We start from the raw sequence: 72089 nt of genomic DNA, 5'->3' as shown, positions 1-72089 counted from the left end.
GCCTCGGTTAGTGTGTCGTAACGGTCCTTAAACGACACATCTATACCAAGACCTGTCCAAGTCGTACACTTACCACAAGTGTAGAATGCTCCCACATAGTGATCAGCCTTCACCTATGTGTTCCACATATATGACTTTAGATATAGCTTTCCAGGCGTATATCAGTCATCGACCATGTTTTAGCACACCGTCCGAACTCAAGTGCCCAGCACGTGACTCAGTTAGATACGGAGGCTATGGAAGATAGTTGTTATTGATTCTAATTGTTTAGAACTCAACCCACTAATCATATAATGCTAATAAAGTAATCTTATTATCGAATTTAGAAATCATTATCTTCAAGTGGGCAATATTCCTAACACAAAGTTCAATCTGACTGCCAACGGGTAATCTCCTTGATCCTTCAGAACCACTTGCCAACGACGGAGCTAGGCCTTCTGGTGGACGAGATTAAATACCTGAAAGATTGCTTCTTAAATACCTGAAAGATTGCTTCGACGAGTCTCACTTCTCTTTCTTGCCTCGAAATAACAATGTTCCAGCTCATAAACTGGCTAGATATTCTCTTAATTTCGATGCAGATGTAATGTGGCGCAATGAAGCTCCACCTTGGTTGTACCCCAATTTAATGGCTGATTTGCCAAATTAATATAAGTCTGATTCTTTGGTAAAAAAAAAAGAATGAATCACTCGTTGAGTCATCTAGAAAAAAATACCAAAATCTCTTAAATAAAATGTTAAATAAAATTTCAAAAGTAGTTTAACTATGAAATAAAAACTTTAAATAGAAACACTAATTGTACTAAAAAAAATATCGACATGGATTTACATCTCCAAACACTTAATCTAATGTAAATTTGAATAAAACAAAATAATATTAAAGCCACAGCTAATACATTGTATTTGCCCAATTATTCTTGGCAAATACATTGCCTAAGTTGTAACTTCAAATACTCAATAAGACCCTCTATGTCTTCCACTCCGAGCAAATCCTCTTTGGTCATAGAACTTGTAGAATTGGACTTGTACACATTGACTTCGGAGTGTTGTTGTGGTCGCGAACAATAACTCATATTGCCACTCACATCAGAATTGAAAGTTAAATCAACTTGACGGAGAGCTCTCACTAGCTATGGGTCCATGTTATTTGTAACGAGGGAAAGAGGATGGATGAATTAATTATATACAGAAAGTAATTAATTTGTGATGTTTCTTTGAGAGGATGAAAAACAAATGGAATGGATTAGGAGGGATTGATTTTCCATGCCCCACTAAAATTTATCACTTTCAATTTGGATGATTGAAAAAGATGTAAACCAAAAATTTGAATAAATTACAAATATAATATTTATTAATATAATTACCATGGAAAAGCTAAAGAAAATAGTAGTATGGAGCTTTAATACATTATACATCAATCATTCATCTTTATTTTTAATGGAAAAATTGTACAAAATAGTCATTTTTAACTTATTGATTAGTAAAATAGTCAAAGTTTCAACTTTACAGTAAATTAGCAAATTTACGTTTTCAATTTTTTTTTTAAGCCAAGATTAAAAATTTTGACGATTATTATAAGCAATTTATCATTTAAAAAAAATTACTCTTGAGGCAAAAAATAAAAAATTTGAAACCAGATTATTATACATTTTGACTATTTCAGTAAATTAAGACAAATCTTAGCTATTTTACAAATTCATAACTTTAAATTAACTACTTTGTTACATCGGAGCTAAATACACCAATCAAAGAGATGGAATTTAATCTCTCCTTACAATACACCAATCAATTTTAAAAAAATATATATCATCCGTTCTTTTCATTTCTCTTCCATCATACTTAATTCATCTACCCATTTTTATTCTTTCCTACTAATCAAAGTGATGCAGAGTAAATATGAGATTTTAATAGAAATTCTTAATCTTTTAATTTTTAAATATATTGTAATCAAAATTAATTTTATTAGTAGTAGTTAGTTATACGTAGTATTAATATATACGCTATATATAATACTCTACTTATATATACAGCAGTAATATATATTCTATTGATAGTAGTTAAGTATTAGTATTTTCTATATAGAAATAGATACTATAGTTATATAGCATATTCACTTCGTGATAATATATATCACTAATGTATCATATTATTAGTTATATTTTATATATAGTATTACGTACGTAAGTTTTAATGTCCTTTCTATATATAATTTAGAAATAATATATAATATTAGGAATAATATATATGTATTCGAATTCTTACATTATATATATATAACTAAATAGGTTTATTTAGTATTATATACGTATTAAAGTATTGAATATTTTATTCTATTTAGTTTTTGAAGTCAAGATCGTAGTAGGGATTAAGGTTTTATTATAAATATAGGCTTTTTAGACCACATTATAATGTGAGTTTAAAATGAATGAAAATCAATCTTTTGATTAGAAGAATTTTTCCGTTTTTCCTATAACCTTGAGTCTACATCACAAAGCCTAAGGCTTTGTTTGGTAGAAAGGAAAGAAATATGGGTGGATAGATTATCTTCAATGGAAGAGAAATGATAAGAAATTAATAGATTATAGATTGTTAAAAAAGTTGATTGGTATAATCAGTGACGGAGCCACTATAGGCCCAGGGGGGGCTTAAGCCCCCCCTCAAATTTTTTTTTTTTGCATTTTTGCCCTTTTTTAAAAAAAAATTACTTAAAAATTTATACTTTTGGCCCAATTTTTATAAAATTTTTACAATCAAGCCCCCCCTGAAACTTTTTTTTCAAATTAGCCCCCCCTGGTTTACTTTTCTGGCTCCGTCACTGGGTATAATGTAATAAAAAATTACACTCCATCCATTTTTTGTTTGTTATAGATAAAAAATAGAGAGGAGTGATAGATGTTTATTGTAGCAAAATTACTATATTACTCTTATATTATACATAATCAAATTATTTTCAAAGTTTATACGTGTAATTGTCTTCATTTTTGTTTTCATTCTGTCAAATCCACCCAAATTGGGAGGGAGGGATTTTGGTGGGACCCATGGAAAGTTAATCCCTCCAAATCCCTTCTACTATTTTTCACCTTCCCTACCAAATAAGCCAAATGGATTTGTTTCTACTTTTCAATCTTTCCTATTTAATCCATCCATCCTCTTTTCTCTCCTATCAAACAAGGCCTAACTCTCCACTCTCAAAATCACGCAAAGAAGATCTACATACTAAATAGTCAATAATAATAAATAAAATAAAAACAAAATTAGCCTCAGTTATACTGATGTACAACTTGAATATTAGAATACTAGTGAACTCCCCTTGTTGGAAATATTGTAATAAATGGTATTTATTTACTATTATGTGGCTGATTTGTGGCTAAGATTTGAGTGAGGCCTACTCATCGGAATTGACTAATTCCTACGTACTCTTATTCCTCGTTGCGATGGGTATAAGATTGAATGTTTATTTGCCAAAATCAATGCTATATTGAATGAGAAACCAATGCTCAAAATGGGTTGGAAAACATCAATGTTGTGAAGGAAATGAAATGTGTTATGGATGTGTATGCATATACAAGAGTTCCACATGGAAGAGATATGTGAACTATGTGTGTGTTTATATACCAATTGTGTGGATAAGGGTTTGAGTTCTATAGGGTAACCCGGTTTTGTAGAGGGGCAAAGGCTTAGTGCACCGCCGTCCGGGCGGGCGGGTTAGATCCTAAATTTTTCCTTCTGATTTCTTTTTATTTTATTAAATAAAAATAAAATCATTTTATTAATTGGTATTAAAGTGGACAGTTTTACATGGGTTTAATGCTTGTAACCGTACCATTTAAATGGACGTTTCTGAGCTTGGCTGGACGAGCTGTCAAGGCTTGTAACCGTGCATTTACCATGCACTTATGGAGACATTTTTGTAACCGAGCATTGATGGACAATGGTTGTAACCATGATTTGCCTCTCGTATACAAGGTGGTCGAAGTCTCTCATTCGAAGATCATCTAGAGCAAGTCTTTCATAGCTTGCCCTCTCTCTCTCTCCCTGAAATTGTTTTCTTTGTTTGTTTTTATTCGTAGTTCGGTGGTAGTTTCTAGTACTAAGGTTCTAGTTTGCCGAAGTCAAGCCGATGGTGCTAAGCTTATCTTATTGTCTTTGTATCCTGGGAGGCTTTCGTTCAACTAATCATGCACCTGTGGAGGACAATAAAAACTTAAACGAAACCGTCCAACGGGCATCGACACTTTCTTCTCCGTTCACTCATTCTTGTGTTCATACCGGTCAAGATTTTTCCGGTTTTGTAATTTATTATATTATTTTCTGAAAAATCAATTTGATTTAATTTCTTGCAAATTGTCTTTATATTCCATCAATATTATTATAATATTGCTAACACCCCTCCCCCAGAATCACGAGTAAGCTTAAAATTAACAGGAAATTAGGAAAATAGCCAACTTAAACGTTTGGCATTGCTAAATAATCAACGATTGATAAATCTTACGTAAATAACTGTAAATAATGACGTGTCCTAATATATGGAGGGGATATTTATCTAAGATTTACGCCTGTAAATACATAAAAATGGCTATTTATCTAAGATTTAACAAACGTTGGTTATTTAGCAATATCAAACGTTTAAGTTAGTTATTTTTCTAATAGACCTTAAAATTAATAACCGGTTTGAGGTCATACACCATGTTATGTAACATCTGTTTAAAATTTGAGTAAACTCTTATAAATGATTCATAAAATTTGTATTTCTCATATTTTTTATTATTATTATTAATGCCATCTTGAAACAAATGTAGACTTTGTCATTGAAAAAGTTTTAGGAATAACGAAGAATGTTTTTGGTTATAAAGATTAAAAACATATTATTTGGGGGGGGGGGGGGGGGGGGGGGGGGGGTGTATTCTTTTAGTTTAACAAATTTATGAGAATGGCTAAACTTTCTCAAATTTACTTCGCATCGCTTGTCCCGCCAATACTTTCAATAGTAAAAAATAAAAAATAAAAATAAATATAAAAAAGAATTAAACTCAATATGTTAAACATCATTTCTAAAATTTTCATAATTGATTTGAGGGTTTGCTAATATTATGATAATCTCCAACATCCAACTCAGACTAGAATAGAAATATAGTGTGCTTATGAAACACATTATGTGTAATGGATTATGATAGGAAGAAGACAACACGCTTAATAAAGTTTCATCAAAACAAGGAACTTGTGGAATATAAGCTTGTTCTGCAGATCATGGTACTCGTCAATTGATATGCTCATTGTATTGCTCAATCTTCATAAACAACAAAATATTTTTTTCCCTCTTCCTGGTGAGAGAATATTACGATTATCAACGAATATTTACCACTAATAATATTTTTTTTACTTTATTAATAAAATCTCGTTACCATTTACTTAAAATTTATCAAAGATTGGTTATATGACAAAATTTGAATTTTCATATGATTATATATAAAAAAATATATAAGCCCATTTTTTAAACTGGACATAAAATGAATCATATGGTTTGCTGTTCCAAGACTTTGAAATTCATTCGATGAGAAATTTTATAAATGTTTCAAACTAACCGAAATTGATTCATGTGTGGCCGGTAACTTGTTCACATAGCCTAGACCCATAACATGAAGACCTAATAATTTGAATCACTTGAAGATCGTACCATTAAACTTGTTTTGCTTGTATGGTACATTGCCTTGATATAAATGTGGGGTGTTGATTGTTTGTATTCTCGACGTTTTAAATGTACTGCAACTTTTTATATGTATTATCGACTTTTGTACTTATTAGCTAGTTAGATAACATACTTTATATTTACGGAAATGATTTTTGGCACAGCTCACGACTTCTGACGATCCACTTAGAAGTTGACACGTGACCACCCAAAAGTATTAAACAGTCACGTGTCAACTTCTGAGTGGATCGTCAGAAGTCGTGAGCCGTGCCGAATAGCATTGCTCTTATGTTTATATGACAATATTTGAATTATTATAACCGTATTTTATTTATAATTTCATTTGTCATAAATTTAAAAACTTTTAAAACTTTATTTTATGAATTAATTTTTTAATTAAATAAAAAAAATGACTTCTATTCGGATTAGAAAAATCCGCTTATGATTTATTGCCCGCCGGAGATACACTAGAAGCGGATAAATCCATTGTTAACGAAATTAGAAATCCGTTGTTAACGAAATTAGAAATCCGCTTCTAATATGATATGTTTGTGATGAAAAAATGATCATTACAAGCGCCAAATTACTCAAATTAAACTTCAAATTACAAAGGCCCAAAGAGATGTCAAGCACACTATTTTGCATAACACACCGCCTCAAGCTTTCATTACTGAATCTGTTGCCGTCAAAATGTTTGAAGCCATTTTTACGCATAAAAGCTCGACTATAAAAAGAAGAGGAGTCCAAAGAAGAAGAACGAGAGATGCTCTCATTCACATTATCAACAACCTGTGTTTATTTTCTAGGATAAAAATAAGTCTATATCTAATAAGTCCAGTTTAGGATCTTTACCATTAAGATCTGTCTTTTGGCTTTAGTTTGGCTAGCTCAATAGATCATTCATCGAACCATTGTTGTAGATATTTTTGAACATAAACTATTTTTTTTCTTTCACCTTTTCAATTTTATTTAGTCTCCATATGAGATGTGTGGAGAGATATGACAAGACTATATTTGTGCTTGATGTCTCTGCTTTCTAAAATCAGAAATGTCAAAAATTAGATGCAGAGCCAACTCCTATTTATTTGAGGAAGATGAGAAAGTGTTCGCTACTTCACTCGAGCATATTCTATTTGGTTGGGCAAAATTTTCATTGAGTGGATGAATTGACATTATTCTCAATCATATTTTGTTCTTTTATGTATACTTTTCTATGTCGTTTCTTCTGGGTTATCTATGGATCTATGAATCAAGTAAGTGATCCTAATCAAGCATAACGTAAAACATTTCTTTGAGAGAACGCCATATCATATGATTAGGGAGTCAAAGTCAGCAAATGAATGAAAGTAAATGAAATATTAAATATAGTTATATATAACATTATATTATGCTTGTAATAATGTTGCCATTTTTCTTTAATTTGGTTGCGCTTGGTCACAGATTAATACGTGTTGCCAAACTCCTTTTCAAACAATTACACAAGAGCAACTCTTAAATAAAGTTATCAAGTTAATTATATCTTCAAAGCATCTCTTTGCTCACTTACAGTTGGGGTCAGTTTCTGCTTTTTGCCAGTTTGTCACCTTAACTTAATTGGAAGAATACAACGGCCAAAATATTTAATGGCAATTAAAAAAAATGTCTAATTTTAAAGCTATCTCTCAATGAGCTGTTCTTTTGTAAGGTTCACATGTGAAGCTCACTTGATTTGTCCATTTAACCATAGGTAATGGCAAATATAATCTTTCCCTTCTTCTACAAGTCATTTCTTTATTATAAACAATATAGAAATGTAACATGCAATTATCTTTATCAATCTTGACATCTGAGAATGAATCCCAAGAGTTGAGGGTAATTACAAACATTGAAGTTCACTGATATAAGAAACCAGAGGTCAATCAATTGGGTCTCGTGGTGGTTGAAATCTAATTTTAATTTTAGAATTGATTAGTAGCGATTCTTAGAAAGGCAATTAAATAGTATATAAGGGACATTTGCGTAACGTGCTTCCCATGCTACAAGCGAAATTAAGATTGAGGTGATTAGAAGGTTGTTTTTATATTTCATAAGCTTTAAAAACAAGTTGTCATTGTAAGAAATCTCACCTTGAGCAATTAAAATAAAAATGTCTGAAAAAGGTGAGTTGCATCAAAGTCCATACAATTACACCTTAAAAAAAATGTGAATGAGATTGTGAGTTGGACAATTAGGTGCAAGATTGTGCCAACTCTTCTGTTGATATTTAGAAAAAGCCATGTGCGTTCCCTAGTTCAAATCTCATTGACATGCAAGTTTCACCAAGAAAAATCATTAAAAGCAAACCTTAATTCCCATTAACACTCAACACACCCACCCTTGAACCAGTGCTCAAAAGAAACATGGCAACAGAAAACTAAAACTCATATATATATATGGGAAAAGATTTTCGGCCCGATTCACGATTCCGAACGATCCACTCACGTGGTGACACGTGGCAACACGCTGCCACGTGTCACCACGTGAGTGGATCGTTCGTGAATCGTGAATCGGGCCGAATAGCTTCGCTCTATATATATATATATATGTTCATGTTAGATTTGTTCAAGGAAAAGTGTACCGTATATTGCCAGATTATACATCAGAGGAAATGACACTGATGAATTATGCATATATATATATATATAATAATATGGATCAGAGACGGAAAACTGAACTGAACAGAAAATTCTATTGCTCATCTCATATTTCTTTTTTACCCTTACTACAACTGATCTGCAAAAAGAATTCTCTTACAAAGGAATGCAAAAAGTAAAAGACGAAATAAAAAATAAAAAAATAGCAGACTCCGACGCCTAAACATAACCTCTAGGACAATAATTTTTTCTTTATGAAGCTAGCGATATAACTAAAACTCTAAAAATTCTACCCTTAGAAAAACTTGCAAATCTCTCTTTTTGTACTTTCTAAAAATATATGGTCATCTACTCTTTTTTTTTTTTTTCCTCTTGCCACCGCAATTCAATCCCTGTACAAAAAACCAACGAACAAAGCAATGAAAAACGACATGACGTAGTAACAACTTCGGATTCGAGCCCGTCACATGTAATCCATCGAGGCCGCGGCTGCGCTGGCATTGGCGGTTGTGTTGGGGATGAGGTCGGGCCCGCCGCGGCCTCTCATCTCGAGAACCTTCTTGTGGGAGTTGGAGTGGACCGTGGGAAGGAACGTGGGGCTTGCGGCGGGGCGGTACTCGGGGTAGAGCCGCCCCGACTTGAAGCGGACCCCACACGCGTTGCACAGAGTCTTCGGCCCCATCGGGCCCGCCCTCCACTGCGGCGTCTTTGTTATCTCGCAGTGCATGCACTTCCTCACCACCGCCGCCGCCGCCCCGGAGTTGCTCTCCCTCGCCGGAAAAGACACCTTGACCTTCTTCTTCTTATTCTTCTTCTTCTCCTCCTCCGGCCGAGACTCGGCGAAGCTGTCGGAGGCCATGAGCTCCATCGCCGGCCGCGGGTTGAACGCCGCCGGGCGGGGCCGCTTGCTTCGGGCCCGCCCGAGCTTCCCTCCGCCGCCGCCGGGGGCGCCGCCGGATTCCAGGCTGCCGGAGCTTTTCTCGCCGCCGGAGCATGAGCTGCTGCTTTCCAGGACGGAGATGGGACTGGCGGTCTGGAACGCCGACGATGAGTGTTGTTGCTCTTTCTTCATCGTCAGACTCTCTCCTCCAGAGAATGAGTCCTCCACGAAGTTCGACAGCCACTCCAATTGAACAATGTCCTCATACTGTTCCAATCACAAACCATCACATTATTGGATTAATGATAATAATGATGATCATGGTAATAATTCTTCATATAGAGACAAAGGTCACATGACATCCTAATAAATATGTGTATGACACTGTATATGTGCGAGCGATTATTTCAAAAACTTGCTTATTCACCGACATTGATAACAAAGCGTAAATTGACAAAAACACCCCCGACGCCGACACTGAAAATGACCGCTGTGACCCTCGAAACCTTGATTGGGGATTTTGAAATTCGAACGTAACCAATGGGTTTTTTTATTTTATATTATTTTTTGGGACACCAACGAAATAGATATGGCACCAAATTAAAGAAGGGGACAAAACAAGGCAATTAATCGAGGAATGGACCAGGGGTTGCACGAAAATTCCATGCCACCTATTTAGTTTTACGCGGGCAAGTCTAGCTGTCAGAAAGACGACGACGTTTACTACTCGCTCGTGACGTCACACACACAATTCAAAGCAAAATGAAGAAGAGGACACGCCAAAAGCGGACTCACCGGAACGGAAAGTTCTGCGGAGAGGTCGGCGGAGGCGGAGTGGCCAGAGAAGACGGAGTCTGCGTTGGGGAGCGACTCGGACTGAGTCGACCATATGCTCGGGAACGAGGTGGCCTCGGGCTTCGAGCAGGCGAGTCCTCCGGCGGCGTCCACGTCGTCGCCGGAGAAATCGACGAGGAGGTCGTCGATGTGGTCGAAGAAGCTACCGCAGTCGAGCTCGTCCATGAAGTCCGGTCCGATCATTCTTCCAATTTTTTTATTATCTGAGGGAGAGAGAGTTACGAGGAAGAGAATGTGAGAGAAAGTAAAAGAGATTAAAAAGCGCATTGGAATGATGAATTAGGAATGAGTAGCGACAAGCTGTGGTCACAAATCGTGCCGTGTGGCGTATTCTAGCAAATTATACGTTAATTACCCAATTCAAATTCAGAGGGAGTGAGAGATTAGTGAAGTGGTCGTTTTAATTTTGATTTCCCTCATTTGACTGGGATTAAAACGGGAAATTCTGTGATTCTTTGGCTTTGTTTTCTTTGGGCGAAATTGGCGGTGAAATTACCGTGTGGCGTACTTTAGCGCCAGCTGGTTCCAATAAGCCGGAATTTCAATCTGCTCTATTTATCTCTTCACTTTCGCTTTTTCTTTTTGAATTTTTAAAAATGGAAAATACGGTTAATATATATATATATATATATATATATAGAGAGAGAGAGAGAGAGAATCAAACCTTGTGACGACGCGAGTTCAAGCTCGGAGGTGTTAATGTTCCCTAGAAAGTGACGTTGTTCTGCAGAATAAACCAGAGTCCGTACAAATTAGCATAACCGTCTCGCTCAAAATCAATAATGTGGTCACAATTTCTTCGTATTTCTAAGATTTTAATGCCAAATTATTGTTTAAAGAAAAAGACAGTCATTCGAAAAATCTCTACACAAATTGTTCACTGTTTCTTCTTCCTTTCTCAAGGTTTCTCAGAAAGCATAACAGTAATCGAAACCAATTCACACCAAACAAACAAAATGCTTAGCCTAACCTGCTATTTTTTCCCGCCGAAAACGAAACTTCAGAAATTAAGCACAAATGTCTGAAGAAGAAGAAGAAGAAGAACTACCGAACTAAATTAAGTCTCAGTGAGAGAGAGAGAGAGAGAGAAATGGTTGGATTGCTTGAAATGAAAGAAGAGAGGTAGAGAGGTAAGAGAGCACTAAAAAGGGAAGAGAGGAGAGAGAGAGAGGAGAGGGGTGGTGTAAAACTGGTAGGTGAGGCTTTCCTTCATTGCTAGCTGGCTTTTACTTCTCTCTCTGTCGTGATGTTGAAGATTTTCCTCTCTCTCAGTCTCTCTCTCCTCTGATTACGCACGGCACGGGTCCCACACTTTCTCACCGCTCTTCTCTCTCTATATAGTATTCACATACCAACGCCAAACGCCCTAATTCTCTTTAACTTTTCCCTCGTTTTTTATTTTAATCTTCACGGATTTTGACCTCTCTCTCTGTTTCAATTTCAATCAAACAATACCAGAAATATATTATATTTAATTATTTTTCTCTTGTTTGAGTGAAGTATGTAACTACACATAGGACACACAGAATTGTTAAACTTTGTACTTTTTCCTTTTTTTTTTTTTAGATATTTGTACTGTGTGCTCTCGAGAGAGGAAAACGGATAATCTTTTTCTTTTTTTTCACTTTTTATTTTTACTTTTATGTTTTCTATTCTCCCCAGCGTTTTTATTAAGCCATTGAGCAGTTTTCTTATTCTCCTTTTCTGATGTTGTTCGTTTGTTTTATTAGCTTTATTCCACGTGATTTTATTCTTCATCTATAACTCTATAAGAGAAATTGCACAAAATAAAATTGAATACGCTCTTTATTTGGCCTTCATGTAGAAAATATATATATATATTTACTACCAAAAATACTTTAAAAAAATCAACGAAATTCCGCATTTTCTCATTCTTTCCGACTTAGAAAAATTAATACTTACTCCCACTTAAAAATTCAGAATAGTTGCCAGGTTTTCCATAATATATATATATATATATATATATATATATATATATATATATATATATTCAGAATAGTTGGCAAAAAATATTATTCCCAAAAAATTCCGCGTCTTTGACAAATTATTTCTAGGTACTCAAAAACCGGCAAACGTGAAACTATACCGTCACATTTACAGCTATTTTTCTAGACGTAACCCACTAATCGTAATATTTGGAACTCTTGATCTTTCTCATTCAATGGTTATATTTGGAAGGTTCGCAGGTCTGTGGCCCGATGGCATTAGAGTAATTTTGTGCACATTTTGTCATTTATTAACAAATAAATTATAATATTATAATGGACAATTACTATGCATCCAATTGCAGGATTCTTAACAAGCTTTAAGGATATCTCTTGGGTTCAGCATTTTGGCATGAAGAATTCTAAATTTCAAATCAAGCTTTTTCCCTATTAAAAAAGAAAACAAAAACGAAAAAGTTCTAATCAAGCTTTAAGTATATCTCATTGGTTCAGCATTTTGCTAAAAGGTTTTTATCTAGGGGAAATGGGTTGCCTACTAATTTTTACCATTTCAAAATATTGTTCTCATTTTACCTCATTATTTCCTTCACAGTACTCAGTAAACAAATTTGTTATAGTCAAGTTTGTTATCAACTATCAAGTTGTAATTTATGGGATTCGTTACCTTATATCGTTGTTGCACATATGAGGAAATGAGTAAAAGTTAATTTGGTGTCAATGTAGTAGGGTTGTGAATCATCCGGTATGGTCACACACGAGTTTTTAAATTTGATCAGAGAATTGTAAGCATATAAAAAATAAAAAAAATATATATAAAATAAAATAAAATAAAATAAAAAAACTGATAGGATCAGACTAAATAAAAAAAATGACTAGGAATTTTATGTGATACTGCTTATTTTAAACTAATTTTGAAAATATAATGTGTCTAAAACTTTTATCGTGAAACAATATTTTTTAAGTTATAAATAAACATAAAATATTTAGAAATAACCATAGATTCCTTAACTTTTTATGCGTCATAACCAAACATCAAGATTTTTCTTAACAATCATCTATTAGAATAATTTGTCTATTTGTTCTTAATACTATGAATATTAATTTCAAACAACTAATAGAATACATGTAATGCAAATCTGAATGACCCTTCACATGTTGTGAGTTGTTTCAGAACAAAGACTAATAAGTCCTAACACATGCTTAAAAATAATGAATGTTTTTTAATTCAGCTGTTGTTAAATTTAGTTTGAAAAGACTTATTACACTTAATTAAAACATCAATTACACATACTCTTGGACGCTAAACCCAACATCTTTAATACGTCAGCGATTAATAATTTCTCGAATTCCTTAGTTGTTTATGAAATAGAAATTCTTATCAAGCTAGGTATCTCCAACATGAAGCTAATATTTAATTTAATTTATCGAATACCAAGTCCGGTTCCTTCATTCATCAAGAACAAAGCATGACGTAAATAAATTTCATTTCAGCATTCTTGTCCACAAATTTCATACATATGAGTTCTCTCATGTCTAACTTAATTGGGTCATAAAACCAATCGTCTAGTTATTATTCTATCATTTAGGATCGTGATCATTGACAAGTCAAATACGTGAAGCGTGAAAATAATTTGTGTCTTACTTGTGAGGTAATTATGAATGTACTCTATACGTTGTGACATTTAGATTTTGAAATTTTAAATGCTTTTTGCTATGAGTCTTGAAATGTCACTACTTTATTTAGTAACTCCAAAGGATTTATAGAATCAAGATTTTCTATGTTCAAATATCAGACATTAGTAAACAATGTAATAATCAGTGTTTATGCCATCATTCTGATAATAAAAAACGAAACGTCAAGTCAATGCACAAAGCCCAAGCTCATGAAGAGAGCGCTTAAAATCAAACCCCGAGTCAAACTCTCGAAAGATGTTATGAGAAATGACTCAAGACCACGTTGACGAATCACATCTCGAGTCTACATCAACGAGATAACTTACAATGGCTCGAGACCACGTCGACGAGTTATGCCTCAAGACCACGTGACGAGTCATATCTCAAGTCTACGAGACAATTCTCGAGTCCACACAATGACTCGAGACCACGTTTAAAAAGACATATCTCAAGACCACGTCAACGAGTCGAATCTCATGTCCATGCGACAATCAGAGACCACATCTAAGAGAAATCTTTTGAGTCATCACAACGACTCAAAATCAAGTCCCCCATATGGACAAATACTTTACTACGTATGCTCATTACATGAGTTGGTATGATTATTATATGTGTGTTACCCCGGGAGTTTATCCGGAAGAGTCGTTTTATTGATTTTCATTTTTTTGTTTGACTATGTTATTTAATGGATTGCATTGAACTTTTTTTCATTTTGGCTTGTACTTTATATTGATCTATTTCATTTGGGTTGTGTTGGGTTTGTGTTGAACTATTTTATATAGTTTATTTTGAACTATTTGAATTATGACTTGTATTGTAATGATGATATTGTATACCATTTTTATTTTTTTTATCGTATACTATATTTAAATTTTTATAAATATTTGTTCATTGGATATCACCCATATAAATTTGGTATTTAACTGTTTAATGCGATATGGTAATAGTAATGGTCTTTTGATCTTTGTATTGAAGACGTAAAATAGATCAAAATCAATTTACATGTACACCTCACTAATTAGAAAACATGGAACTGTATGATTTTACTGGCATATTATTAAGTCGATGATCAATCAGTGGAACATACTGCAAGATAATCATTTGTGTTGACGTTTTTCTTTCCTTTCAGAGGTTGACTGGGCCAATATGGGCCCACAGAATTCAATCTGTATTCTGGGACCCTCCTAGTAATCTTAAGTCGCGTTCGTACACTCTACCACTCAATCCCTTTTAGAGTGGCATTTTCGTATTATTGATTTCTTCAGAAGGTAGAAAAAAATATCTACGGTTTTTTTTTTGAAATAACGTTCCAGACTGTCGGTTGTAAACTCTTTATCAACTAAATCTGACTGCAGATAATAATCTCTTTTACTATTCGTAATTACCATGGTATGAATTTGGGCCTATAATGAATTTGGGCCTCACTTTATAGTTATACTACTTCTACTACGTACTTGATATTTTTTTTTATTTTTTTTTGCAGAATATTTTAACGTATTTCTTAAGTTGTACTCTATGAATCGATCACTTCTAAAATACTCTTTTCTTTTTGTATTTGAAGCTTTTTTTTACTTTATATTCGCAAATAAGTAAAATATATAATAATGCAAGATTGAAAGAGGTATGTGCTTCATGAACTTTCTCTCTAGCTTATTACTTGGTTAGCACTCTTTGTATCTCTGCCTTGTGATAGACTTTTTCCTACTTTCAAAAAATGAGATATAAACTAGCCTAAATTCATATTACAATTATACATGGCACTGAAGCTTGTCTCTTTTGCACTACATGGAGTGTTTTTGGTTTCACTTTTTTTTATTCAGTAACCCCACTAATCAAAGTTCCAAATTGGATTATTATATTATCATACATGCAATATTTCTCATAATATTTACAGCAATTAAGCGAAATGCAGATGAAATTTTGTTAATTTCAATTTACCTTAATAAAAAAAATTGATTGCTTAAAATCAGTAAAAATAAAATAATTTTTAAGGGTTAATTAAGTCCTTTTAAACAAGTCAAAATGATTCAGCCGGCTAATTTTAATCTAAAACTTTGATTAAAAATCCGTTATAAAAAATATTATTGGTTAAAAGGTTCATCTCTCATCTGAATGACATGTCCACGACTATTTGCCTTGTTTTCAATGTGATGAGTAGAATAAGACACCTAAGACATTTCATAATCATCTTCATAGTTAATACAAACCACTTTTATCATTTATAAGCACACCCAATTTTCTTCACGTTAAATACTCAATTAATATATTAAATAGTTTAGGGAGGGCATCATTGAGATATTATTTCTTTGCTTCAAAGATAAGTGATGAAATCGAAAAAATTATTTTTTTTCTTTGTATTATTCTAGAGTTAGTGTTTGGAAAGATAGTCGACGATTATACGAAAACGCACGTACGTCCGAGCGTAGCCTAGTTTATATTTATTTTATAGGGGAAATATAATTGGGCAAATTAAGGAGTGAGCCACACCGACACATTTGGCAAAAAGATATAAATAAATAAGGGCATATGATAACATGTATGCAACACATGACTTGAATAGTTGTCAAATCCATGGTCCTTTATAATTATATGTACGCATTTACTAACGGCACGTTCTTTCCCTTAAATATATTTTGTAAAAAAGGAACATATTTGACATGAACGTTATTCCATGCCATGAACCAATCCAATTGTTTGTCACCGTCGCATTTTGTCCAGTAAAGGAAGAGTCATACACAATCAAATGAATTTTAAGATAAAATATTACTTATCTAAAAAAAAATTAATAACCTTAGCCATTGAAAAAGACCAAATTCATTAACCAAATAAATTTTAGAATGTATTAATAAAACTAAATTTTTATATTATTTTAATATTAAAAAAAAATTACGACATTGTGTGTAAAAAATATCTCTTAACCCTCCTAATAAAATTCTGGTTTTTTTTTACAAGAATACAAGCATATGAGTGTCTAGGGGTTCTTTTTCATTTCCTTAATTTTCTTTTAATTGTGTAATAATAAAAACCTTGACAATAATCCAGTAATAGTGTCACATTTTTCACAAATCTATTGGTGTCTCTTTTTGAGCAATAACGCCCAACCATGTCTTAATATATAGTGTAGTCGTTTTCATACTTCATTAGTTATGCTTAACAGCAACAATAAATAGAATATACGCGTTATATAGATTTGAATTTGATTTAAACTAAATAATGGATGAAGATTCTAATTAATCATACAACATGCTCTGATCTGCAACATGTGTGCGCTGGATCCCAAAACCATTAATAAAATTAAATTTTAAGAAAAAAAGGGTCACATACATGTGATAGTGCCACGTAGGCAATTGCGGGACAGGCAAAACACACATTAAAAAAAAATACAAATGGTGACGTTGAAAATGAAATAGGCTTATTGCTTTTTATTTATTAAATAATTTTTTAATTTTAACCGCCGTTAGTAGCGGTGAGAACATGGGTATGATGGCGATGTTCCATGGGAGCTTTCACATAAATTTTCATATCCATAATATATAGCGGTATTACTTAAAAGCTATAACGACTCTCCCATTTCCTTACAGAATATTTAAATAACTAAGTCAGCAAATACAAAAATACATCCAAATATTGAATTAAAAAACATCCTCGCATGTAGTCACGTGACTACTGCATACACACAACGTGGGAACGACATTTCGAATATAGTTTTTTTCTTCAAAAGAGAAATACTCTCCAAAGACCATTGTACCCTCCTCTAAATTGTACCGAAACCAACGATTGTCACTATATTTCTTGATTTGAAATTCATAATGGTATTCAATTTCAAAGGTTAAAGCCTTTGAATAATTTAGTGGACTACTTTTTTCTCTTTCTTATTTTGATAAACTCTTAGACGAGGCCTTCATTTCTGAAGAGAAACTTAAAACCTTCGATCACACTATGTAACAAATACTAATTAACGCTATATTTACCCATTTAAAAAGCCGAAATTACTCTCATATAGCTTTCAATCACAAAACACTACACTATGTAACCAACTTTCAATTGTTATTTGGTCGAAAATAACAATAAATGGATCGAAATAACTATAAAACTGGTCAAAAATATTATAACTGGTCGAAATCACTATAAATTTATCAAAATAGCTAAAAATTGATCGCAAATCATTTGTTGAACAAAATTATAGCAGAAATTGGACGAAAATCAACCTCAGGTTGATGAAAACTCAAAACATTGATCCTAAAACTTGATAACATGGTTGAAAAACTCTAAAAATTGGGTGAAAATCTAAATAATAATATAAACGACCATGAAACATATATCATGTTGAAGAAGCAATAGATGGAGATGGAGGCGAGAGCATCGATGGAAATGGAGGCGACAACGGGCGATGGCGATGAAGGAAGCGGTCCTCGATCAATGGTGAGCTCATACGCCGCCGAATGAGGAAGATGGAGAAAACCGTACTCGATAATGATTATGGAAAGCGGCGGTCAACGGAGGATTTCTCAACCTTAATCTTCAGTGGACTATAGAGAAAAAGGAGAAAGACGAGGAAAAATGGTTGAAACATGGTCATAATCAAATTGGACAAAAAAAATTATTTAAGGGTAATTTGGAATTTTCAGATGAGTATGAGTAGGGTTATTTAGATATATGTTATATAGTGTAGGGTTATGTGATTGAAGGCTCTAAGGTGTAGTCTTTATCAAGTTTCTCTTTATGAAATGATGCATACCGACTATGGAACAGAGAGACATGATGGCACATAATCTTTAGTTTAACATGCAGAAAATCTCAACATGGATGATGATGGAGGGATGATATCTTCACGGATGCCGGATGGGAGAGTGGAGGTATTTGAGACTCTTTGTTGATATGCGGCTGGGAAGGTCTTGACGACTAAAATAGGGACTTTAACCCTGTTGAATTCTACCCTCGAAGATTATGTAAAAGAAGAATTGCTACATTTTTGTTGTATTCGTATTCTCTATCTCGGAGGCATGTATAAGAATATTTGTCCAAGGACCTTAGCATTTTAATGATAGAGAGCTCCTTAAAACTTGAGCATTTTCCAAATGTAGAAAGGCTGCAGTTTTTCTACTGTGCGGCTATGGCCAAGGTCTTTTGGAATTCCAATTCAATCAAGATTATTATACATAAATTTTTACTTTATGGCTTTAACATATGGAGATATTGTCTCGTTCAAATGGGATAAATCCCTTTATTCGGTGCTAAAAGTCTTCTTCATATCCAAAACTATTGTAGATCTCTCAAACCAATTTGTTAGGGGAGGTTTATTTTGTATTTGAAACAAACCTGAATTGCTTTCAAATATATGAAATGCTCATTTTCATATTCAAAACTATTGTAGATCTCTCAAACCAATTTGTTAGGGGAGGTTTATTTTGTATTTGAAACAAACCTGAATTGCTTTCAAATATATGAAAAGCTCATTTTCCATTTGTTGTTAATTCGAGTGTTGTACATGCTACTCCAACATACGGATGAGCAAGTTTGCCGCCTCTTTTTGCTTCATGTGAACTTCCTCCTCAATACTTATAAATATCTCATCTTCAATAGGATTCTGGACATTCATTACAATGCTTATATATAGTTATACGCCAATTTGTACATATTCTAGTGTTGTGCACAAAGTTTGTAATAAAACGACATTTGAATTGTATTTGTGACTTGGATGTGTTCAATTTTTAATAAGTGCGTCCACTTTATGAAGCTATGTTTATGCATGCAAGAGAAAATTTACTTACCACATGTGTCACTGATTATAATGAAATCTTGGGCGACTCTTTATTCCACTGGTCAAAACTCATATTACGAATTTAAAATATGTTGTAGTCTCGTTGCAAAAGTGAATTTGTAACCAACATGGTAGTATTGTAGAGTATCTCAGTACATATATTTAGAGTATGTTTGTAGACAATAGGCCTGTGCACGGTCCGGTCCGGTCCAAAACCGGCCAAAAAACCGGACCGGACCGTTCAAAACGGTTCAAAAAAACCCAAACCGGACCGGACCAAAAAACTGTAAAAACCGGACCGGACCGGACCGTTTTAAATCATCCAGACCGGACCGGACCGTTTTAAACCGTTTAGACCGTTTTGAACCGTTTAGACCGGACCGGACCGGACCGTTTTGGACCGTTGGACCGTTTTGAACCGTTTAACATAATTTTTATAAAAAAAACCATTAATTTTCCACCAAAACACAAACATATAATCATATTTAGGAGTTAAATACATGCACAAATGCCTAATTTGGTTAATTGGACATCAATTAATTTTTTTTTTAATTTTTTTAATTTTTTTTTATAAATAAACCGGTCCGGTCCGGTTTAACGGTTTTTTTAAAAAAAAAACCGGACCGGACCGTTTACATTGAGTAAACCGGACCGGACCGGACCGGGGAAAAAAAACCGTTTTAAACCGGACCGGCGGTTTAAAAATCTCCGGTCCGGTCCGGTTTACGGTTTTTACGGTTTTTTTGCGCCGCCCTAGTAGACAATAGAACTAGTAATTAAAGAAAATATAAAAATGTATAAAAGACAAAATTTATTTTCATTTCTAATAATTGTATTAAATCGCATCGTTATTCCACTAAAAATTCGAGATTGCACTCTTGAGAGATCATTAGAATTAGATTTACTTGAGGTGAATTATCATCCATTGATGTAATTAGTACGTGACTATCGATTCTCAAGGTTCCTTTCTTGTGATGAAAAATGTGTATATTACTATTATATCATTCAAGTTATATATGAGATCACTACATGTTTTTTTCACTAATTTTATGTGCAATCTATCAATTCCAGTGCTCTACATGCTCCTCCCACGGATGCAAGTCAATTCACCTCTTTTTGCCTCATTCTTAACTTTCTCATTAATAATTTTAAATATCCCATCTTCCTTAAGATTCAGGACACTCATTGTAGTGCTTATACATGTTATACGGCAATTGTTCAAGTGCTATTCACAAAGTTTATAAAAAACAACAACCGAGATGTATTTGTAACTTATATAATTAAGTTCAACTTATGACAAGTATATACAGTTAATGAAGCTATGTATATGCAGGGCCGGCTCAATCATTGTCGATGCCTTAAACGAAATATAAAAATGAGGCTTTACAAAAATAAATAAATATAAAATTCAAAGTAATAGTATAAATTTTTAACCAAATTTCTAACATTGTCTTCTTAAATTGAAAAAAAAATAAGAAAGGATTTATCAAGATCTTTGTGAGCACGCGACTTCAACTTGTCCATTTTCGATCCAAACACCTAAAAAATAGACAAACATACAAACACAATATTTAACAAATAAATACTTATAGAAATTGAACATTTCTAAACTTTTGTAACGCAAACGTATAAATTAGATCTATGAATTCAAACTCGGATAAAAGATTTCTTTTCAGTTGACAACATAGCTAACACGTTCAACCTCTCTTGCAACATAGTTGATCTCAAATAAGATTTTATTAATTTCAACTATGAAAAACTCATTTCGGCGGAAGCCCACGTTTACTGGAATAGTTAGTAATATACTATAAGCAATGCACGCATTTGAAAAGAATTCACATTTCTAATATAATCAAGTGTTTAAATCGGACTGCTATTTTCATTCACTAAAATTTCTCGTATCACTTTTAATTCACAAAGCAAATCTAACCCATCAATGTCGTAAACTCCATTACATTTTAACACATCTTCAAGATTCGATGAAAACTTTTTCAACGTACATTCATCCAATGATTTTAGCTTTTTGAAACTGAAAAGAAATCCAAAATATTTTCATGTGTTTCAAATTGCTCAAATCTATTGATAAGTGAAGATATAACTTGATCAACGATGAAGAGAAAATACTCAATTCAAAATGATTCTTCGGGAGTTAGTTTTTCACCACAACCAACACTTTCCCCAAATTATTTTTTCTCTGAATCACGCATTTTTCTCAAAATTTGTGTACGATTTCCATCTCATTTGCAATCTCTTTTGCCAAAATAATGGCATTTGTAAACCCATTTTCCCTATAATTTTGAGAATATGTGATAAGACCTCTCAGTTTGATCTATAGCTATCTCAATATGCACATTTTAACTTTGTAAGCTTTCACTTGCAACACTGATAGCTAACAATATATCATACCAAGGAGTCATGCCTAGCAAAAATTCAAAATTTTCTAATTCGTACTCCGCTAGACATTTAGTTTCACTCTTTATTTTAGGATCACACAAGTTTTTCTTAACTCAAGCAATGCATCTCTAATTTTTGGAGCTTGATATCTAATTGCCTTAACACTATCGACACAACTTTCCAAACAAGTTTGCGACAATAATTTAACAGTCAAATCGGATATGTTATCTTTTAATACTTTCCAACGTTTGGTGGAAGAAGAAAACAATGAATATATGCGTTGAAGAACCCTAAAAAATTATATAGCCCTAGCACAAGAGTTCGCAACATCAGAAAATACTAAATTAAGACTACGATAACCACAAAATGTATAAAATTCTCTAGGATTTCTATCTAATAATCTTTTTTTGAATACCTTGATGTTTTCCTTTCATATTAGATCCGTTATCATATCATTTTCCTCTTATATCATGTATGTCAAGTCCTAGATTTTCAATTTCTTTTACAAGTGTACCAAAAAGACCTTCTCTGAAAGTATCATCAACTTGTAAAAATCTCTACAAATATTCCTCTATGACTATTGGATTTTTATTCATACCTACGCACCTTAATACGACAGACATTTGTTCTACTTGATTTGAATCCGAAATACAATCAAGTATGACGGATAAATATTTAGTTTTCAAATTTTGGCTTTAAACTTCAAGTTCTAATATTTGTATAAGCTCATTTTGAATCCTATGTCCTAAATAATGATTATGAATATCACCACTTTGAATACGTCGAACATGTTCTTACTTTATAGGATCAAATTTCACTACCATTTCAATAAGATTGAAAAAGTTTTCATTATTTTATTGATAAAACTTTTCATTAATTTCACGAAATGCAAATTATTCTTAGCTAAATTTTTCCCAATTGCAATTATCCTTACCAAAATATTCCTCCAATGTTGTATGTATCAGCCGCCTTAGCAATTTAATTGTCCAATTTAGCAGGACAAGTGACGAGTATTTTATAAAATTTGCTTGTGGTGACTTAAACTGCAATACGGATGAAACTACAAAACGAAAATCTCTGCCACTAAAGCGTAACCCAACATAAAACTTAGGGACTAAATGTGGTAAAAAAAAACTTACTGTGTATTCCATTACAGTTATAACTATCTGAAGAGAATATGGTGTATTGGAGAGTGGTATCCCACGCCTCTTTAAGGTCAATATTGGAGAGGATTTTCAATGGCACGAAGCAATGTACCTATTTTCTAGAAGTAATACTGACCCACATATTTTATGGACTTATTGATTATTTATTTGTTTTTCTACATATATTTTCAGCCAGCCTACAATTCAATTTATTGTCTATAACCCTCGATTTTATCTGTTTCCTTGCCTGTTGTCAAGTAAATAGCCAATTGTCAACTACATACATTAGCTGCTATACTTGATTTCATATATGGGCCAATATATTTGGATGCTTATGTGCCTCTAAATATTTTGTCGGCAATGATATTCAATATAATTTTTTTTTTTTTTGGCGCTTCCTTTACAGAATAACAATAATTTTAAAAAACACATAAAAACGGATAGTTTTCAAATTTTTAAGACAATAATACCATTTAGTATACCGGTAGTATACCGTTACCGGTATACATTATATAGTTTCATTAGACAATTTTCAATACATATACATATAATCAGTATACATTTAATAGCGATTATACACCTATAAAACATTAAATTGATCTAATAAAACATCAATATACATTTGTGGAGGTGTATACTTAAACTTTTTTTTGATGTGCATCTTGATGTCGAATTTTTTGTTTTAAAGAAAATCTTCACGATGCAAGCGTCTGTATCGTCAAGTAGTAGATGTGTTTAAAGCACGGATATCGATCTCACGAGAATTAAACAAATATTGAAAAATGAAGAAAAGTGAAAGGGCCGGCGCGACTTCATTGGGTTCTTCGATTTGGTCGGCTCGGCTCTATAGTAATGGATATTGTTTGAATAGATTATAATTTATGAATTAATTGGCAATCGAAATGGGCATTTGGTCTAGTGGTATGATTCTCGCTTAGGGTGCGAGAGGTCCCGAGTTCAATTCTCGGAATGCCCCACAGCACACATAGAGCTTGTTTATTTATTTTTGTTTATCAACACAACTTGAAATAAGTGCCAAACACAACGGTAGTATGGTATCTGAAATTCTGAATAGATGTTCAAAATATCAATCTCTATCTCCACGACCACCGCAATATAATAATATTATCCCCTTATAATAAATTACTACATTCACACACTCAGTACACAAATATGTCACGAATAACTTAAAACAAATACAACACAATACCCAAAAAAAAAAAAATTTCATACCACTGTTCAAGACTTGTTTTTACTCAAGTTGGTTTCTCTTTCCCGGACTTGGTCGGAGCGGGTTTGTTTTCGACGCTGCCGAGGTAATTGGTCAACACTCTTCTCACTCCGAGCCCACGGCGATGACTCGTCTTGGCATTGTTTCCATTGCTGTGTAGGAATGGTGTGTCATCATCGGACTCCCTTTCGGAGCCGGCGACATTTTCTCGGAATTCTTTGTCAAGTCGTCAACGTACAGAAGATCGTCTAAGTGGCACTATCGTAAGAAGACTCTTTCTTCCTTGTTTGTCCATCAACGAGGATGCGATACACGTACCTGAAAATAATAATGTATCTTATCAGCATTAGCAATTTGAATGTTCAATAAGTCATAGAAAATTTTCATGTAGAGACCTACACTGCAATATACATGAATCTACAAAATGAAAATTTATTTTACTAAAACGTTCGCAAACATAAAATTTAGGTTTTTTTTTTTTCCTTTTCCATAAAGAATAAAATGAAACTAACGATATTATAGGAAGTTTGCTTGTAGTGACATATAGTGCATTATAAATGAAACTACACAATGAAAGTTTATGCCACTAAAGGGCTAGCAAAACATAAAATTAGGGACTAAATGTGGTGTAAAAAAAAACTTTTGTTTTCTATTGCAGTAAAGAGAATATGGTATATTGGAGAGTGGTATCCCACGCCTCTTTAAGGCCAATATAGGAGGTGATTTACAATGGTATGAAGCAAGGTACCTATAATTTTTTTTTTTTTTTCCAAAAGTAAAACTGACCCACCTATTTTATGGACTTGTTGATTATTTATTTGTTTTTCTACATATGTTTTCAGCCAGCCCACAATTCAATTTCTTGTCTATAATCCTCGATTTTATCTATTCCCTTGCCGTTTGTCAAGTAAATAGATACTTGATTTCATTCATGGGCCAATATATTTGGATGCTTTTATGCCTCTAAATATTTTGTCGGCAATGATATTCAAAATATTAAAGAAAAAGCTTAAAACTATTCACATTTTATAATATATTGGGCGTTTGACACAGTTTTTTTAAGCCTGTTTTTGCTGTTAGTAAAAACCAAATTGCAATCTTACTGTTTGATAAAACAGTTTTTAGAAAAAATTTCAAAAACGATTTTAAAAATTGTACATGAGTCACAAAAGCTAAGAATCTTAGCTGATATAGAATTACTTTAATATCCTCACGTCATGATCCATAGCACTGTTAAATATTTATTTTATGTCTATTTTAGTCTTTTTACTATAATATATTTATTTTACCAAACGCTAAACCAGTTTTTGTTAACAGCAACAACTGTTTTATAAACAGTTTACCAAACACCTTGTCAGTTTTTGAAAAAAACAGTTTTTTTCAAAAACTGAATCTAAAAGCAATTTTTTTTAAAACAAAGCTATGCCAAACGATCGCAATATTATCATACCTTGCGTGTAAAGACCTTTGTACCCTTAAAAAAATTAAATCTCCATTTTCGTGATTTATGCATCACAAATCTATTGATTTCGTGACACATATGTCATGAATTTGTCGATTACGTGACATTTGAGTCACGAAAAAAACAAGTTCATGAAAAGTATGGAATGGATAAGCTTGTGACTGATGACCAATCACGAAACCTATCACGAAACCTGGTAAATATGAGAAATTAGTCACAAAATATGAGAAAACGCAAATTTGATAAATCACGAAATCTTTTGCTAAATCAAAATTTGGTGTACCAAAATTGCACAAAATCGTCACAGAATGACTAGAAGAATTAAACAAAAGCTTCCCGTAGAGTTATTCGACCTCGACCTTGAGCGAAGGCTCGCGAACAAGAAAAAAAGACGGAGCTTTCGAGTTTTGCCGAACTTTCTGCAATCAGGGCTCCAAAGTTTTCGACGATTAAATGAACTTGACGAAAGAGACGGAGATAGTGGAGGTCGCCGACGTCCTCGAGAGATTCTGGCGAGTTTCGATATCGAGATTTTTGTCTGAGAATTTTGGATCGTGAGATTTTTAGATGAGAGAAGAGAAGAGTTTAGTTGAGAGAATGTGTGAAAATTAAAGGAAAAAAAAAACGAAAAAAAAACTCTAATAAAGGTTAGGGAAGAGATTTATCGGTTATAGATAAAAAAAAAAAAAAAGTAAAATATATTCTCTCTCACTCATTTACTAACAGATTTATCAATATTTTAGTTTTGGTTAAAAATTGGTAAAGGGTAATATTACTGTCAAATTCTCATAGAATAAACAGTAAACAATGAATATACTTTAGAAAAAGAAAATAAATTGCGTACTTATGGTATTGTAGAAACAAGGGGTCCCTAGAAACAAACTCCCTGTTTACTACTATTTATTGGGCTTCTTTGCTCAATGATGTAGTGATTTGGGCTTTATTAATCCATAAGGCCCATTATTAATATCGTCTTTTTGCTGCACCCAATCATTCTGATTCTGTTGTTGCTGATTTTTTTTTTTTTAATTACTGATTCTGTTGTTGCTGTTTTTTTTTTTTTTTTTTAATGAAAAGTTGGTCATTAGATTAAAATAAATGTGAATCTGCTAGAACAGCAGTTACAACAATAGGAGGAGCTGTAAAAGTCCAAGTAGCAGTAGAAATAAAATTTAGAGCATATTTAGCCAATAAATGTGCTGGATTGTTGTTTGCTCTAGGACAAAAGGAAAAGGAACAAGAGGAGAAGCAAGCAGCAAGGCTGCGAATGTTGTCAATGACGAGACCCAACTCTGTAGTTAGAGAGGTGGCGGAGGTGATGAGTTTTATCACAGTGAGGCAATCTGAAAACAAGGAAACGTGCTTGAGAGGTTTTTGATCTCTAGCTATCTTCATTCCCTGTTGAATTGCAGTGGCTTCGGCGATGTCGGGGCGAGAACTACGGATGTCTGGGCAATATGGGTAAGCGATAATTGCGCCTGTGTTATCACGGAGAAGAACACCAAATCCGCAGCGATTTCGGCGAGCGCATACATCAGCATCAACATTGATTTGAATTTTGTTGGCGTTGAGGGATGGAAACTTGTAGGGGATCGTTGCAGCAACAGGGGCTCGAGTCTGATCCAACGGACGTAGCTCTTCGAGAAGTTGAGAAGTCCACTCTATAAGGAAGCAAGGATCATGACGTGGCTGTCCGTTGAGGACCTTGTTGCGGTAGGTCCACCGAGACCAAGAGAGGGCTGCAAAGAGGCGGAAAGATTCCGTACTGAGGCGATCGGCAGCCGCAAGGATGAAGCCGATTATGTCTGAAGTGAGACGCGGATCGATGGCGTGGTCGATGTCGCAACTTTGCCAAAGTGCGAAAGCGTCGGGCCACGTCCAAATAGCATGGATAACTGTTTCGGAAGCGGATCTGCAAAAAGGACAAACACTGTCGACAATAACTTTTCTTTTGGAGAGGGTATCATTTGTGGGGAGAAATCCATGGTTTAGTTTCCAAAGGAAAATTTTAATTTTGGGAGTGAGATTGAGCCTCCTGTTGTTGTTGTTGTTATACGTTGGAAAATATCATTATAATCCGCCGTATTTTAACAAAATGCAGCCTATATACCTTATGTTTTTGGAAATGTCATATTTATACCTCCAGAGATTTGTGTTAGTGACATATTTATACTTTAAAAATCAAAAGCGTAACAAATTTCTCCTTTATTTTGACTTTTGGGTTAAATATTTTTTAAAATACGTATCTCGCCCTTACATTGTTCTGCATCTTTTATGACTAATTCAAAAAAAATATCACCATTGTCTTCATCCATCATCACTACTGGAAGACTGAGAAGATTCTGGAACTTATTATCCTTGGAGCGAAGTTGAGTTTCAGGGATTTAAAGTTAGGAATACGAAGAGGATAGGTGGTTTAGACCGGCGCCGAAGACGAAGATAAAACGCTGAGCTGGAGATCGGAATAGTGATGATGATGAAGACAGTCTTTAGTTCTTTCTTTTATTTTTATTTTAAATATTAGTCGTAAGAGATACATAACAATGTAAGGGCAAAATAGATATTTTATCAAAATAAATTACTCAAAAGTCAAAACAAGGGAGAAATTCGTTAGAGTTTTTATTTTTAGGGTATAAGTCACTGACACTAATATGTATAACATACAAAATATTCAGATACATTAAAGAGCAGTTAAAAATTAGTGATCTATAATATAATTGGGCAAGAAATAAAACAAAAATCTAAATCAACTCTTTAACTAGTATTTATAATGAATAAGAACATTTGCTAAAAGAGAGAATAATTGTACGGTTTGATAAATCGATCCTCGAAAAATAATATATAAAATGAAGATCTTTTTGTATTTGAACAAACCTAACCGTATACATTTTACATTTTTTTTTTTTCTGTATTTAGATTGTTTGGGTCTTTATTTTCTAAAACTTAAATTTCAAATATTGTTTTCATAATGAATTTAAATATAAAACATCTATCTTTTATATATTTATTGTACTAACACAAATAAAATCTAGTGCTGCTTATTTTGAATTAAACTATCATTTTACAAAAATATATGTTTATTTGTAATTGATTTATAATTGTTAATGCCAAAAACCAGATCAATACATTGAGTCGTAAGGAATTCAATTTAGAGCTGGAAACTATGATTGTGTGTGACCCAATCGGTCGCGAAATACTCTAACTTACATTTAGATCCTGTAAGTGTGTATCTTCGGTTACAAACTCCATTTGAGTGTAGAAAATGAAGTATAGGTAAAACTTATTCAGTCCCTCCCTGTAAGTAAGTCATATCAATTAAGGGATTTGTTTTTGTTTTGTTTTTCTTTCCAAACTTAATTTTTCAAAATACCTCACCTTTAATTTAGTCCATACATATTTTTCTTATATTATTTTCTTTGTTATTTCAAGTTTTAATTATTTTTGTTTATTATTATATACTGTTGGATTTATTTATTTATTATTAATGGTCGGCTTATTTAAATGTTTTTAGAACATCTCATTTCTCTTTTATATTCTATATTCTGAGAATACCTTGTTTTTTTTTTTTTTTAATAGAACATTTCATTTCTCTATTATTCCTAGAATACCTTGTTTTTATAAGTTTGTTTTCTTGCTTTAACTTCTACAGTATTGTTTCACTTTTAATTAGTTGTTAAAAGTTTCCTGAAACAGTTACAAAAAATCATTTAAAAATCAGAAAAGAGGCAATAATGAAATATTTCATTGAAAAATTTACTATTCCAATACGATAAGAGATTTGTAAGTAACTAGATCACTTTAAACATGTGATTTTGGATCTAGCCTATGTTTGACAATTTTTAGGGATATAGCCAAATGGCTTATGTGGCAATAATTAAGGTCTTATTTGCCCTTATTTATTAAATTCGTCACTTTCTCTCTCCTATTTTTTTGCATCAAAACTTCAAAAATTTGTATCTTTCTCATACGAACTCGAAATTGAGTGATTTCAAATCCTACAAATTCGTGACGTCGAGATCTTCAAAAATAGACCCATTGTGTTTGATGAATTTTTTTTAATGCATCATATTTATATTTCCATTTTTTTTTATAATTTCAAAAAATTTCAGTTATTTTCATATTTAAGGTAGATTTTTCTACATCTATAGTATTAAACATTATTTTTCATCAAACACAATGGATCTATTTTTGAAGATCTCGGCGTCACGAATCTGTAGGATTTGGAATCACTCAATTTCGAGTTCATATGAGATAGATATGGTTTTTTGAAGTTTTTATGTAAAAAAAAAAGGGTATGAAAAAAATATGAGTGAGAAAATGACGAATTTATTAATAAATAAGGGTAAATAAGACCTTAATTATTGCCACATAATCATGTTGGCTATTTCCCCAAAAGTTATGAAACATAAGCTAAAAACAAATTTTATAGTTTCATTTTGACTATTTCGCTACAATACCCATGACATAAGATAATCTATCCGTGGGGAAAAGCTGAATTTGACGCAACGCTTTTGAACTTAACCACAGAATAAACATATCAATTTTTTTATAATTCTTAAATGAGATGAACTTTCCCACCGAAATGGGCATTTGGTCTAGTGGTATGATTCTCGCTTAGGGTGCGAGAGGTCCCGAGTTCAATTCTCGGAATGCCCCTTTTTTTATTTATCAACTCAGCATCAAATAAAAAAGTCAAAACACAACGGTAGTATCTGAATTCTGAACAGAATTTCATTTCAAAATGTCAATCTCATCTCCACGACCACCACCACAATATAATAATATCATCCCCTTGTAATAACTACAATCACACACACACAGTACACAAAGAGTTCACCGAAGAACGTAAAACAAATAGGCATTTGGTAAAAAAAAAAATTCATATGACTGTTCAAGACTTGTTTTTATTCAAATTAGTAACGACGATTGGGTCGCCGCCGCGGTTCTCTTTCCCGCATTTGGTCGAAGGAGCCGGTTTGTTTTCGACGCCGCCGAGGTAGTTTGTCAACACTCTTCTCACTCCGAGCCCAACGCGACGATGATTCGTCTTGGCATTGTTTCCATTTCCGTGTAGGAACGGAGTTCTATCTCCTCCTCCTCCTCCTCCTCTGGCCGGGCTAGGCGAGTATGTCGGCCTTGAAACGGAAGAAGCCTTCTTCTTCAGGTGGGTCATCATCGGGCTCGCTTTCGGAGCCGGCGACATTTTCTCCGAATTCTTTGTCAAGTCGTCAACGTACAGAAGATCGTCTATCCGCGCCACCACGTTGAACGCCAAGCTCTCCAACACCCTCGAGTAGCTCTCCAAAATCGACTTCCCTACGTCCTGAGATATTCAAATATTTGCTTGTGATAATTTGCAAGGAAAATATCATGGATGGCACTACTTGTTTTTTCTTCTTCTTCAAGTTCAAGGGCTTGGGGTAAAAGTCTTTCAGTATCGAAGTTTAGAGGTTAATCGTTGAAATTTGCGGTTAATCGCCTAATATTATGAAACAGTTTCTGCATTTTACCCCCAAGAGCCTACTCTGGAATGGGTTCAATCCCAACAAATGTAGAAAAAAGTCTTCAGTATCATAGTTTTTTTTTGTTAATGGTTGTAATTTGTGCTTAATTGTCTAATGCAGTCATATAGTTTATGCATTTTACCCCAGCTAGTCTGGGTGGGTGGTATGAGTTCAATCAGTATGTAGAATAAAAGTCTTCAATATCGAAGTTTTGAGGTTAACCGTTGTAATTTGCGCTTGAATGTCTAATGCAATAAAATAATTTATGCATTTTACCCCCAAGAGCCTCGTCGAAAATCCCCACGAATGTAGTAAAAAAATATTTCAGTCTCGAATTTTAATCGTTGTAATTTGTGCTTAAAACATCTAATGCAATAAAAAAAAGTTTATGCATTTGGTATCCCACGAATGTATTAAAAATTCTTTCAGTCTCGAAGTTTAATCGTTGTAATTTGTGCTTAAAACATCTAATGCAATCGAAAAGTTTTATGCATTTGGTATATTGGTTATACTATACCTTGTTGTGTTGTATCTTGGTTGTGTCTAAGGTGGTTTGAGTGAGGCAAGGGAATCGGTGCTTGAGGGAGACCAAGAGAGACTCGGCTCTCTCGGCCAGCATTTCCCTCTTGTCCCCGTCGGTCACGAGCTCTTTAACCATGTCCCACGACGACTTGGTGGTCGACCGGCTCGAGTGAACCGGCGGTTTCGACGAGTGGTGCGATCTTCTGCGCCACACGTACACCGCGGCCTCGACGCGGTTGGCCACCTCGAGGGCCACGTGCTCCGACGAGATGTCGAGGCAGTCCAGGAGACACTCCGACGAGAACTGGTCCGAGGTTATGTAGCGGTACATCACGTCCCCGAGGCACGCCCGGCCGTTCCTCGGCAGGGCTTCGAGGTAGGGCTCGGGGACTTCCATGTCGGAGAGAGCGATCGCGTTGATTGACATGGCCGCTTTCAGGATCTGGTTCGTCGACTCGCGGGTCTGGCTCAGCTGTTTTCTCGAGCCCTCGCCAAGCCCTCCCGCGGGGACTCGGGGCACGGGAAGCCACCACTTGTCCTCTTGACGCTGCAGGGATTTCCGGAACGAGGCCGACCCTTCCGAGTCCTGACTCGCCACCACGCCTTGGTCCACGTACCAGAACTCGGTCCCCACGAATCCTTCTAGAATTTCCTGCACCGGAAAAAAACAAATAAGACTTCAATCTTTGCTTTTTCCTAGGATTTTTTAGCCCTCGAATTCGAGAAGACTCGGGTGGGCTTACGAGCAGCATGTTATCGAGCTTGCGTAGAGCGGGCAGGTTGATGAACATGTCTGATCTTGGCCTGCAAGTCATAACCTGAAAGGGAAAGGCAAATCAATCAAGACCAATTAAGGAAAACGGACAAAGTGCTCGAATTTAATACGACCGAAACCAAACTTAATCGGACCTCGAGTTTGGTTCCGTCGGGGAAGGTTTGCCAAGAGGGAATCAATTCGACGATTTGGTCGCTGACGCAGAGAAGCCATTCCATCTCTCTTTGCCACATTGCTTTCTTCTCGCGGCTCAGCGGCTCCAATCTCCACAGTTGCCCGAACACTGTGGCTGTTGATTTCAAATTTCGAATTTCAATTCACACACAAGTTTGAATTAGGGACTCTTTTTTTTTTTTTTTTTTTTTTTCTTCTTCTTCTTTAATTATTCATTTAGTTTTTAACTTATTACCGCAGAGATTAGTAATGGCGTTTGAAATTGACATGGCTGGACAAACCCCTTTTCCAGACCCAGACATGTCCTCTCCGAGTAACAGCTTCGAAAACCTCTCTTTCATCATCTCAACCTCTACAACAACAGTTACAGAGACAGAGAGAGACTAAGTTTCAATTTGTTCAAAATAATTTGAAAATGTTAGTACTAGAAGAAGTAGTAGTAGTAGTAGTAAGTAACATATCGCTTTATTTTAAAGAGACCAACTTTTACTTTTCTGTTCTCTTTTTTTCTAAACAAATTCAAAAAGGAATCAGACCTGAAATCTTCGGACCCACGTCGCGGACACGTGTCAGCTTCCCATCCTGAGTCTCCTCGCCGACGGCGCAAACGGAAACAGAGCTCTTCCGGACATCGGCTCTGCGGATAGGCCAACCCAGCCGAGGCGGCGGCGACGGCGACGAAGACCCGTCCTTGGGCTTCGCTTCCTCGACGGAACTCGGTCTGCTCGACTCAGCTCCGGACTCGGAGATCGACTCGGTCTCCTTGGACAGTGGAACGAGAGCTTCCTTTTCCATTTCGACTTTCAAAAAGGTCTGGAATTGGGAGCCCATGGACCAGCAGAACGAGAAATGAGCCAGTGTTGGTTCTGCTACAGCGCATATATATATAAATATATATCTATAGCTAGTAGGAGTGTTTGAACTGAAGAAGCATGGCAAAAGGAAAAAACAAAACGGAGGGAATATGTATCGGAATCGAAAAACAAAAGGAATGTGTGGAAGAAACGGAGGAGAGATAGAGAGTGTGTCTCTCCGAAATTTTGGCTCTTCTCTCTCTGTTTATGGTTTTTAAGAATGGAAAGTTTTATTATGATATGTTTGTTTGGGTAGATTTTGATTTGATTTGATTTGATTTTCAAAGACGCGAAGAGGGTAATAACTGCCAATCGGCCATATCTGCTTAACGTCTCTCTCTCTCTCTCACGTTGTTTTGTACTGTATTCGTATACGTTCAAAAAAAATTATTAAATATAGGAAGTTACTGTTGCGCTACGCAAGCGTCGCAGAAAAAGTTTCAAGCAAAACAAGAGTTGATTGTAGCTGCAAAAAGTTCTGTAAAATATTTTGAATTTTATTTGTTCCCTTTTTTCCAAGGAGAACTTTTGTTTATTAAATCGCTTCCTCACTAATATAACAGAGTTCCATAATAATGTTTATTACTTTCAAAGTTATACAAATAGCTTGGCTTAAATTGCAAGACCTTTTATTACCGAGGGATCTTATTTGAGAGAGCAAGAATTCAATTCATATGGAAAGAAAATAATATTCTATCCTAGACTTGAAAAGTTATTCATTATAATTTGTAATTCAATATTATTTTTTGACAGTACATGTTTGTAAAAGGATGTATTTAAAAATAAAAATAAAAAGGTTTTACAAATAAATTTTGACTCAATTTTAAACTAAAATACCTTTAGCATCAATCAAGCACTTCATTTTTAAATTTCTTTTTTCTCTAACTCTCTTTAGTCTCTTTAATCACATTTACTATTCATACTTAAAAAATGATTATGTGTGTGTTTTCTGGATTTTTTTTTTTTGCTGGTATCGACAAATTATTTTATATTCTTATATTGATGGATTCCAATGTAATTAAATATGCTTTTCATTAATATTCAACACATGTGAAAAATTTTAAAAAATATATGCTAAAAAACAAATATAATCAATTTATAAGGCGAACAAGATTTTGAATGAGATTATAAGAGTTTTAAAATTGAATATAGAGATAGTAAGAGACAAAATGAGATGACAAAATAAATTGAGTGTAAAAATAGAGTTGAGAATAAAAAGATGAAATATTATAAGCTAAATGGAGAGAAATGTTTTGTGAGGCTTGAATGCCTATATATAGAATTATGTGATGGTGTTTTAGTCCAAAATCAAAAGAAAAGTCTAGTTCTGAAAGTAATAGGTCATTTCTATATGACAATTTATATTAGTGAGGCAATGAAATTTCTCTCCATAAGTGTAGGTGTAGCCGCAAAAAAACAAAGTTACATTTGAATTACAAATAAGAATTTTTAGAAACTATGTGCAATGGGTTACTTTTCCTATTCAAATTTAGGAAAGAGAAGAAAATGGTGAAACTGAAACAAATGGTTCTCAGTACATTGACTCTCATTTTCTTATTATCTATTCAAATTTGGGAAGATAAATTGTTGGAGCATCATTTTTCCCTTAGATGAAAAATGACACTCCAAACCCGAGAATTGGAACCCGGAAATGGTTTTTTGCCTGCTAACTTAATAAATAAAAAATCACAAAGAAGAAGATTAGATCGTCATGAATGAGGCGCTCGCCTCAAGACCAATCTCCTCCGGCCAACCATGCCAGTGCAAGGATAACAGTTAACTAAGTTGTCATCAACCATTTCTCTGTCAAACAAGAACCATCAGAGCACGCTCGATCAGAACACAACGAGCAAGTCTATGATGAAATCATGAGGAATAAGAGCGTGAAGATCCCCTCGGAGACGATAATGATGCCCTTAATCTGAGCCTTCAAACCATCGATAAAAATCGGGAAGGAGAATTGTTGCGATATTTTCGTACACAAGTGCACATAGTCGCTCAAATAGTATAATCGTAAGAACGAGTCATCCCACGAGGACTATGCTTGACCGAATCTCAACTAATTAGTAACAAATCGAACTCAAGTAATTAAACGATGATGATTATTAACTAATTTTGCAGAGAAGAAATAAAAGCGAATGAAAGGATATGAATAAGGTAAGGGGAACTTCATCGCTTGTGTCTCCTATGGTCGGGATTCCTAAAATTATGCACGATGTTTCAGTTCTCTCTCTTCACTAATCACACTCACGTAATTTAATCGCTAAATATCTCTCGACATCTAGCAACCTATGTAAATATCGGATTTTTATCTCTCGATCTCAAACCCTAAAAAAATATGACAATCACTAACTATCTATAGCTTAAGAATGTACTACGGTGAATTAATTCTTATGCACTATCTATAGCTTATGAACCTCAAACAAGCAATAAGCACGAAATTAATTCAAGCGATGGAGAAGATGAACAGAAAAATACTGTAATCAATAAATAACGAATCCACAACCATATTTGAGAAAAGCTAAGCCATCATAGTTAAGCAGCTCAGCTCATGATGTCAAGAGTAATAGAAACACAAAATAAATAAAACAATCCTCAAAAACCATAACAAAATAAATATATATCAACTAGAGTTCCAAGGAATAGAGATAGAAGGAAAAACGTTGAATTCGTGGTTGTCAATCGCGACGAATGGTGGTCTTCATCTTCGGTTGCCTCTTCTCTCCCAACTAGCTAAACACTTTAAGAAAAACTAAAATCTAACTTATGAATTCTGAAAGCCTATATATAGGGTGTTTTTATGTATTTTCAGAGCCTTAGAAGCCATTAGATCAGATTATGTGGCTGAAAACGGAGTAAGGACATGGTGCGGCACGCCGTCTGGAATTTTTTCTCTTCGCGGAATGCGCCTGTTGCTCGGATGTTTGCTTCTTCGATCTGCTCGTCGCCGTGGCGTACCTTTTTTTTTTCAGTGCGCATTATTTTTGAAATGGCCATAACTCCTAGCTCCGATTTCCGATTCTTGCAAATAAATATGCATTGGAAGGCTAAGAGAAAGCTCTATCCAATGGTGAAAATAAATATTCCAGAATATTTATAGAGATTCTCAAAATCATGCAGAAGAAGACGTCATGTTTCTTGTTTCGCTCTAACTTGATCGAAACGTCACGTGATGCTCTACTAACCTCCTTAACACCCAATTAACCTATCAAACAAGTAAATCACTAAAAAATGCATCAAACACACCAAAGTCACTCAAAAGCGCGTGAAATTCAAGCCGAAAAATAGGAGTTTAACGTGTATGATACGCACCTATCAAGAATCACATATCAAACCAATGTGCATGCGACATCATGTGGAAGTACGCCCAAGTAGACTTCCTAAACCACAACATCTTCATGTTTCCTCGCGCTCATTTTTCAAAACAAGAACCTAGCAAAATCGTACATCTATCTTTGTCTTCCTTTGTCAAGGTATGCTAAAGACACAATAGACATCAATAATACACGAAGGATCGAAGAGCCAAGGCAAGCCGAGGCATATCAATGCCTCTAATCCTTCGTCACGACACGAGTTTTCTCATGACAATAAGGCGGAAGATGTGATTTCAACCTTCATCACAAGCATATCGTTGAGGATTTTTCTTTCGACTTCCACTGTCGATCACTGTGCAAAGAACCACAGTTCCTTTTCTAGAATATTATCACACAAATATTTGTTTCTTCTTCTACATGATTTTTTTTTCATGGAAATAACTCTTCCCCACCAAAATAGTATATCTTGAGTTTGTCACCATATGTTCATTTACCTTCAAGTCGTTTTCTTCGTCTTGAAAGCTCATAATTATGTTTCATCGCTTGTGTCTGCTATAGTAAATTCATGTCCCGAAGAAGTATCACTCTAAATCTTCAGAGATATTCTAATAATATTAACACACATATAGTAGAAGCCATCATTTAATTTTATTTTTTGTTGAAAGGGTCATTTATTTTAATTAAAATACCAATAAGAAATTCCTTATCCAACTCTATTTATTCATTTTTTGGGGGAATTAAAACTTAATTTTGCCTTAGGAAAGTTTAATTATTCATTGCAAAATTTTATGTTAAGCAAAGTAGGTCACCAATTCCCAAAGTGGGATCCGAATCTAGGTGTATAAAACTCTGTTCCAAATGTCAACATTCTAACGGTATTTTATGTTGATTTTTTTTTCCTTTTGCTAGAAAAAAGTATTTTATGTTGAATTTATGTAACCTAACAAGTCGGAAGTCGAAACATTGGAGGAGGGAATATAAGTTAGTAATTTTTTTCCTTCTCTTTTTAATATTATTTTTTTATTTTTACGTACACACATTATGAATACATGCAAAAACAAATCACTACATCTTTTTTGTTGTCGATAGAAAAAAGATCACGACTTTATATTGAACCTGAGATAGGAGCGTTTGCGTGGAGATGGCCGTATATGGAGAGACAGAACACCTCGAGACAACATGTAAGTCAAAATTCAAACAAAACTTGGCTAGGCTATGTGCCCACATTGTTGCAATTTCTGAGAATAAATCATTAAATATTTTTCAATTACATGAAATTCAAGCAATGTTTCTTTCGCCGTTTTGTAACGGCTATATATTAAAAAAAAATATATGCTTTTTGTCTTTATCATGCTTGTCAATGGCAGTGGATTTTTAATTAGTGAGCACATTTCCATATACTTCTTTTTCAGGCCTTTTCATTTTATCTTCTTAACTTGAGGTTCGGAGTGTAATTTAACTTAAAGTGAAAACACTCTCTTATAAAGATATAATGCATAAAACAGATTATATGATAAATTAATAGTAAAAATCTACGCTTTGAAATTATATTGATGTAGCTCTGCTTATAATTTAAATTTTGTTTTGGGAGAAAAATGATTCCTATTTCATGCATGCATAAAGGCAAAATAACCCAATGGACAAAATATAAAAGAATGTCCCAACAGCATGAGCTGCATGAATATTTGAGAAAAAGTCACGACTGCTTTTGATATGATGATTCGTCTGTTGTCAAGTATTACTTTTCATTGTTTTCAATTCATTTGAAAGAATATACAATATTTTTTTTAATAGAAGCTGGTATTTTATAAGCTACTCAAAGGAAAACTAGCGAAAAGAAAAGTTTAATGTTACTCATATTTGAAAATCAAGCTCTATATTGAACACTAGGAAAATCAAATTTTTTGGTAGGTGAAACATCAAAATACCCCCGTTAAAAAGGTTTCGAAACGATTACAAAAATGAAGGCAAAATTTTTGAAATCACTAGGAAAATAAAAGCAAAACCTTCGAATATATAAAAATGAAAGCAAAAATTTTGAAAATAGATTATTACTGACATTAGTGATTTTGAAATTTTTACCTTGATTTTTCTAATTGTTTCGAAAGTTTTGTCTTCATTTTTCTAGTGATTAAAAAAAATTTAAAAAAGTATTTTGAACGCTTTACGTACTTAAAAGTTTGATTTTCCTAAGAAGTTCAACATGGAGTTTGATTTTCAAATGTGAGGTATCATTGAGCTTGGTTTCTCAAGTTTCCCTACTTAAACCAACTGCGGTGGAATCTCTAACAATCTCAGGTGCAAAATCTTGTAGTGGCGGATGGAATATAGAATTTTTAAAAGATTAAGGGACATGTGAGAATTTTTCAGAGGACAAATGTAAAAAAATAAGAAAATATTAGGCAAAAATTCAAGCCCAATTCTAATATTCTTGGACGTTCATCCCTAGGCCCATTGGGCTTGGTGGAAAAAATTTAAGTGCTCTCAAACTCACTTATATTTAAGAGATTTATTTCTTATTGAACAATTAATAATTTTTTTTTTGTCAAAACTCATTCTACGAATTTATTTGAAACGTGTTGTGATCTTGTTACGAAAACGCTATCCTAACTAATCTCATATTATTACATAGTATCCTAATTAATTTTATCATAGCTGACTCGGGAACTGTGGACCTAATAACTCAAGCTAAAATAAACACAAATAAAAGACGGATAATCAATTTCTAATTTTCTTTCATTTTATTAAGTTCTTTGAATATTCCACTAAAATTCCAGAACTACACTCTCTGTGTTATTTAAATTATATATACTCGATATATATTTATGGAGTATCTACTGATGTACCCAGTACACGAATATCGATCCTCCAGGTTCCTCTCGTAACAAGAAGGGTGTATATTAACGATATACCTTTTGAGCTGTATCATCCCTCGTACCATTGAATCCCTAGTGAAATATTATGTTGTTAATCTTATTACGCATATGTGCATAATCAATCGTTAATGGATTCGCATATTAGGTGACCGAACATTTACTCTCTTTTAGGGAGATGTATTTTGTATCTGTAAATCTATTTCCTTATCGATCATATTCTAGACTCAAAACATAAATATTTAACCATCTATGTAGGCATGGACAAATGAATCAGGGAGCCTGGAGATATGACCTCTACGTATAGAATCACATCAGTATTTAAATCAATCCCCGCTACGGCCATAATTTATGACCCTCACACATGTTTCGTAACATGGTTACTTAAACGACGTATCTATTAAAAGTTTATCCAGGTCGTGTGCACGCAACATGCACATAATGCTCCCACTATGTTAACCTACACTCGCGGATCACATATATGATTTTTGATCTATCAATCCAAGTATAGATTAATCACCGACCAATTTAAGCGTTACCTCTAGACTAAGTTGTTGCATATCAAGTATATGGACATCTAGTTACTGAAAAAGGCTAATAGTTTTGATAAATATTATGTTACTTCAATTTTTGAAATCAACTATCTCGATTCATATAATAAAAAGAGTTAATACATAAAGTTTATCTCTGGATACACTTAGCTACTCAATATTTTTTTTCGGTGGGCAAAATACCTAATGTTAAAGTTTTGATATCACCGTTACTACTTTGGCTGTTATATTTAACAGAAGTCCACGTGTCACTATCTTATACTTACGTAATTTTAAAATAATTTTTTTTATTAAATTAAACAATTAAAAAAATAAGAAAAAATATACACACATCCACAGAGAATACTTTATTAAAGAAGTAGAAATGCTTTCGTGTATCATCGAGTCCGGCTCCAAGGTAAAGTTGTGAATGAAGACGGCTTCTCATCGATGAAATCGTTGCGGCGACCACGTCCTCTGAGTGCAAGCTTTGTCAAACGCGATGTCATGGCACAGTAGCTAATTCTCTTGCTCAAAAAAGTGTAATTCCTTTTATCCTCTTACTTGGTTCCTGTTGGGAATATTGCCCACTTGAAGATAATGAATAAATGATTACTAAATTCGATAATAAGATTACTCTATTAGCATTATATGATTAGTGGGTTGAGTTCTAAACAATTAGAATCAATAACAACTATCTTCCATAGCATCCGTATTAAACTGAGTCACGTGCTGGGCACCTGAGTTCGGGCGGTGAGCTAAAACGAGGTTGATGACTGATATACGCCTGGAAAGCTATATCTAAAGTCATATATGCGGAACACATAGGTGAAGGCTGATCACTATGTGGGAGCACTCTACACTTGTGGTAAGTGTACGACTTGGACAGGTCTTGGTTGTAGATGTGTCGTTTAAGGACCGTTACGACACACTAACCGAGACCGCTATGATGCTCACAGTGAGACTTGATCTGAATCCTGAAGTGATCATGGACACTGGGTCATGTTACTGAGCTCTTTGACTCATTCGCTAAAAGGCTATCCATGCTAATCACAGCTTATGTCTTGGGAGTCTCTCAGAGCATGATTCGAGTGGCAAGTGATTTACAGATACAGAATCCAACATTCCTGAAAGAAGGTTAATGTTCACTCACCTAAGGGTTGATTCCAGAACCGATAGATTGCTAGCACTTTCGAAGTAAGTAACGTTCGAAAGAATCTTTCGCTGGGGAAGCAACAATGCTTATGGCTGATATGTATCAAGAGAAGTATAACGGAAAAATTGACTTCTCTTGACACGGGTTGAACCTGGAGGATCTTGATCACGAACTGACTATATCAGTGGACACTCGTCACGATGAGTAAATATAATTCTAGTATAAAGGAGAGTTCAGTCTTGGCTTACAAAGTGGAGTATTTGACCAAGATTAAACGAATCGATGGAAAAAGAGAAAGGACTATTTCGTCTTTTTTATCGGATTTGTTAAGCTTCTATTACTAGGTTCATAGTCCCCGATTCGGCTCTGATAAAGGCGGATAAGAACTTTCGTATAATAATGTTTATCATTATTAATCTCACTTGCTGTAATTGTGATTGACAGCAATAATTCTGGAAAACGGGTATTCGCAGAATTAAATAAATATTTATGGTAGAATAGTTTATTTATTGTTTGATCAAGTAAATAAACAATTATTAATTATTTTTTTATTGTTGGACCAAGTAAATAAATGATTAATTGGGTTTTTTAGCAATTGGGCCTTGCACACATGGAAAAGTCGAATTAGGTTTTTTGGCACTATGAATTGCGCAAATCACCTTGGCCGTGTGCCTAAAAAACCGATTTTTATAATATTGGTATTTACCAATATTTTCTCTTTAGTTGTTTAAATAAAGGAGAGAGAATAATATAAGATATTGTCTTTTATTTTCTCCTTATTTAAAGGAAAGTATTTAGGAGAGTATATGAGAATATATTTAAAGGGAAATAATATATTCTCTTTTATTCTCTCACTAAATAAAATATTCTCTATTTAAATAGAGAATAATATCCCATAGATATTGATCTGATGGATGAGAGAAAAAGTAGGATTCACGTGTTGAGATCCAAGGGCCTAGATTTAATCCACCAGTGTGAACACAATAAAAGGAAATAAAATATTCTGGAAGATTCCATGAATATCTCCTTTTACTACTATAAATAGGGGTTCATGAGAAGGAAAAAATAAGTAATTTTTTAGAAAAATTTCGTGCACCCTAGCCTACCTTGGCCGTGCACTTCTGCCTCTCCTTCCCCTCGGAAATTCGTTTCCATTCTTAGTAAAATAAGAGCGAGATCTCGAAACACCTAGTTTCGTGATCTAGTGAGATAAAGACTGTGCCCACTCATCTTTCTTATTCGTCTCGGAGATTACGTTTCGGAAGACTAAGGTGTCATCCTTGAGTCCTTCATCAAGACGACGCAAGGAGTACGCGATTGGTTTGTGAGCGTTTTGTAGCTGAACCGAAAATCAATGTAAGTACTCGTTTTGTTTTGCTCAAATCGGTTGCTTGATAAATATGCTCTCGTGAATTAAATTAATTAAACATAACTAGATCTTGTTAATTATAACCATAATTTAATTAGCTTATGATCAGCGTAATTAATTATCTTTTCCGCATTAATATGGTTATATGGTGGAATCATCTCAAACGAGTCGCATCAGAGCGATTGTTCGTGTCTGATGTGCGCTCGATTCCCGAACAGTTCCAAGAGCCACTCCAATGTATTAGTCAACTCTTGTTGGGCTCTAATGAAACCATAAGATTTCTCAACCAAAAAAAAAAAAAAATCCTCATCGGCGCAAGAGCATAGTAGAAATCCTCCCATCCGCTGATACTCTCCAACTCCGTCGCCGCCGAGCCATAGAAATCCCTTCCTCCCCCGCCGTCGCTGAACCTCTTCTCGACCTCCAGAAACACAAGCAACCACGGCCTCACGCCTCTGCCAAAGTCCTCTGCGCCGACGTCGTCGTCATCGATTTGCTTCCTCTTCGATCTAAGGCGGGGCTGCCATTTTAGGTCGCCGCGAGGATGAGAAGTGCAGCGAAAAGACGATCTCAATTTCTCCGACGATCTCGAAGACGACGACGAAGAAGACGTCTTGGTTCGCAAACGATCCCTAATACTTCTGCTTAATCTATTTCTTCGCCTCTGTTTATTTTTTGAAAAAAAAACAGAGAGATAAATTTTAGGGATTCTTTCCGGAGTAGATTTATTATTATTATTATTATTAAAATTATTTTTTTAACTTTAGCTTTTTATTAGCAGTCAATTAAAAAAAAATAATAATTAACGTTAAATCTGGAGCGTTCATTCCAAACAGGTAGTAACGGTGATATCAAAACTTAACATTAGGTATTTTGCCCGCCGAAAAAAAAAGATTGAGTAGTTAAGTATATCTAGAGATAAACTTTAGGTATTTTTGCCGTCGTTAACTCTAATAAAAATGTCTACTTCTTTTTATTCATTTTAGAAAAAGCAAATCATTGTAATATCTTATCATAGGCAATAAATCATAACAAATTGTTAGAGTAGGACTTTGTCATTTTCTTAAACGAGAAATGTTGGGCCTTAATTCAGTATTCTAAGTCTAACCCTAAATTTTTATCCTTGTGCTTAAGTAAGGCTTATTGATATGATTCAAGTTGTGAAGTAACTAAGACATCTCGAGGAGCCAAGTGTATATAAAGAGGAAGAAATTATGCACATTAAGGTGGAGCTGAAATGGATGCACATGCCACAATGGTGCAAGTAGGCTTGTGAATACTCAATGACAACTTTCGAATGATCTACCAAGTGAGTCACTCACAAGGTTTAAGACCAACAATTTTAGTAAGTCTCTATATGTGATGAGTTAGCAAGTTTACACATTGGGGCTCAAAATTAGTACTAATCAACTTTAGGAGAGCCTAATCACAATATAAGGTTTTGTGAGCACATAAAAAATCACAATATAAGGTTCTAGAGGACACAAAAAAGAAGCATGAACATTCATTAAGGATACAAATGGTCAATTAACGTGGTTGTTTACTTGCTTTGGAGTAGTCCTAATCCTCACTCAGAAATAGATGGACTATTTTGGGTGCTTACACTTGTTTATTGTATTATTTTGTGTGTTTTAATTCTAAAACTTTCAGTTTATACGTTATAAAGGCAGAGTTATGTGTGAATAATTTCATCCTTAAATAATAGAGTATTTGGTAATTGTAAAGCATCTCCAAGGCTCGATTTTGATGAATGCAAAATACAATATAATGATGGATTAAGAATATAAGAGTGTGTCTCTTCAAAAATCATTTCGAACTTATCATAATGTTTCCGTGGTGTTTAACAACTTAACTAATCATCCTGATTATTGAGCATTGTTCTTGAGTATCTTGGTGTGGTGTCTTATATCATGTAGTCTTAGTTCTTATCTCTTTAGATATTGGGTCAAGTCTTAACATTCTTGTATTTTACAGATCTTTAGATCTTTTCAAATCATTGTTATTGAGTCTTATCACATTTTGTTGGTAAGGATCATATCACTCATCAGGCTCGATCCAATGCAAGCTTTGAGCTTGATCCTAGAGAACCAAGCTTAAATTCATAAGCATCTCACTAGAGCAGCAGGTTGGAGATGGCGATCATAATGCGAGTAAGGCTCGCGAGAGAACTATACAAATTTATGACTGTTATGAAGCATCTAGCGCATTCTTGATCAAAGGAGATGTGTCCCGAGTTGATTAAATATCACGATGAATCTATCTTAACTTCTTATTTGACATGATCCGTGTCTTTATCTATAATGTGATAGGTCATAATCTAGTGAGTCGAGATGACCCAGTCTATCTAGTTATAGCTAGTAACATGTGATGTGCATGCAATATATATGGAAAACACGGATGGACATTTGAATGCATAATAAAATAAACTTAAGAGTATTGAATGAATAATTCATATAACTATATACATGTGTTAAGATGAACGACATGTCACTTCCATGACATTTGTTATGCTGTCGTTGTTCTACTTCCCCTCTACTATGTCTCAGCAACTTCTAGAACAGTCTGTGGATATAAGCTTGACGTGTCTGTGCTTATCATCAATTCCTTCATCGTACAGCCCTGGCATCAGCCTATTGGCTAATATATTATTCGTACAATTCACAACTGTATTGAGCGATATAGAGCTGAGGAATATCCTCTGAATTTTAGGGTTAACCTACCTTGTATAAATTCAACAATAATCAATGAGAAATATCATGGCTGATTTTATTCTTCTTTTTGTGAATAGCTTTTATTACTTTCCTTTCAACATGAATATTCATAGTCTTTTTGTTACAACTTTTGATATGATGAGAATTTGTCTCAAATAGCCGTCCAAATTTTGTGTCAAAGAAGCAACTTATATATACACATCGCTCGACCTTTGTGACAACAATAAACCTACACTTATTGCTTGACCTTGTGGTGACAAGAAGATACCTCATATCTAAGCTACAAGTCCTCTTGGTTTCTTAAACATTATTATCTCGGAGCCAGTAACGATATCATCTTTAAACATATAAGGCGCAGACAGGGGTTATATGTGCCACCTTTGGGATCCACTATCAAAACTTAAGTTTGAAAATCATTTGGTACCATTGACAACCTTTGTATATTTTTGGTATTCTAACATAATTACGAGAGAACAAAGGGTTTAGTCAAATCTTGTGATATATAGAGTTTTCACTTTCATTGACTTTGAGTGGTTATTGAGAGTCCAATGCATGCCACCTAAAGCCGTTATAATAGCTTGTTCAGTTGAAATCTGAGAGACAATTGTACTTCCTCTCGCATAACTCTGTATGCCGCGTCATAGTTAGTTAAGTTATAAATTGGAAATCAAGTAATAAAGTAAACAAAGGGTAGGCTTTAAATTCGTCTATGTTTGATCCTATTGGGACACTGAAATCTCATTTTTTTGTAAGTGGCCAAAGCCTTACTTTTTATTATTTTATCATATTTATGGGCATTTATTGTATAGTCGATATCCATAGAAATCCTATCTGGTTCCATGTACAAGATCTTGGGCTCTTCGGTTGGCTTGGGTATATCGGCCCGAGCTCGCCGAGTTGAAGTTACCTCAAGACAACAAAGCTCAATTTCAGATGTTTTGTATAATGGTTTAAAATCATATTTTTTCGCTTGAAAGATGTTTATGGGTTTGGACTCTCCGACGCAATATTATTGTTGTTTCAGGTTCATAGGATCATGGGTTTCTTTGTCGTTTGTCAGCCAATGTGTTCATATGATCATGGGTTCAATCCCCATGGGCTACAGAAATGTATGCTCTTTATGATTTATCATAAATTATGTAATTTTGGCTAATAGTATCATCTGCGTTTACACTGCTAATATATCATGTAATTTTAGCCAATAGTGTCACTTCTAAAAAATAAAAATAAAAAAACCCAAAGGATTTCCAAACCGGAATCCGAAAACTATAAATTGAACAAAGTTTATTTTTTTTAATATTATTTTTGAATTTATTTTTTATTGTGAAATCAAGGAGACAGTTTTGTTTCAAACATAGAACATGGAAAAAAATTGAGCAAAAGGTTTGCTTGCCTAATTAGTTGTTCAGCCAACTAAAGATATCTAATGCCTCAATTATCTTAATCAATAATATATGTGCAGTAAATGCTCGTTATTCATCAAATAAAATATTGATTTAAAATAGAAACGTTTTTTTTTTTTTTTATTCAGTCGAACTCATTGTCAAAAAAATCGAAGGTAATTTAGACAATTTATATTCGTTAAATGGGCTTATTAGCTATTCATTTTTATTTAAAACTATAAAAAAAACTATGGCTAGTTTGTAACAGCCAAAACTTAAAATGGCTATTTTGCTTACTTACCTTTTTTTTTTTTTTTTTTTTTTTTTTTTTTTCGTATGAGAGATTCGATGAATTAGTATATTACAAGAGACAACCAACCCCATAACTACACGACCCACCCATTTATTCCCCAACTATATTTTCCGACTTTTATTACTCGAAGCCAAAATCACCAATTTGGATAGCTACGACTCCAAATACCTTTCGACGATCTCTATCTCCGACAAACTTTTTATTCATATATATATATTTTTCTTCTCTCTAAGGTATATTCACTCTCCCCCTTTCTTCTGTCTTCCATTCATGTACGTCTATTCGTTTTGAATATATAATTGTTTTTACGTACTGTTTCTATTGGAATTTTCTCTTGGTGTTGTTCTGCGGCTAATCAATCCAGTTTTTTTCCTTTATTTTTTGTATTCGGTTTTTTTTTTCCCTGTGATTTTCATCGTCTGACTAATAAGATGTCTAGTTTCAGTAAGTAATTTAGAATAAGGGATGAAATAGATTTCTACTTTTGTTTAAAAGCTTACAGCTTTCTCTGTTGAAAGCCTTGAAATCGGTAGAGGCGTGAATGACCCATGTGAACTTTCGTTTCAGGATCACATGAATTTCAAATTTGTGAATATTCTTCCATCATGTTAATCACGATTTTATTCTCGGCAGGATATATTATTCGAAACCGGTGTTGTTCCGAGACTGTGTTCAAATGCATAGCCGCGAAAAAGGCTCATAAGTCAATATAGTCTGTAACTCATGTGGCCTCTATGCATGCTGTTTAATAAGAATTTCAAAGCAGAGGAAGAAGAGAGAGAACGCTCGGAATTTGTAGAATGCTTAGCTGATGCAAAATCATCTGTAAATCATGGCAATTCTGTGTTGCCTAGTTCTCATTTTGTCGAAGTGAGTCTGATTAGTTCGCGTACTAATTCCCAACAATTGTTTGCGATCTGTGATTACTCGCTGAAAAAACACACAAATTGTTTTTTTGTGATATACTCATTAAGGTGCTATTATTATGGTTATTATAGGTTCCACACATAAATCAGTTGTATGCTTGGGATTGTGGCCTTGCTTGTGTTTTGATGGTTTTTGGTACTTTTGGTATTCATAGTCACAACATCGAGTCACTGGCTGAGCATTGTCGCACCACAAGGTGATTCCCTAAAATTCTCTATTTTTGTGTATGAGAACTCAAATTCGCTCTCCGTGTGTTTGCATAGGTACTACATTGGTTAGAGACATTGTTAGATCGACTAAGCTGGACTTGACATAAATCAAGTTCATCTGTGGAATGAAATTATTTTGTTTGTTCGTTTTATAACTTATTATTGAACTCTTCGTGCGCAGCATTTGGACTGTTGACCTGGCATACTTACTGCAGAAATTTTCCGTCAGTTTTTCCTACTACACAGTAACATTTGGGGTAAATCCAAATTACTCTGTTGAGACGTTTTACAAGGTGATATGCTCGATTTGTTGCACTCTTTTTTCCTCTTTTTATTTTCATTTTTTTAATTTTCTCTTGTAGTGTAACATAGTACCTTGATGAAAGCGTTTATCTCTGTTTTTAATAATATTTATACGTCATAAACAAACCAGCGAAGTGTCTTGTAAAGATTTGTACTTCTTTCCAGAGTTATTCTGAACTTTGAACTTAAATTATGTTACAGGAGCAATTACCGAATGATCTAATACGAGTGGATACGCTGTTTAAAAGATCATTGGAAGCTGGTATAAAAATTAAGGTAATAACTTTAAACTCGTAACTGTGGCTTTTGAGGATAAATTTAATTACCATTTAATGTTGAAAGACATCTATATTCGCCCTCAAATTCAGTACCATTTTTTAAAAAAAATCTATAACAGTGTAAGTCAATCAGCCAAGAAGAGCTATCTCATTTGATCTTGTCGGGGAAATACATAGCAATCACGTTGGTTGACCAGCACAAACTGAGGTTAGCTCTCCTTTAAAATCTCAAATTATTTGTTTCTTCTTTGATTTACGATATACTAACTTAAAGTCTACTGTCACGATGTTATGTTGTTAGCCGGTCTTGGATGAAAGATGTGTTTGTAACAGATTTCAGCGACAGTAATTCCAATTACACGGGTAAGTTCCGAAACGTAATTCATAGATTCAGAGTATTCCAGTGAGACAAGAAGGATACTCGAGCTAGCTCATGCCTGTGTTTCCCAGTTTTGGACTCCTTTTTGTAGAGCCGATATAAGAAAGCTTTTTCACGTGTAGGTCATTACGTGGTAATATGCGGTTTTGACAGTTCAACTGGCGAGTTTGAGATTCGAGATCCGGCCAGCACTTGGTTGGTTCCATATAATATAAATTCCTATCCAATTTTTTTATAATTAGTTTCCGATATTCACATAAGTAGTAGCCTTTACACAGACATTAATTAGAGCTCATATACCTTTTTATCAATGGCCTCTTTTTGCAGGAAACATGTTAAGATATCATCAGACTGTCTAGAGGAGGCCCGAAAAACATTTGGAACCGATGAGGACCTTCTCGTGGTAAAGCCATTTGTATATATTTGGTGCCTATTACAAGTGATGTTCCTCTGATTATGATATATTAATGCAGATTTCTTTGGAGAAAAGATATGATAACAAGCAACTTGCTTCATCGACGCTGCTTTCTCAGATCTTCCCTATTTTTGATTCTGGATCTTTATAGCATCACAACTTGTTCATGTATAGTATTACTTTCTGTACATTATGAAGAAGATAAAAGAGTGAAATTATGACCTGTACTTTCTAGTAAATAATAAACACCTTCAAAGTCTGTAATTTAAATTCTGTATGTACTTCCTTCTTGAAATTTCAAAATAAAAGTTACCAAGCATGAGTAGAAAGCAAGTATTATCAAGCTGTTGTTTAAAAATGTCGATCTCGTGATGGTTCCATTTTTCATGAAATAATGATGGTGGATAGGAAAGCGAAGGAAATTTGACGATGCCGAATTTTTTAAATTCTTAGCTCTTAACAAAAGTTTTGTTATTTAAAAAAATAAAATAAAAATTCGTGAGAAGTTTGGATTTTATTTTTGTCAGAACTTTGGATAATTGCTAGAATATCTGAGTAAGATCGAACAATTGAATAAAACTTATAATAACGGGGTGAAAGTAACAAGTAACGTAGAATAAATTAGGTCCCAAATTTACATTTGGTTTAGATAAAAGGCAAGAAATTGTTCTTCCTATCCTGAAAAATCTTGATGCCTAGAACATACGTCACTTCCCCCAAATCCTTCTTGTGGAAGTGTGCGCTCAACGAACCTTCACATCCGATAACGTCTTCACATTTCAGAAGTACGTCATCCACGCAAAGTATTAAGACTACAACATCATGGTCCTTTAGTTTGTAAACACAAGATTCGTCATCATTCTGTTCGAAGCCATAGGTCTTGATACTCTCATCAATCCTCGAACTCTAGGAGTGCGAAGCTTGGTTAACTCCGTAAATGGACCCGTTAAGCCTCAACACGTCATTTTCTTGTCTCTTATCTGTAAATCATTTTGAGTGTTCCATATAAATGGTTTTGTCTAGCATTTTGTTAAGGAGACAATCTCGACGTCCATTTGCTGAATCTCATTTTCGAGACATTCGACGATGGATAAGAATATGCGAATATTTTTCAACATGGCTACATAAGCAAATGGTTGCTCATAACCGGTACCTTCTTGTTGAGTGTATCCTCTAGCCACAAGTCGATCCCTAAAGGTATAAAAAAAATTCTCTTTTCTTATTATAGAGCCACTTTAAATGATGAAGCGTCTACAAGATCCTTGAAGAGTGAGAGTACATAGTCTCGATTTCCTGGATCATGGCTTCAAGCCATAGGTCATTCGCAATCGGACTCTTTGTATGTTTTCTTCCCATTTATTTCTAAAAACGCTTTTGATTTTCACACCGTTGATGTCGATCACAAACCATGTTGGTTCCACCGCTCAGGTTCCGACAACTTGAGTAGGACCTTCATCATCTTCTACTTTAGTGACTACCGTTGTCGGTACAAGAACATCTCTCTCTTTCAACATTTCTCCGAATACCACTTTCCACAGAAGCTTGAAGTTTGTCATAAGTTCACTTTCTTTCTTCCCCTTTTTAAGATCATCATTTGGACCTCCCCAAATTATGCAGTTTTTGGAGTAATTTTCCTAGAGCCTGAAATATAGTAATTATGCTCCCTTCAATCTGATTCGCACCAATTTTGCGACCAAATGAGTCAATTTGTTAAACCAGCACATTTGAATTGGATGGCCTTAAATCTTGTGAGAGACCATTGGCAAGCGTAGTGATGACCACTGTTATTGTTGACAAATTTGAAAAAAGTAATGGCCTTAGCTAAACAAAATTACCTAAATCTTAGGTAGTTAATCTTAAAAAAAAAAAAAAAAAAAGGTGGTTAAATAGTTTTGCCAAAGTCAATGACCATTTCCTCATTCAAGGTTGTAAAGGATAACTTGATTAATAAGGAACAGTGGGAAATTAGTCCGGGGAGTTCCCTCAAGGTATTTTTATTTTCATATATCGTGCATTAAAGGACCTCCAATGCTAACATTATACTTGGTGTAATTTTTACACAAAATATAGTATAATTACACCAAATAATAATATAGTGCAACTTTTACACCCATTTTTTTTTCTCCAATCGTACTACATTATATCCTACACTAAATGGAATATTCTAATAATATTTTTTTATTAGCTTTTTAATCTAAGATACTTTTAGATTAGTGTCTTAATTTTATTAGTTATTAGTTATGTCTCATTACATATAAAAATTTAATTGTATTTTATTTACTAACTATGTGTAACATATAGTATAAATCAATAATAAATTATCTAAAAATAAAAAAGTGTAATTAAGAAAAATGAAAAATTAATAAACTTCATTACATAGATAATACAACATTTTATGTGAATAAATAATACACCATTATAAAAAAAATATGAAAATTACATATTACTAATTGAATTTTAATTAATTACATAGTTATTGGTTTGATATCTATATTTTTTTTAATTATCATCTTAATTTAAGTGGTATTGAAGAAATTAATTTGAATTATAAATAAAGCTCTAAATAGTTAAAAACATATTGATTAAACTAGGATTAACTAATATTATGTACTTTAGTTATGAATTATGAATTAATTAGATTAAAATGATGCTTAAACATGTGGTGTAATTTTTGCACCAAATTTGGTACAACACTATTCATTTGGTGCAAAAATTACACCAAATATGAAGTTATAGTATTTTTACCATTGGAAACTCTAACTCCATAGAGTTCTCTACTAGAGATGCTCTTGGACAAAAAGCTGCCAACCGTATTGATAATCACCACATTGAAAGACTTTTATTTCATTTATTTCCTACACTATTTTTCATTTGAGTACATGGCTTTGCATGAGTTTAATGAAGCGGCAAGCCCCCGAATTCTTACGTACTTGAATTCCATGTTGTATTTGACCCGACAAATGGTAATAGAGCTTTAAACTCCTTCGGATTATCCATGAACTTTGGATGTGTGGATAAAACTTGGTTTGACCATGAATATTTTACATTATGTTCATGATTTATGTGAGAATCTTAACATGTTTATTGGTCCATGGATTTTAGCTTGTTTTCCATGAAAATTCTAAAAAATAAAAAAAATAAACACCAAAATTAATAGGTGGAACTTCGACGACAATAAAATTAAATTTAATAAAACTTCTGTTGTCAATAACCACCAAAGCCTACATTCCGACGGCTTTTCGGCAATTTTTTGCCAGGTCTTGAATTATTGGTCTCATATTGAATTTGAAAGATCTTTTGCCATTTTTGGCCTGTATTGAAGTAAAACATTTAGCAGCATTCCGTGGCCTACTAAGTTCAAGGGAAAAAGAAGATCATTCCAAATGTCATCTTTGTACGCCAAAACAAAATGGAGTGGGCACAATTTGAGAGGATTTTATTGACAAGCCAAGTGAATCAAGAAATAGACAGAACGAGATAGTAAGTTAAAGCTCAAGACCAGCTATGGAATAAGTGATTACTTCTATTTTATTTTAGAGAAATTGTCTCATTTGCCATCAATTTCATAACATTTTCATATTTTCCACCAAAAGACTAATTTTTCCCAAAATGTCACAATCTATGTCAACAATGTTGACATCTCATAGTGAAAGGCAAAAATAGATGTCAACATTGTTGACATAGATGTCAACAATGTTGATATTTCGGTGTTATTTTGGATCAAATTAGTCTTTTGGTGGAAAGTGGAAAAATATTATAAAATTGGTGATAAATGAGGCAATTTCTCTTTATTTTATCATAATCTAATGCAAGGCTGCATTTTCAAGTTCTACTTCATTATGTATGCACGTAAACATAGTACATGGAAATTTACTTTGATAAGAAAAAAAAACACATTGAAAATTACATTCTAGAACCTAGGTACGACTTGTTTTCGATTATTGATGATGAAGTTACAATATACGGACTAAAATTTTCAATATGTAATAGATCTCACAAAATATCTCTTTATTAAACGTACGTACAGACGGCAAGTATTCGTCATATTTTTTTTCTGCATCCTCAGTAGTTGTCATAATAAAGATACATATATGACTATGTAATACCAATTCATTTTTCAATAAAAATAATTGAATACAAAAGATTCACATTTCAGTAATTTCCTAACATGAAATGTAAGTCTGTTTTTTCAACAAAAAGTCACTTCTAATAAGTCCCTCACAAATTCATGTTCACTAGCGGCCAAGGCACATTTACACCATAGAGACGTGCACACATTATACTGATGTTTCAGTATGTTGGGCAACATTTTATTTATTTATTATTTTTTTATAATAAGGGCAACCTTTTATTATAAGGCTGATTTTTTTTTTTTCCCTATAATACTCTATTGATATAATAATTGGCAACCACTAAACTATTGGAAGATACAAAAATACGAATGAAATAAAAGTGGGCAACTACTATTTCTTCACATTGAATTTTTGTTGTAGTAGTTACAATCTTCGTATTGAACTATTTTCTATATATATATATATGGGAAATATGACATCTCGAATACACCGTAAAGTATTGCACAAGATAAGCAAAGCTGGACAGGCCGAGCTCCCTGTAAAGAAAACTGTATCTAAAATCTAAACCACTTTTCCTTTTACATACAATCCAAGTGAAAGGTGTTCTTTCATACATATAGAAGTCTTGGAGTTTTTCACTCCAAGTCACTAAAGGTGTTCTTTCATTTTAGTACCTTTGGTTCAATGTGGAACATAAGTCGACCGAATGTAATGAGTTGGTTTTCTAGGTAAACTAGTTGAGAGAGAGAGACGTGTCGCTATTTGACGTAGTCACGTAGCGATCTCATGAGAAAAACTGAAAATATGTAGTTCTTTGAACACTACATCTTTCATGTGAGGTTTTCACTTGTTTGAACAATTAATTGAGTAATTAAACCATCAAAATTTGGAGATTTGCTAAATAGTCAATCTTATTGTAAATAGTCATTATGATGATGTGACATTGTTTGGACGTTTTTAGCATTTCATTTAGAGTCTGATGGTTATTTACAATTATTAACGGATATTTACAACTATTAATGTTTTTTTGGTTTTGTTTATAAAATATCGCGGCTATTTACTTAAAATTTAACAAATGTTGGCTATATGGCATACCTTGAGTTTTCGTATGACTATACCTAGAGAGCCCTTGTTTAAAATAGGGTCGTACAAAACCATACCGAAAATCGGATTAAACCGATAACCGAACCGATCCAAAACCGATAATCGTTGACTCGCTATATATTTGAAATTCGGATTCAGATAACTGATCAAATTCGGATTCAGATAACCGATCCAGTTTCAAAAACTAAACCGGATATCGGTTTTGAATTTTAAAAAATCGGAGATCGGATATTTAACTGATTATTTTTATTAAAAAATAAATAATCTCGTTAGGATAATATGATTCGTTTTTATTCGGAGTTTGATCACTGGAATAATTGATAACCGAGTAAGGATTTAAAAACTAGTTTCATAGTGATTATTGATTTCAAGAATTGGAAAAAAACGGTTTTTAAAACTGGATCCGGATTTTAAAGAACTGGATAACCGAATTTCGAAAATCGGATATTAAAATTGGATATTGGATTTAAGAAACTAGATAACCGAATATTTTGGTAACCAAATTTTGATTTTGGACAAAACTGGACCGGTTATTGGACCAAATTTTTTAAAATTGAAAATTCGGATTCGGATATGAAAAATTGTCAAAACCGAACCGAACCGATCCAATTTCGGCCCTAGTTTGAAAGACACGAGTTTAATCATTAAAAATATTGAAATGTCTTTATCATTGAAATTTGAATAATTTATTCGTAATTTATCCTTAAAAATTAAATGTAAGCAATTGCATAATATAAATATATTTTTTATAAGTTGTAAATTTGTTTTAAGGTATTTAGGTAAAGTATATAAATAAATTACTAAAAAATAATAATTGAAGAATTAATTTACTTTAAAAAGTCCCCTAAAATGTCAAATAATGGATAAATTTTAATTAATAATAAAAAATGACTATTACTACAAAGTAAATTGAATGATCAAAATATGATAATGGGAAATGGACAAGAATATGACTATTACTATAATGTTCAAAGCATGTTTTAAATGGACCATAACTAGTTCGAGAAAGTCTCTCTCTCTCTCTCACACACACACATACACATGCGTGTGCACGCGCACATACACACACGGATTTCAAGCTATGCCCAAGATGGACTGCCTCAATGGATTCTAAGCTTTGATTTTTTAAAAATATTTTTTTAGAATATTTTAGTTTTCAATTTTTATTTATTTATTAACAATAGAATAACAGAGTATTATATTTGGCCAAGATTAAGGCCACTTTTGGAATGGAACGTCGATTCCGAAATTCCAACAAGAACGGAACAAATTTTCCGTTCCGCTTGTTTGTCGTGGTTTAGGTTAAGGTTTAGAAATTATAAAAGTTAAGTGCTTGACCAAAATCGTAGTTATAGAATTGAAAAAAAAAAAAAAACTTTTACAGACTTTGGTAGAATGAAATATCATTATTGATATTCATGTCTATTTCTTCGTATAATATGACTCTTAGAGACTTTTAGATTGTAAAAATAGTAATAATTTTCCCTATATTTAGAATGATAGGTTTTTATGTCTTTTCATGTTTTCTCGTAATAATACATCATCTTTATATATATATTAATAGACATTAATTTAAAAATAAATTTGGAATGAGACATAGTTATACCTACAGCTCAAAACGTGAAACTAAATAGTGCCAAATTCATTTAAGATACGAGTCTAATACGTATTTTAATACAACTCAACAATGTAAATGATATTTTCCTCTATGGTAATTAAGAGACTCGGAGAACCCAATCAAGTAATCAAGTAGATCAAAATTTAAAGCCTGACGTTGACCTCTTGTAGTACTGTGACATAATCATTCAAGATCACTGTTAAAGTGTTAAAGGTCCCAAGTTTTAGTCTCCACAAGGCCCAAACAATGTGGTCCAATAACAATGGCCCAAGTTCAAGGGATGATCAACAAAACTTGTGATACAAGTGTACTTGGAAATTTGCGATACAAGTATCCTTTTTAAGGGATTATTGGGACATTTCCTTTAACTAATAACAACAAGAAAGAACTCTCTCATGAACTTCCGAAATGCCATTCATTACGAACTTACCTTAGGTTTGCTCGTTATTAATTCTACTGTAATACTTGGTATGATTCCTATGAGGCATCGAACGGAGTGAGATGACACTATTTTCTTATCTCTTTTATCTCACATTCTCTTTTATCTCACTGCGTTCGATACGTCATTATCTCACTAAAATCGAGCGTTCGATACCTCAATACCTTCGGTATTAACTAGGACTAAATTAAGGGACATTTCCATTTTCCTATTTTTTTCAAAAATTTACCAAAGTAGGACTATTAAAAAAAAATTATTTTTCTCGATGGGCTGAGCGGGAAAATAGAAAGAAAGAGAAAAAATAAGAGATTTTATTGGGGAAGATTGTAGGTTGTTAATTAGTATAATGGTATAATAGGTAGAATTTTGTGTATCTCTCATTTGACTTTTTTTTTACCGGTCCTAGTTTGGTAAATTTTTGAAAAAAGTAGGAAAATGGAAATTGGCCTTAATTTAGTCCTACTTTTGACAATTTTCCATTATTATTTTCAGATGTATATGAATTTTCCAATAATTTTGGAACAAAATTCATTAAGTCTATTTTAATTTAAAAATTTGACTATCCATTTTACGTATTTATTTTTTTAACAATCTCTCTCTCATGGCTGCTTTTTTTTGTTGAGTTGTTGAATCATCTTGACGTTCACTTTCGTTCTCATACAATCATTTGAAGATTTTTTTCATTTGAAGAATCTATAAATTTGTTTGAAGATTTATTAACATTTTGTCCATTTATAGATGTCAATTAATCTTCAAAGATTATGAGATTTTCTTCATAGATTTTGGGACTTCGTTTGAAGATCTATTGACATCCATAAAATTTATTGATAAAGGTGTCAATAAATCTTCAAAGAAATTCTTTGAACCTTTGAAGATTTATTGACATTTTCAGATTCTTCAATTGAAAAAAAAAATTCAAACGGTTGTATGAGAACGAAAGTGAACGTCGTGAGAACTCAACAACTCAAAAAAAAATCAGTCATGCACGAGAGAGAGAGAGATAGAGAGAGAGTGTTAAAAGATAAATACACAAAATGAGTAATCATACCTTTGGATTAGTCATACCTTTGAATTGAGATAGACTTATTGAATTTTGGACCAAAATTATTGGAAAGATTATAGTTGTGGTATAATCCCTTATTTGAAACTGAGAACAACCGCGATACAAGTATCCTTCATGTTTAGACATTAGAGATTTACAATGCAAGTTAATTTGTTTTGCCATTAATAAGTACTAAGATCATATTCAACAAAAAACTCCATAGATGCAGTTTCTTGCACTCCAAAATGTAGTTTATGTCACTTCAAATAGTATTTTATTTCTAATCCAATACTCTATTTTTTTACACATAATCCATACTTTTTATAATATTTTATAATTTTATATTCCTAGTTATTACATAATAGTACATATATATTGAACTTCTATCTTTTGTATTCAATCATGCTATACAATTTTACACCATATTATATAAATTTAAAATAATTATCTGACTCTCCAATAAATACAAAGTAATATTTTAAAAACAAAAAATAAACACATTACATATAACATTTAAATATTCCGAAAAAAATTTATAAAGTAAGATGCTTACTAAAATACTAATTAAAACTATACATATACTTGATGTTGCTTATGTCTATCATTTCGTAATTTGCACTTGACTTTATCATGTATTATATTTTAGTAATTTATTTTTAAAATTTAAATTTATATATACGCGATGTACTTTAATGACTTTTAATCAATGTTATGCCAAATTAGAATTATATAACATGATTTTGTGATAAAAAAAAATATAACTACGTGTAAAATATTAAAATACATTAAGTTTTGGAGTTATTTTGTAATTATTTAAATTATTTTAATATGATTAAAATCTCACTTCAAAATGGAGTAGAATGAATAGAGAAACTCCATATATTGAGTTTTTCTATTCACACACTCCATAATAGAGTGAGAAATAGGCTCGGGTTTGAGCAAATCCAACCCATTTTTTTTTCAAGTGCAAGCTAGCAAACTAGTCATTTTAAAAATATAGTCACCATCTTTAAAATTTTAAGTAATTAGTTAACATATGTTAATTTTTACATAAATTCCCTTAATTGTTTGTTTTCATAAATTAAAAAAAAAAAGCAATTACAATTCTGTAAATTAAAGAACCAATTAACTAATAAATGCAATTAAATATTTACTAAAAATAAAAAAAAATCATTGCATTATACAAAACCAATAGTAAAAAAATAGTTAAAATAAAGTAACTACCTCCTTAAAATAAAATAAGTAACAAAATAAAAATTCGCAATTAATTATCACCAATAATCAATATATAAATAAAGTGACGATTCAAAAGTTAAGAATTGGAAACCATATAACAATTAGGGCATATTAACAATAATTTACATCATAAGCTAAGAATATGAAATCATACAATAATCATGACATATTAACGTTAATTAACAAAAAAAAATATTGTTGGTTCAGAAGTTAAAAAACAATGAAACCATATAAAACCAGTAATCTAATAACGATAATCAATTTATGCAACAACTCCTGACCAGACCTCACGCTCCGCCTTAGCGAGCAACTCTATCGGGGTCACTCTCGTCATCGCCGCACCGCTTGGAGTCCCGCAGATCTGTCTGCTTTCGTCGCTGCTCTCTGGGACGGTGCTTGTCGGTGCAAACTGCAAAGTGAGTGCTCCCTCTAAGAATAATCGAAGAAGGAGGAGGAGAGAGAAATCAGTTGAGGGCTTTAGTTACCCAAAATGTAAACATCATTTAGATTGGCGGTGAATACCACCTCTTGCTAGTTATCGTAAAACGTACCACAGAAGTAAGCAAGAACTTTCAGGCAACACAATGAGTGTATTCTTAAAGCTCTTGTCGCCATGAATCTATAGGACTTGAAATCAGTGTTTTCGAGTTCATACGAGAAATATATGGATTTTTGAAGAGAAAAAAAAACGAAAATTGAGTGGACGAGAGAAAGAGAGAGAGAGAGAGAGAGAGAGAGAGAGAGAGAGAGAGAGAGAGAGAGAGAGAGTACTTGTTGAAAATAAGAAGTTAAAACAATTAATAATAATAATTTGAATATATACTTAAACATGTTTCACAAATCAGGAAAAGACAAAAAAAAAAAGACATTAAATATGTCATGTCAACCTATAGTTATTTGTTTAACATTTTTAAATATTAGCTAAATTAAAATTCCTACGTTTCATATAGTACTAACTTGGTGCTATTTCTCTTTTTGCAACTAGTTATTAGAAAGAGATTGGTGTCAGAGGTTAGCTACGCTCTTTGGGTTCATTTGAGACGCGAATACATGTTGCATGAATTTTACGACATGTTTTTATTTTATTTTATTATTAGCATGAATTTTCCTTATAATATCGTTTATGATTTCATGTAAAATGTCGTCCACTTATTAACTTGTCAACTAATAAAGAAGGGGGATTTTCGCCATAACAAATATTATTTGGTTATTTATTAGGCTGTACGGTTTGAGTTGACTTTGTAATATTTTCAGGGTTATATTCTCCCGTTCATCATAGTAAACATGATTATTTTTTTAACCTAATGTTCAATTATTCGTTTATTTTGTTTTATCAAATCAATTATTCGTCTACCAGTGAGTAATTTTGAATTATTTGTTTAAATTATTTTGGAACTAATCCATCCATCATTATTAAATTTAAAGTTTAGAAGTAGTTCCGCTGCACGGCACTAAGACCTAAATACCAATAATATGACGTTAGACTTTGTTGTTTTCTATTTAATAAAGTGCAACCATGCATTATTGGAAGAAACAAAATATCATCCAAACTTCCAAACCATTATTTTCATCGAAATATGTCGTTAGCAAAAGAGAAAAAAAAGATTATCATCACTTCAACATCAATTATGGGAATTGATAGTAAGTTATTTAATAATTTTTTATTATAATATATAAAGTAGTTTATAATAATAATTATGGGATATATATCGTTCTTTGTTAATAAAGTAATTTTATGTATTTGATATTATTGAAAGGCTTTTCAAGGATACCACAAGGTCGATTGAAAGAAATTAAATTTCTGGCCTGATAATTGTGAGTACTACTTGTACTTGTTGGAGATTTATCTAATTAAAAGTCAAAATATAATATTGATAAAGTTATAGAGATGTGCATGATCCATGATTCCATACGACGATAAAAACGATGGAGCTCTAAGATCACATCTTTGGAATAAAATCATTACTAGCTCTTATATTCTATGAGTAATGTCCGCCGATATAAACTGAAATCGAAAAAAAAAAAAAATTAGACCAGACCGGTCAATGTCTAAACAAACTTAAACCAAATAAGAGAAAAAAAAATTGGACCGGAACAAATCGGTTTGGTTAGGTTTAGCTCATTTTAGAGTCATTTAGACCGTTGTAACCATTTTAGTCCAGACCATTTTAGACCGTTAGACTGTTTTAGAGTGTTTTAAATTGACTCATCTGAGAGCATACCGTTTTACATTTATTTTGTTATATTTTCTAAGGTTAATTGGTTCGATCCGATTATGAACAGTTAATTTTGGACCTATTTTTATCATATATTTTATTTTAATATTTATCTATTTGTCCGATTTAGACTATGGTGTCAAAAATTTAGACCGAATCGAATCGCAACCGTTTGAAATTTGACCATTCATTTAAAAACTGTGAGCCCAGGAACAAAAACTAGAAGTCGTCCTCTTAAATTTAGGATTGCATCTATCTAAACCTAGCATTTGGCAACGGAAGTGACGGAAGGAAGGACTTTCGAGTCGTATTTTTGCATGACAGAATTTTCGAGTTTCGTGTGGCATGGACTAAACGATTACCAAAGACATACAGAAGTGGCAGAGGCATTGATCGGAAGAAGACAGAAGACCTGGCTTCCCCATTCGGCATCGCAGGTTTTGTTTTATTTTATTTTTTATTTTGTTTATATTAAATTTGGGTCGTTGGATGTAAAATCCAACTACCCAGATTTCGGCTGCCATTAAAGAACTGTAACAACGCGACCAAGTTTTTTTATCTTGTTTTTTTTTTTTAATTTCCAATAAGGTTTTGAGCGTTACTGGAATACCACTACCGTAAGGCAAGAAATTACGTCGTTAACGTTCGGAATTTTCCGTTGCAATCCGAGCAGAAAAAATTCGTGGTCGGAAATAATATTTTCAGTATTGTCCGATAACCAGAATTTTTCGCCGTCCTACCAAATTATATAAACGATATTTTCCGGAGCTTCTTTGAAAATAAAAATGAAAAATTTGGCCTAATCTCATTAGCAAAGCTCATTCTTCCCATGTCGCTACCACAAAGGAGCCTTTGACCCACGAATACGATGTACCCAGTCAGCACGTATCACACCGCCTCACTCTAGCAGCGTGGACCCCACAGTCAAATATTTCCACGTCACAGTTACAAGGGTAAACTCGTCACACAAAAAGTCCTCTCTCAAAATAGGGAAATGTTTGTTATAGTGCGTGCGTACCCATTCTATTACCGACGAATTCTCATCCAATCGGAGGGTCCCACGCGTTAAATGACAAGCGCGCGAACGAAAGAGAGAAAAAAATGAAACATCAAAATTTCTCCTTTTTCGCAAGATTTGACCGTTGATTGCGGACAAACATCTCGCGGGCGATTTAGATCCGTTCGATCGTAAAGGGCGAGCGATACTCAACCGTCGGAAACGCCCAAAAGTTAATAACTTAAAAAAAAAAGGAATAAAATTCGAGGGCAGGAGGGTTTTATCGAAGAGACCGTACCCAATAAACGAGAAACAGACAGATAAATATAATAATAAATGTTGTTGAGCATTTTTGTTAATTTCTTATATTTTTTTGTGATTGAATTGAATTGAAGCAAAATATGAATTCTTCTATGGTATTTATATCTAATATTAATATATCAACAAGAGTGAAGACAGACATGCTCTGAAAACCTCTGTACATCTGCCTGTTCATTCTTCTTCTTCTTCTTTTTTTTCTAAATAATACTTACTTGCTTGCTCTCTTAAGTTTCTTCATGCTATTTCTGTATGTGATTGTGCCATAAAGTATTTGCTTTGATTGGCCTGAGTCAAGGAATAGTGGTTGTTGCGAAGGAAAATAAAAAGCAAATAGAAAAGAAGAAAGAGATTCCGTTGGCGGAGCTTTCTGTGGGGGAGTTTGGTTTATCACACTTGTCATGTGATTTTGGAATGTTGTGATATATTGTGTTTTGAAGAGCCAAGGGCGTTACGTACAAGGTGAATCAAAAGTCACAAACCTTGCTTTGGCTTGACCGAGCTTAGAGCAAGCATAACTAGTTCATATACATTTCTATCCAAAACAGAGAGAGAGAGAGTTCTTCCATGGCTGCGACAAATCTGTTGGAAGAAATAAACGAGCCGAGCATCGACACGGACAAGCTGAGCTACGAGATATTCTCGATTCTGGAGAGCAAATTTCTGTTCGGCTACGACGACCAGAAGCTCTGGATCCCCAAACAGATCGCTCCGACCGCCGAGGCGGAGGCGGAGAAGCTCGAAGCTCAGCCGCAAGGTCTGGCGTCCGAGAGCGACGTCGCGGCGGCGATCAAGAACCAGAGAGGAAAGATATGCATCCTCAGCATCGACGGCGGCGGCGGAATGAGGGGAATCCTCTCCGGTAAAGCCCTAGCTCACCTCGAGGCGTCGCTGAAGTCGAAATCCGGAAATCCGGACGCGAGAATCGCCGACTACTTCGACGTGGCCGCCGGCGCCGGCGTCGGCGGAATCTTCACCGCCATGCTCTTCGCCACTCGCGACCAAACCCGCCCGATCTCCGACGCCGACGACACCTGGAAGTTCCTCGCGGAACACGGGAAGAGACTGTACCGCTCCGGCGGCGGCGTGCTCCGGCGAGTCCTCCGGCCGGGCCACGGCGGCTCCTCCGGCTCTGCGACGTCGGGATTGGAGAAGGCGATGAAGGAGGTCTTCAGCAGCAAAGGCCGAGCCCTAACCCTAAGGGACACATTGAAGCCGGTGCTGATCCCTTGCTACGACCTCTCCAGTACGGCGCCGTTTTTGTTCTCCAGAGCCGACGCGCTGGAGACGGAGAGCTTCGATTTCCCTCTCTGGGAGGTCTGCCGCGCCACGTCAGCAGAGCCGGGCTGGTTCGACCCGGTCCCGATGCGGTCCGCGGACGGGCTGACCCGGTGCCTCGCCGTGGACGGAGGATTGGCGATGAGCAACCCCGCCGCGGCGGCCATCACGCACGTGCTGCACAACAAGCAGGAGTTCCCGCACGTGCGGGGCGTGGAGGACATTCTGGTACTTTCCATTGGGACCGGCCAGGGTTTGGAGGTCAGCTACGACGGCGAGAAGGTCAAAAAGTGGAAGCCCAAAGAGTGGGCCCGGCCCGCCGCTAGGATCGCCGCCGACGGCTCCGCCGAGCTCGTCGACCAGGCCGTGTCCATGGCGTTCGGTCATCGCCGGAGCTCTAACTACGTTCGGGTTCAGGTACAATATTATTAATTGTTATTCTTTCATTTATTGTTAAATTTATTATGCAACAATTCCGAGTCTCTGACTTTGCAAATATGACGTCTTTAACTCGTTTTTTATTAAGAAATATATCATATATTAGTAGTGGTTACTAAGTATTTCCTATTTGGAGTTGGTGCGCATTAACTCGTATATTGAAAATTCTTCTAAGTTTTTGATTATGTAGTGTATATTTATTGAACTTGGAAAGTGCCTAAGATGTTTTCAATGCCCGATCACCAATTTTCAACACCCATTGGTAATATAAGGAATCCTTTGATTGCGGTGTTTTGTGACATCATGTGACGGTAACTTCAATTTTTAAGTGGAAATCTAGGCAGTCATTTATTACCAAAATTTACCGTGTGGCTATTTCGCCTCTTTAAGAAGGGTTTGTTCTTTGTTCACTCTCTTCGCGTGTTTCTGGTGTACGAGACAGACTAGGCCAGCCTGGTTAAATGGTCAATCGTTTGTGTGATGTCGTTTTGTTATGACATGTAGATATTATTCGTATGGATAGAAAATAGGTCGATAGATACACACCCATATTTGGGATTAGCTGACATGCTTCGGAGTTGGGTTAAATATGGTATCACGCAATTTAATGCTGTGGTGTGGGAGAAGGAGAGGCTGGTAGTAACTCTAGTTATAAAGAACCGTTTTGGCATTTTCTGAAGTGAGAGAGTGAGACTGAGAGACTGTCTTTGGGTGGACTTGAAAGTTGAAACCTCTGTTCTTTTTTTGTGTAGTTTGTGACTAATGGGAACCAAAATGGGGACCTATATGTGTCCATGTCTGTGTCTGTGTGGTGTTTTTAGACTATGCTCGGCTTCGGGAAAAAACTCTCTTTGAATTTCCTTTGGGGTCAGAGAGAGAGAGAGAGAGAGAGAGAGAGAGATTCCAATTTCTTAATTAAGGACTTTCGAGAAATGACTGTTTTTGGACCAACTCTATACCCACCTCGTTTGACAATTTGTCCTTGAAAAAGTCGGTTTCCTGCTTTTGGAATTTTTTTTTTTTTTAGTTTTTTTTTAATATATCTCACAAAATACCCAATATTTGCCAATTGCGTGGGGTAGTAGTGGAGATTCTTACTCATTGGAAACCATACTCTCGTTCCCATTTTCACCTAGTTTTTCTTTAATCTCTACTTAGGGGAAACAATTCCCACTAGCTTAGCGGAAAGTGAATTGTTGTTGAACTGGTACCGCAAATACTTAGGGGAAACAATTCCCACTAGCTTATAAGGTGTTCGCTTTATTTGCTAAATGCATATAGGTTAGCTATTATTATGATTTAGACTTGTGGTGCTTTACTTTATGTAATGCCATTGCCAACGTAGCAGAGCAAAAGTCTCTGATCCATCTTCATTTTCTTTTTCCTTTCTAGTATAACTGCCTTTTGCCACTTGGTGTCTATAGGTAGAAAGTTTGGTTTCTATTTCTCTCAACCTCTGAATGTAAATAATGCAGGCAATGATATATGGATATGGTCTATAGGACATCGAATTCTAGTGGGAATGAAAGCGTTCTTTAATTATAAATGAATGTAAAGTCTTTTCCATTGTTGGTGCTCGGTGTTTAATATTCTTAGTTAAGAATTGGCATATCCTTTATTGGGTATGAATGGTATTAAGTAGTCCATTATCATCACCTTTCTTCGCCAGCTAAGAAACTTTACATTTCTGGGGCCTCAAAGCTTTTCATTTGTGGTCTAAGATACTAAAAGCTATAGAACCGGGGTTTTGTCAGGCAAACGGATCAAGCATGGGGCGTTGCGGGCCAAATGTAGATACGGACTCGAGTCCCGGCAATGTAAATATGCTTCTGGGATTGGCGGAGGAGATGCTGAAGCAGAAGAACGTCGAGTCGGTGCTCTTCGGTGGCAAGAAGATCGGCGAAGAGAGCAATTTTGAGAAGCTCGACTGGTTCGCCGGAGAACTGGTTGTTGAGCATCAGAGGAGGAGTTGCAGAATAGCTCCCACTGTTGCTCTCAAGCAAGCCATTCCTAGACCAACCTGAGTGAAGAAACATTATTATGGCCGTGATGTGACGGTAAAAACGCTTACCCATAATTTGTATCTCCAATACCGAGCTTTTGTTCTGTTCAGATTGTATCTTCTAATCGAGTACATGAGCTTGAAGAATCCTGTAATACATATTCCTGTCACAAGAGAAGTTATTTATTTTTTTTATTTTAAACATTTTAATAGGAATGGTGTGGTGTACAATGTACATGTGCTGTCCCGTATATAATTATCTATACGAACTGAAAAACTATTTTTCAACCAAGTAGGTGCTCGGTCATAACTTCAATTTAACTTGTCTTTCCGTTTCTCTGTAGCTTGTGATAATATGCTATTTGCTAATATGTAATTTAGTGGTGGTTGATTAGAACACGGTAGTTAGATTTTCAAATTTTTGAGTTCTGTACGTCCGTGGCTCTTGGTCTTGTCATCTTTTCTGGTTTGATTTGAAGCTCTAGTGTAGCCTCAGTAACAACAACTTTGTTGTTCTTGCTAAACAGAAATAGGTGGATGTGCCAGGGACCATAATATGACCCACTCTTTGTCGGCTTACCGACACAATTCTCAACTTTCATGATGCTAGTTTAGTAATTTTGTTGTGTGCAACATTGGATTTGGAAGTCCATCCGAGGGTATACTGGTACTTTGCTGGGCATCAAATCATTGTGTATCTAAAGCATTTCCGTGGTCCGGAAAAAAAAAATTAAAGAGAAAGGTTGACCCTTTTGATTATGTCTCATGTGAATGTTTCCAATTTGCCTCAAAGTTTTATTTCGTAGGTTTTATTTATTTATTTATTTATTTGGATAGCTAATTAGGAAGAAAGATATTGGAAGGCTAGATTTTAATCTTCTCTAAATAACAGAGGTAGAAAAAACACTGGTCTTAATCAAACAAAAGCATCGTGTAAATAAAAATGTCAAACAAAAGCATCAAAGACAATAGCATCATAAATAGAAAAATAAATTACATTTTGACCCCTTAAACTACAGCCTTTGTAACAACGTTCCTCTCATAATATGAAAACTCGATCTTTACCCTTCAATATCATATTTTGTGTCATTATAGTCCTTCTAATTATTGTTAGACCAAAACGTCAGTTAAATATTAGCACATGCCCAGAGATGAGCCAAGGCTATGGGCAACAAAGCTAGCATCGACCCCAAAAGCGAAGCAGGTGAAACCAGCCAAAGCGCCAGACTTGGCGTCCAAAACGACGTAAAATAGGAAATAAACGACGGTCAAAACAAACCCAGAGTTGAGAATCAGGAATCCAAATCCCTGACAACAATCGATCAGAGGTCTGGAGGTCTGAAGGGATACAAGAGGATGAGGAGCGAGAAAACGATCGGCTAGACAAAGGCATGTGGATAGCGACATTCACCGGATTCCGATGATACACGCCATAGAAGGCGAAGTACTTCTCTAGATTGAAAAGCTTAGACATGTTTTTAATTCTGTATATGTGTTTGAGTTATGTTTCAATAAAACAAAAACAAGTTATATGTGTGTGTGTATATATATATACACACACACAAGTACATTTCGATAATTTCCCTCTTTTAAGAGTTATGTGATGGCCATGTGTTGATATTTAACTGACGTTTTTGTCTAACAATAAATAGAAGGACTATAATGACACGAAACATGATATTGAAAGGCAAAGGTTGAGTTTTTATACTACGAGGGGTACGTTGTTACAAAGATTGTAGTTCATGGGGCAAAAATGTCATTAATTCTAAATAGAAGTCGGAACTTCCTCAATCGTGTAAAAGCTATTATAAAGACTATGGCCACCCAATTATAATTCCTTCAACACAAAAATCCCATAAAAGCGACTTGCTGAAGATAAAATACTGTCAAATAATGGAGAGGCTCCAATTCGGACAATGTCTCTAAGTCGCAGATTGTTAAAAAGTTCTTGTTATCTCTTCCCACAATAATTTTTTTTTACAAATTGGAAAATTCAGTTAGGACTTAGGAGTATGTCAAGGTAAATAGCCATATCTCCGTTAGGTCGTCGAAGATGTTGTCTCTTTACTATGTTGTGTTCTCGCTGTTGATCAAATAACAAGAATGCTTTTAATGCATTCTATGGTAGAGAGAATGTCTTTTAAACCTCATTAGGCACTGGACCATCAAAATAATATGTACTTGCGTATATTTTTTAAGCAATAGCATCACCCAAAATATATTAGAATATGAATATGCGCCAATCTAGCCTCACAAAGATAGTGCAGTTAATGATCTCAAAATTTCTAAAGTCAAGGCCCCCGACGCTCTCTGGGAGACAAAGGTACCATGTTAGTGTAAGATATTTTTACACATACTAAAAGTGTTCTAGCAACATGAACACGTTAAAGCGGAAGCGAAAAGGATCGGTTTACCTCCGGTCATTGTTGTGTTTTTCCGGCGAGCTCCGGACTCCGATTCGGGCGAGTTGCTTTGAGGATCTTCTAAACTCTCGCTCTCACCCTTAGATGGCGTTGGTATTCCGAATGTGTGAGTGAGTTTAGGGACCCCAAAACGTTTTATTTATAGTCTCATTGCCATCAATGAGAAAAATCACAATCCCACTATTGTGGGCAATTACTTGATTCTTGGGCATTTATTTGAGCTCGAATTTGGCCATTAATTACTTGGTCAATCTTAATATATATGGACCACAATAAGGGAAAGAATATTTCCTCATTAAAGAATATTTTATAGAAATATTCTTACATTCTCCCACTTGGTCCATATAGCTCAAAATTTACAAAGAACAAAATATATGAATCATGGCGATTGGTTCTCTATGAGCGAGTATTATCTTCCATGTATTACTATATATTCAGCCTCTCAACTTAATAGCCCTCTTATTCTTTAGTGAATAAACCATATGTTTATTCTAGGTCCACTTAAACGATATTTCTCAATAAATATAATGAATGTGCACAACTATATGAGAAATTATCTTATTGAATTAGAGTTTATGCAAAACAAATGTACCCTGTATTCAAGGATTACGTCATGGAACCAAGTCCCGTGTTTTTCTGAATGATCCTTGAATTTCTTTAGTGGCATGCCTTTAGTCAAGGATCGGTAATTATTAACTCAGTGCTAATGTGTTAGATGACCACTTTATCATCTTTAACACGTTCTCTAATGACTAGATAATTAATGTCGATGTGTTTGCTTCGACTTCACTTTTACTAGTCATAAAACAGCAGCTGAATTGTCAAGGTACAACTTTAGTGGCCTAGAAATAGAGTCGACAACTCTAAGCCTAAATATTAAACTCTTCAACCAAACACCATGCGATGTAGCTTCAAAACAAGATACGAACTCAGCTTCCATCGTGGATGTAGCAGTCAATGTCTGCTTAGTGCTTCTCCATGACACGGCTCCACCGGCTAGCATAAAAACATATCCCGAAGTGGATTTTCTTGAATCAATGCAGCCAGCGTAGTCAGCGTCAGAGTAGCAAACCACTTCCAATTCATCAGTCCGTCTGAGCATAAGCATGTAATCCTTTGTTCCTTCAAGGTATCTCATAACCTTCTTTGCAGCTTTCCAATGGTCAAGACCTGAGTTACTCTGATATCTACCCAATACTCCAACAACATATGCAATGTCAGGTCTGGTACAAACCTGAGCATACATAAGGCTTCCTACAGCGGAAGCGTATGGAATATTCTTCATTTGTTCCATCTCAAGGTCATTTTTCAGACATTGGTCCAAACTGAATTTATCACCCTTCACAATGGGTGCTATACTTGATGAACAATCTTTCATCCGAAATCTCTCAAGAACTTTATTGATATAGGTATCTTGAGACAAACCCAAAATGCCTCGTGATCTTTCCCTATGGATCTTAATGCCAATGACATAAGATGCCTAACCCATATCTTTCATATCAAATTTCTTTGAAAGAAATTGTTTTACCTTGTACAACATTCTATTATCATTAGTCGCTAGCAGAATATCATCCACATATAAAACAAGAAAACATATCTTACTGCCACTAACCTTTTGATATATACATTGATCCATGACATTCTCTTCAAAGCCAAATGAAGTGATGACATCATGAAACTTTAAATACCATTGGCGGGAGGCTTGTTTCAAACTGTAAATGGATTTATTAAGCTTGCAGACTAAATGCTCACCATCACTAGAAGAGAATCCTTCAGTTTATTTCATGTAAACCTCTTCCTCTAGATCTCCGTTAAGGAGAACTGTTTTCACATCCATTTGATGTAACTCAAAATCAAAATGGGCTATCAATGCCATAATTGTGCGAAGGGAATCTTTCTTTGAAACAGGAGAAAATTTATCCGTGTAATCGATTCCTTCTCTTCGAGTAAACCCTTTGGCTACAAGTCTTGCCTTATGTCTCTCGGTGTTGCCTTGTGAGTCTTTCTTTGTTTTAAAGACCCATTTGCATCCAATGTCTTTTACACCATTAGGCAACTCGACAAGATCCCAGACTTGATTAGTCGCCATAGAGTTCATTTCTTCAATCATGGCATTGTGCCATAAGTTAGATTCTTTAGAACTTACAGCTTGTGAAAATGTTTCAGGATCATTCTCGGCTCCAATGTTGCAGTCCGTCTCTTGCAGATACACTTCATAATCACTAGGAATTGCTGACTTCTAACTCTTGTAGATCTTCTTAATATTGCTTCATTATTCTCTTGAGGATCTTGTTGTACAATCGGTTGTTCGATTAGTTGTTCAACATGATCTTGATCAGCAACTTGATCTAAAGGATCAGCAATATTAACTTGTGGAATTTCAATAGCTGGTTGTCTTACACACGATTGAGCTTGAGGAGTGTGTACGATAATCAGTCTATCACTTGAACTAGAAGGTTCATTTTCATTATGATCTAATGCAGACACTGAGTCATGCAATTGGTCACTCCCACTAATCAAGTTATTCTCAAGAAATTTTACGTTTCTTGATTCCACAATCCTAGTATTGTGAGATGGACAATAGAATCTATAACCTTTAGACTTCTCGGCATATCCAATGAAATAACCACTTATAGTCCTAGGTTCTAGTTTCTTTTCTTGTGGATTATAAATTCTCACTTCAGACGGGCATCCCCAAATGCGTACATGTCGCAAACTGGGTTTCCAACCTTTGAATAACTCAAATGGCGTTTTTAAAACAGCCTTGGTTGGAACTCGGTTTAATATATACACAGCTTTCTTTAGTGCTTCAGTCCACAAGAATCGATGAAGTTTTGTTTTACTCCTCATACTTCTCACCATGTCCATTAAAGTTCGGTTTCTTCTTTCTGAAACACCATTCTGGTCCGGAGTACCAGGCATAGTGTATTGGGCAACAATCCCATGTTCTTGAAGAAACTTCGCGAATGACCCAGGTGCTTGTCCATTCTCAGTGTATCTACCATAATATTCACCACCTCTATCTGATCTCACAATCTTAATTTGTTTACCACATTGTTTCTCTACTTCAGCCTTGAAAACTTTAAAGGCGTCTAAAGCTTCATCCTTAGAACGAAGTAAATAGAGATACATATATCGTGAGAAATCATCTATGAAAGTGATGAAGTATTTTGGACTACTTGAATCCATGTCAGGACAACAAATGTCTGTGTGTATGATTTCTAACAATTCAGTACTTCTCTTTGCACCC

General features: G+C 34.3%; 5 protein-coding genes and 2 non-coding genes across 9 annotated transcripts; 4 read left to right on the top strand and 3 right to left on the bottom strand.

The window, feature by feature from the left end:
- Positions 1-8374: 8374 nt before the first annotated feature.
- On the bottom strand, positions 8375-11234 carry BME3 (Plant-specific GATA-type zinc finger transcription factor family protein). The gene is made up of 4 exons (XM_089603090.1): positions 11004-11234; positions 10698-10757; positions 9974-10236; positions 8375-9445 (listed from the first exon to the last, which is right to left on the bottom strand). Exons 3-4 carry the CDS (start codon positions 10214-10216, stop codon positions 8762-8764), a joined length of 927 nt encoding a protein of 308 aa, XP_089459216.1. The 5' UTR covers positions 10217-10236; positions 10698-10757; positions 11004-11234; the 3' UTR covers positions 8375-8761.
- A 12644-nt stretch (positions 11235-23878) lies between these two features.
- Positions 23879-23950, top strand: TRNAP-AGG (transfer RNA proline (anticodon AGG)). The gene has a single exon. It is a non-coding gene; the product is annotated as a tRNA-Pro (tRNA).
- Positions 23951-26756: 2806 nt separating this feature from the next.
- On the bottom strand, positions 26757-28555 carry LOC149379414 (uncharacterized). The gene is made up of 2 exons (XM_089604006.1): positions 28542-28555; positions 26757-27579 (listed from the first exon to the last, which is right to left on the bottom strand). Exons 1-2 carry the CDS (start codon positions 28553-28555, stop codon positions 26757-26759), a joined length of 837 nt encoding a protein of 278 aa, XP_089460132.1.
- Positions 28556-30251: 1696 nt separating this feature from the next.
- Positions 30252-30323, top strand: TRNAP-AGG (transfer RNA proline (anticodon AGG)). Its single transcript has one exon. It is a non-coding gene; the product is annotated as a tRNA-Pro (tRNA).
- Positions 30324-30499: 176 nt separating this feature from the next.
- On the bottom strand, positions 30500-33839 carry LOC149379412 (rop guanine nucleotide exchange factor 7-like). Its single transcript, XM_089602855.1, has 6 exons — positions 33179-33839; positions 32878-32994; positions 32603-32757; positions 32437-32511; positions 31689-32345; positions 30500-30990 (listed from the first exon to the last, which is right to left on the bottom strand). The coding sequence occupies exons 1-6, from the start codon at positions 33471-33473 to the stop codon at positions 30559-30561; spliced, it is 1731 nt and encodes a 576-aa protein (XP_089458981.1). The 5' UTR covers positions 33474-33839; the 3' UTR covers positions 30500-30558.
- A 13374-nt stretch (positions 33840-47213) lies between these two features.
- Positions 47214-49998, top strand: LOC149379411 (guanylyl cyclase 1). 3 transcript variants are annotated; one of them, XM_089604511.1, is made up of 10 exons: positions 47214-47377; positions 47778-48014; positions 48143-48267; positions 48462-48573; positions 48785-48859; positions 48981-49069; positions 49163-49224; positions 49363-49435; positions 49568-49640; positions 49714-49998. In XM_089604511.1, exons 2-10 carry the CDS (start codon positions 47868-47870, stop codon positions 49804-49806), a joined length of 849 nt encoding a protein of 282 aa, XP_089460637.1. In that variant the 5' UTR covers positions 47214-47377; positions 47778-47867; the 3' UTR covers positions 49807-49998. The 3 variants fall into 3 exon arrangements, with proteins under 3 accessions (XP_089460637.1, XP_089460635.1, XP_089460636.1); XM_089604509.1 differs by having other exon boundaries at positions 49568-49643; XM_089604510.1 differs by lacking the exon at positions 47214-47377 and adding an exon at positions 47490-47694 and having other exon boundaries at positions 49568-49643.
- Positions 49999-62679: 12681 nt separating this feature from the next.
- Positions 62680-66651, top strand: PLP6 (PATATIN-like protein 6). Its single transcript, XM_089603055.1, has 2 exons — positions 62680-64393; positions 66169-66651. The coding sequence occupies exons 1-2, from the start codon at positions 63266-63268 to the stop codon at positions 66436-66438; spliced, it is 1398 nt and encodes a 465-aa protein (XP_089459181.1). The 5' UTR covers positions 62680-63265; the 3' UTR covers positions 66439-66651.
- The last annotated feature ends 5438 nt before the right edge of the window (positions 66652-72089 follow it).

This window comes from Urtica dioica, chromosome 12, assembly GCF_054948205.1.
Source record: "Urtica dioica subsp. dioica isolate 48M chromosome 12, U.dioica_male_clone48M_v1_H2, whole genome shotgun sequence".
NCBI classification, from domain to species: Eukaryota; Viridiplantae; Streptophyta; class Magnoliopsida; order Rosales; family Urticaceae; genus Urtica; species Urtica dioica.
This window is presented reverse-complemented; position numbering and strand designations above follow the sequence as displayed.

Bases quoted from the DNA above. Each gene is read 5' to 3' on its own strand.
- LOC149379412 (XM_089602855.1), bottom strand. From the start codon at position 33,473: ATGGGCTCCCAATTCCAGACCTTTTTGAAAGTCGAAATGGAAAAGGAA. The intron at 32,512-32,602 runs GTCCGATTAAGT...TTTCCCTTTCAG, and splicing joins CCGACGGAACCAAACTCGAG to GTTATGACTTGCAGGCCAAG. The intron at 32,346-32,436 runs GTAAGCCCACCC...TTTCCGGTGCAG, and splicing joins AGCTCGATAACATGCTGCTC to GAAATTCTAGAAGGATTCGT.
- LOC149379411 (XM_089604509.1), top strand. From the start codon at position 47,868: ATGTGGCCTCTATGCATGCTGTTTAATAAGAATTTCAAAGCAGAGGAA. The intron at 48,574-48,784 runs GTGATATGCTCG...ATTATGTTACAG, and splicing joins CTGTTGAGACGTTTTACAAG to GAGCAATTACCGAATGATCT. The intron at 49,644-49,713 runs GTAAAGCCATTT...ATATTAATGCAG, and splicing joins CCGATGAGGACCTTCTCGTG to ATTTCTTTGGAGAAAAGATA.
- PLP6 (XM_089603055.1), top strand. From the start codon at position 63,266: ATGGCTGCGACAAATCTGTTGGAAGAAATAAACGAGCCGAGCATCGAC. The intron at 64,394-66,168 runs GTACAATATTAT...GGGTTTTGTCAG, and splicing joins CTAACTACGTTCGGGTTCAG to GCAAACGGATCAAGCATGGG.
- BME3 (XM_089603090.1), bottom strand. From the start codon at position 10,216: ATGATCGGACCGGACTTCATGGACGAGCTCGACTGCGGTAGCTTCTTC. The intron at 9,446-9,973 runs GTGAGTCCGCTT...TGATTGGAACAG, and splicing joins CCGCAGAACTTTCCGTTCCG to TATGAGGACATTGTTCAATT.